We start from the raw sequence: 65,000 nt of genomic DNA, 5'->3' as shown, positions 1-65,000 counted from the left end.
CAGAAATGATCAGGTTGAACAGAAAGATTATTGACCAGAAATGATCAGGTTGAACAGAAAGATTATTGACCAGAAATGATCAGGTTGAACAGAAAGATTATTGACCAGAAATGATCAGGTTGAATAGAAAGATTATTGACCAGAAATGATCAGGTTGAACAGAAAGATTATTGACCAGAAATGATCAGGTTGAACAGAAAGATTATTGACCAGAAATGATCAGGTTGAACAGAAAGATTATTGACCAGAAATGATCAGGTTGAACAGAAAGATTATTGACCAGAAATGATCAGGTTGAACAGAAAGATTATTGACCAGAAATGATCAGGTTGAACAGAAAGATTATTGACCAGAAATGATCAGGTTGAACAGAAAGATTATTGACCAGAAATGATCAGGTTGAACAGAAAGATTATTGACCAGAAATGATCAGGTTGAACAGAAAGATTATTGACCAGAAATTAGTAGAGGGAGAAAGTTATCAAAATTGTTCCTTGCGGGCCTCCATGTTGTCAGGGGGAGACTCTGATAAGATAAAGATCATTTAATTGGTTTTGGGGGGGCTTCGTACTTGATGTGGGTGGAGCAGGGGGGCTTCCTACTTGACGTGGGTGGAGCAGGGGGGCCTCCCACTTGACGTGGGTGGAGCAGGAGGGCTTCCTACTGGATGTGGGTGGAGCAGGAGGGCTTCCTACTTGGCTTAGGTGGAGCAGGAGGGCTTCCTACTTGACGTGGGTGGAGCAGGAGGGCTGCCTACTTGACGTGGGTGGAGCAGGGGGGCTTCCTACTTGGCTTAGGTGGAGCAGGAGGGCTTCCTACTTGACGTGGGTGGAGCAAGAGGGCTTCCTACTTGACGTGGGTGGAGCAGGAGGGCTGCCTACTTGACGTGGGTGGATCAGGGGGGTTTCCTCTTTGGTGGATCAGGAGGGTTTCCTTTTTGATGTAGGAGGAGCAAGAGGGCTTCCTTCTTGACGTGGGAGGAGCAAGAGGGCTTCCTACTTGACGTGGGTGTATCGGGAGGGCTTTCTTCTTGTCGTGGGAGGAGCAAGAAGGCTTCCTACTTGACGTGGATGGAGCAGGAGGTTTCTTGACGTGGATGAAGGGAAGATTTCAGGCGTGTGCTTAGGTTGACTACGAGTCGAGTTAAGAGCAGTTCATCTCCTCAGCTCTCGTACTCTGACCTCATAACTTGACACCCCCCCCCCCCCACTAGACGCTCGCCGCAGTGTTGGTTCTCTCTCCCTCTTCTACAGCTATTTCTCCGGTTCTTTGTCCTCCTGAGAACATGCCCCACGTCTCCTCCTCCCGTCATCACCTAGACCACTTAACGTTCGACTTGGTACGGCTTCGCGCGATTACCGTGTGGCCTTGTGGAAACTCAAGGGCGACGGGCTGGTGTGATGTCTGCTTCTTTCCCTACGCCGCTGAACTCTCGCACCCTATACCTTCTCATGTCCTCATGTATATAAAGGACATATATATATATATATATATATATATATATATATATATATATATATATATATATATATATATATATATATATATATATATACAAATAGTTTGAAAAAAAAAAAAAAAAAATATATATATATATATATATATATATATATATATATATATATATATATATATATATATATATATATATATATCCCGCTGTAACATTTGTGAATGAACTGTTGCATCAGATGACTAAAGTACGTAATGACAAGAGATAAAATACCCTTCCCCTCGCTAGTTAGCACTTGACCTCTCTTATTTAGACCTCCCAAATGATTTAGGTTTTAATGCAGGATTAAAACGGTGTATATTTACTTATTTGTACTGCACGGGGAGGGAGTTTTACAAATGTGTGTGTGTGTGTGTGTGCCAAGTTTGGATATACTGACGTCATCCATAATTGCGTTTAAAGGGCTGTCACAGAGACAGACCGACAGACAGACGAGGTATAAGCATAGGAGCTGGAGTAGCATAGCGAGAATAATAATGACATAATTAATGACAAATGATTTCTTCGAGAAAGAAGAAATTGCCTGCTGGGAAACGAGGATTGTGTGTCCTGTATGGCAGCACAAGATGCGACTACGTGTAATATATGTGTGTGATGATGATGATGATATTATGAGATGTATGTGAGTAGCTGGAATATCAAAGAAGTTGAGATATTCACGATTTCTTTTTTTTCTAACAAGTATGAGTTCGAAAGATTGTATGTTGATTGAGTCTCTCTCTCTCTCTCTCTCTCTCTCTCTCTCTCTCTCTCTCTCTCTCTCTATATATATATATATATATATATATATATATATATATATATATATATATATATATATATATATATAAACATTTCTTGATGCCTTTGGCTTGCCTTTTGTAACCGTGAACGGGAAACACGTTGTAGCCAAGATTGTCAAGTGTAATTGCCAGTGAAGCCTCTTTCCTGACCTGTCATTGTCCGTGGAAGGCGGAACAATGGTGGGTATTTGATTGGTCCGTTTCCTCCGTCGTACAGCCAATCAGCACGCTTTTTTTAACCCAACCACTTCGTTAACCCCTCATGTAAGGCCGTTAACCACCGCTGATTGAAACTGTACGCTAGCATTTATTCTGTTGTACAGTGAACAGATCCTTGTGTGTGATTTGATTAAACACAGAGTTCTGGGATGTTGATTTATTTATGGCGCGTTTTATTTCCAAAGTCGTAAGTCAACTCCTAAACGTAATGGATGTGTGATCGAAGAATAAAGACACAGTTTGTACTGATTGTTTATTTCCGTTGGTTTGAAAGTTACGGTGAATGTATTATTGGCATTTCATTATCGTTCGTTCATCCATTAGTGTAAGTGTGCTATGATTTTGCATTCAATTTTTGTCTGGAAGGCAGGACAGTGTAGAGGAGGCAGGAGATAGGATGGTGTGACCTTTGACACGAAATAAGGGTCAGGTCGAACAACAAGCCATTATACGCGAATTTTACCGTCGTGTTCAAGGGTCGTATCCGTCGTGTTCCAGGGTCGTTATTATCCGTCGTGTTCAAGGGTCGTTATTATCCGTCGTGTTCAAGGGTCGTATCGGTCGTGTTCAAGGGGCGTATCGTCGTGTTCCAGGGTCGTTATTATCCGTCTTGTTCAAGGGTCGTATCCGTCGTGTTCAAGGGTCGTATCCGTCGTGTTCCAGGGTCGTATCCGTCGTGTTCAAGGGTCGTCCCATCGTGCTAGTGAAGTATTTAATAGTACAACCCAACCTACATAATTCCAGTATTACAGAATAAGACCAATCTTGACTTGATATAAAAGAGAGTTCCAGTATCCATACCATTGTGTGTGTGTGTGTGTGTGTGTGTGTTTTCCCACTGTAATCCCAGGTGTTCGTCGTCTGTCCACAGTGGGACCTGGTGTGTGAACACGAGTTCCTGCCCACGTTGGCCCTCGTCCTGCTCGGGGCCAGCGGTCTCGTCGGCAACTACGTCTTCGGCTACATCCAGGATGGGTGAGTCATGGAGGGAGGGAGGAGAGAGAGAGAGAGAGAGAGAGAGAGAGAGAGAGAGAGAGAGAGAGAGAGAGAGAGAGAGAGAGAGAGAGAGATGATAGGGGGTGAGGTGTGGGTGGAAGTGGAGTGTATAATCATACAAGCCCCTCATTCAGGTTTTTTCCTCACATGTAACTTACCTACGATTAGATTTTATTTTCTACTCCCTCCTCCCCCCCTCTCATCCCCCAGGTCAAGTCAGTTACCCCCACCCCCCTGTTCAAGTCAGTTACCCTCTATCCCCCCCCTGTTCAAGTCAGTTACCCTCTATCCCCCCTGTTCAAGTCAGTTACCCTCTATCCCCCCTGTTCAAGTCAGTTACACTCTGTCCCCCTGTTCAAGTCAGTTACCCTCTATCCCCACTGTTCAAATCAGTTACCCTCTATCCCCCCCTGTTTAAGTCAGTTACCCTCTATCCCCCCTGTTCAAGTCAGTTACCCTCTATCCCCCCCCCTGTTCAAATCAGTTACCCTCTATCCCCCCCTGTTTAAGTCAGTTACCCTCTATCCCCCCTGTTCAAGTCAGTTACCCTTTATCCCCCCTGTTCAAGTCAGTTACACTCTATTCCCCCTGTTCAAGTCAGTTACACTCTATTCCCCCTGCTCAAGTCAGGTACCCCACTTTTGTAACTCCCCTTCAAGCTCAAATGAGTTCCAGATGGCGAACTTTAGTGACACACATATATAAATACACCTCTTCCCCTCTTCCCATTTTTCATTAGTAGGATCTACAGTTCCCTGAAGTTCAGTGGAGATTTTCATATGTCAAACATCTTAGTTACAGTTAGGTTAGATAAGAATATCCCAGTACCGCTGTATACTGATTGCTATCTGTTGTTGTGTACAAAAACGCACTAAGCAGTATCCAAATGCCTTTATATAAATACACACACACACACGCACACACACACACACACACACACACACACACACACACACACACACACACACCACACATTGACATTGCTTAAGGTTATTGGGACTGATGGCATAGGTAGGGTTCTGGGACACTGGTAGTGTAGGTAGGGTTCTGGGACACTGGTAGTGTAGGTAGGGTTCTGGGACACTGGTAGTGTAGGTAGGGTTCTGGGACACTGGTAGAGTAGGTAGGGTTCTGGGACACTGGTAGAGTAAGTAGGGTTCTGGGACACTGGTAGAGTAAGTAGGGTTCTGGGACACTGGTAGAGTAAGTAGGGTTCTGGGACCCTTGGTAGCGTAGGTAGGGTTCTGGGTCACTGGTAGAGGTAGGGTTGACCTGAGTAGGTAGGGTTCTGGGACACTGGTAGAGTAGGTAGGGTTCTGGGACACTGGTAGTGTAGGTAGGGTTCTGGGACACTGGTAGAGTAGGTAGGGTTCTGGGACACTGGTAGCGTAGGTAGGGTTCTGGGACACTGGTAGCGTAGGTAGGGTTCTGGGACACTGGTAGAGTAGGTAGGGTTCTGGGACACTGGTAGAGTAGGTAGGGTTCTGGGACACTGGTAGAGTAGGTAGGGTTCTGGGACACTGGTAGAGTAGGTAGGGTTCTGGGACACTGGTAGAGTAGGTAGGGTTCTGGGACACTGGTAGAGTAGGTAGGGTTCTGGGACACTGGTAGAGTAGGTAGGGTTCTGGGACACTGGTAGAGTAGGTAGGGTTCTGGGACACTGGTAGAGTAGGTAGGGTTCTGGGACACTGGTAGAGTAGGTAGGGTTCTGGGACACTGGTAGAGTAGGTAGGGTTCTGGGACACTGGTAGAGTAGGTAGGGTTCTGGGACACTGGTAGAGTAGGTAGGGTTCTGGGACACTGGTAGAGTAGGTAGGGTTCTGGGACACTGGTAGAGTAGGTAGGGTTCTGGGACACTGGTAGAGTAGGTAGGGTTCTGGGACACTGGTAGAGTAGGTAGGGTTCTGGGACACTGGTAGAGTAGGTAGGGTTCTGGGACACTGGTAGAGTAGGTAGGGTTCTGGGACACTGGTAGAGTAGGTAGGGTTCTGGGACACTGGTAGAGTAGGTAGGGTTCTGGGACACTGGTAGAGTAGGTAGGGTTCTGGGACACTGGTAGTGTAGGTAGGGTTCTGGGACACTGGTAGAGTAGGTAGGGTTCTGGGACACTGGTAGAGTAGGTAGGGTTCTGGGACACTGGTAGAGTAGGTAGGGTTCTGGGACACTGGTAGAGTAGGTAGGGTTCTGGGACACTGGTAGAGTAGGTAGGGTTCTGGGACACTGGTAGAGTAGGTAGGGTTCTGGGACACTGGTAGAGTAGGTAGGGTTCTGGGACACTGGTAGAGTAGGTAGGGTTCTGGGACACTGGTAGAGTAGGTAGGGTTCTGGGACACTGGTAGAGTAGGTAGGGTTCTGGGACACTGGTAGAGTAGGTAGGGTTCTGGGACACTGGTAGAGTAGGTAGGGTTCTGGGACACTGGTAGAGTAGGTAGGGTTCTGGGACACTGGTAGAGTAGGTAGGGTTCTGGGACACTGGTAGAGTAGGTAGGGTTCTGGGACACTGGTAGAGTAGGTAGGGTTCTGGGACACTGGTAGCGTAGGTAGGGTTCTGGGACACTGGTAGAGTAGGTAGGGTTCTGGGACACTGGTAGAGTAGGTAGGGTTCTGGGACACTGGTAGAGTAGGTAGGGTTCTGGGACACTGGTAGAGTAGGTAGGGTTCTGGGACACTGGTAGAGTAGGTAGGGTTCTGGGACACTGGTAGTGTAGGTAGGGTTCTGGGACACTGGTAGTGTAGGTAGGGTTCTGGGACACTGGTAGTGTAGGTAGGGTTCTGGGACACTGGTAGAGTAGGTAGGGTTCTGGGACACTGGTAGAGTAGGTAGGGTTCTGGGACACTGGTAGTGTAGGTAGGGTTCTGGGACACTGGTAGAGTAGGTAGGGTTCTGGGACACTGGTAGTGTAGGTAGGGTTCTGGGACACTGGTAGTGTAGGTAGGGTTCTGGGACACTGGTAGTGTAGGTAGGGTTCTGGGACACTGGTAGTGTAGGTAGGGTTCTGGGACACTGGTAGTGTAGGTAGGGTTCTGGGACACTGGTAGAGTAGGTAGGGTTCTGGGACACTGGTAGTGTAGGTAGGGTTCTGGGACACTGGTAGTGTAGGTAGGGTTCTGGGACACTGGTAGAGTAGGTAGGGTTCTAGGACACTGGTAGAGTAGGTAGGGTTCTGGGACACTGGTAGCGTAGGTAGGGTTTAGTCCCCCACGTCATCACCCTTTTAATAAGGTCGCCATTTCCTCCTCTCTCCGTGGGGGGTTCCTCAGATGCGGGCGGCGTCCGGCCTTCTTCATCTACCTGGTGATCGAGTGCGCCTTCGGGATCGCCACGGCCTTCACGCCCTCCTTCGTGTGGTGGCTGGTGTGCCGGGTGGGCGTCGGCTTCACCGTCCCCGCCGTGTGTGTGTGTGTGTGTGTATGTGTGTGTGTGTGTGTGTGTGTATGTGTGTATGTGTGTGTGTGTGTGTATGTGTGTGTGTGTGTGTGTGTGTGTGTGTGTGTGTGTGTGTGTGTGTGTGTGTGTGTGTGTGTTTTAGTAGGTTTTCGCTAAGGTAAGATTAAATATACCTGAACATTTCTTCTTTTTGCCTGTACTGCCTGCTTTTTAAACCTGGTAGAGTCGGTGTGTCTGTGTGAATAGTCACATGGCGCTTTGTGGAAACCCATTTTCAGTTCCCAGTTGGAATGGAGTAACGTTTCTTGTGTGTGAGGCAAGAGGATTTGATTGAGGGATTTCCAGTGAAAGGATTTAAAAGGTATTAGTAATTCAAGAACCCCATAGCAGATACTCCCAATAGGCGTCCCTCAATACTACTCTCTAGCAAATGCTCCCAATGGGTGTGCCTCAACATTACCCACTAGCAAATGCTCCCAATGGGTGTACCCCAACACTACCCACTAGCAAATGCTCCCAATGGGTGTACCTCAACATTACCCACTAGCAAATGCTCCCAATGGGTGTACCCCAACACTACCCACTAGCAAATGCTCCCAATGGGTGTGCCTCAACATTACCCACTAGCAAATGCTCCCAATGGGTGTACCTCAACATTACCCACTAGCAAATGCTCCCAATGGGTGTACCCCAACACTACCCACTAGCAAATGCTCCCAATGGGTGTGCCTCAACATTACCCACTAGCAAATGCTCCCAATGGGTGTACCTCAACATTACCCACTAGCAAATGCTCCCAATGGGTGTACCTCAACACTACTCTCTAGCAAATGCTCCCAATGGGTGTACCTCAACACTACCCTCTAGCAAATGCTCCCAATGGGTGTACCCCAACACTACTCTCTAGCAAATGCTCCCAATGGGTGTACCCTCAACACTACCCACTAGCAAATGCTCCCAATGGGTGTACCCCAACGCCACCTACTAGCAAATGCTCCCTATTGATACCTTACAATGCCCCTAGCAGGATTCTTCGCTGTATATATTCCCATGACTAAAAGGTTCCAACTCTCTCTCTCTCTTCCGTCGTGTGAGCAGCCATTGAGCTGGTGGGTCCGTCCAAGCGAACATACACCACCGTTATAATGAACGTGGCTTATTCCTGCACACTGATCCTACTGGCTGGTGTAGCATACTTGGTGAGGGACTGGGCGCAGCTGACTCTGGCCACCACCATCCCATTCCTTGCCTTCTTCTTCTTCTGGTGGTGAGTACAACGAACCATCGACATCAAGCTATTATTTCTTATCAATTTACAATCGTGTTTTTTTTTTTTACAACCATGCTGTATTGTGGTGATTTTGCTGTCTTGTGTTTTTTACAACCATGCTTACAACCATGCTGTATTGTATTTTTTTTTCTTTTTTTTTTACAACCATGCTGTATTGTATTTTTTTTTCTTTTTTTTTTTTTACAACCATGCTGCTATTTTGTTGTAAATATGGTCGTGTTCCTATTTCCTGTTATGCACTGTTGATCCTCACATAAGGTCATGTTCCTGTTTACTGTTATGTACTGTTGACCCTCACATAAGGTCGTGTCCTGTGTACTGTTGACCCTCACGTAAGGTCGTGTCCTGTGTACTGTTGACCCTCACATAAGGTCGTGTTCCTGTGTACTGTTGACCCTCACGTAAGGTCGTGTTCCTGTGTACTATTGACCCTCACGTAAGGTCGTGTTCCTGTGTACTGTTGACCCTCACATAAGGTCGTGTTCCTGTGTACTGTTGACCCTCACATAAGGTCGTGTCCTGTGTACTGTTGACCCTCACATAAGGTCGTGTCCTGTGTACTGTTGACCCTCACATAAGGTCGTGTTCCTGTGTACTGTTGACCCTCACATAAGGTCGTGTTCCTGTTTACTTGTGGTCTGATGGCTAGTTTGGGTGCCTTGTTATGATTGTGGGGGTTCGATGCTTCCCGCTTGAGGTTATGGATAGGCTACCAGCAGGTGAGTATATTTTCCCTTCCTAAGTGATGAGTATGTTTATTTACGGTTGTTTGAGGACATTCTCTTACGCTACTGAGTCGTTGTTTTTGTTTGTGTGTCATGATGGTAGTGAGTAAATTGTCTTCTCACGGAAGTAATGAGTAATCTGTTCTTCACTTGGTTATTATAATTATCCTATGTTCTTCAATGAGTAATCTGTTCTTCACTTGGTTATTATAATCATCCTATGTTCTTCAATGAGTAATTTGTTCTTCACTTGGTTATTATAATCATCCTGTGGTCTTCCTCTTCTTCTCACCCATTTTGGCTACAATCATGCCGTCTTTCTCTTCTAATGATAAGTATCCTCCTGTTTTGTATTGGTTAAGTGTACACTGTCTTCATCATCCGCTTGTTACAATGATGGCTTCTGAAAGTGAGTGAATATATGCTTCTTTCTATAAATGGTAAACATACATTTTTTGTTGTTGTTAGGGGGGGGGAGGATATACTGTATCTTTGATTGATGTACGTAGTATAATTTGCAGTTAGTGATAACTATGTCTTCAAGGGGTGATCAGTGTGTCTTTGTGTCTTCAAAAGGGATGACCCCAACGAGTCTTTTGCTAGTTTTTCCCACCGTTTCCCCAAGAATGTAGAGTGTAGTTGATATAAAGTAGCGGCATTTTACTCTAAAGCTTTTAGCACTAGCTGATTTTTCTCTGCCCTAAACCGTTTGTATAAGATTATAACTACCTGATTTTCATTTATGGTGTTGCTATTCTTTCATAAACAGCCATTATCTTCTGTCATAAACAGACAGTATGCTCCTGTTATTACCGGCAGTACTTCTTCTTTCAGTACCAGGAGTCATTCTTCTTTCATTGCCAGCGGTCATTCTTCTTTCATTGCCAGCAGTCTTTCTTCTTTCATTACCAGCAGTCACTCTTCTTTCATTGCCAGTCGTATTCTAAGTTAGCCATTATTTCTCTTTCTTTTGTCACCTCAGTAGCGTGTATTTTTCTTCTATCACTTCAGCAACCTAGCATTCAACAGCAACTTAGCACTCACGGCAACCTAGCTTCATCAACCTAGCACTCACGGCAACTTAGCTTCAGTAACCTAGCATTGAACAGCAACATAGCACTCAAGGCAACCTAGCTTTAGCTACTTAGCATTGCACAGCAACTTAACCCTCACGGCAACCTAGCTTTAGCTACTTAGCATTGCACAGCAACTTAGCACTCAAGGCACCCTAGCTTTAGCTACTTAGCATTGCACAGCAACTTAGCACTCAAGGTAACCTAGCATTGAACAGCAACTTAGCACTCACGTCAACCTAGCTTCAGCAACCTAGCATTCAACAGCAACTTAGCACTCAAGGCAACCTAGCTTTAGCTACCTAGCATTGCACAGCAACTTAGCCCTCACGGCAACCTAGCTTTAGAAACTACCTTTCAACAGCAGCCAGTCCAAATTATGTTTCACCAGCACACCATTACGTGTCCTCTGATTCCACATGTTCAGTAACTCAACAGCCAGTTACACGTATTTGATCTATCATTTCACCAAACTAACGTGACCCCTTACAACCGCTCTTCCCCCCCACAGACCCATACTGACCCATTACCCTTAACTACAGGGTGTTGCCGGAGTCCCCACGTTGGCTCCTGGCAAATGGCCGATTCCCCGAAGCGGAGAAGATCATGAAGAAAATGGCCAGGGTCAATGGCAAGACATTACCTGCGAACTACATGGCCGGTCTAAGGGTGAGTCACGGTGGCCAGTATTAGGTTAGTCGGGTGGTGTGTGGTGTGTGTGTGTGTGTGTCTGCCTTCGTTTGATACACTGAGCCGAAAAACTTTAAAAAAAAAAAGATTTTTCCTGTCGTTCTCATACTCCATGGAATATTATTTTTTTCATGTAGCCTGAATATTCATGTTTATATGTTGCTTAAACAGTTACTTTACTGAATAATGAATAGTTCTCAAACCAGAAATGAAAAAAAGTATCTTGATCCTCCATATCCTGTGTAAAACTCACCGAACTTGCAATAATATTCATTTTAAGTATCCTGTTGAAGAATCTTATGTTTGAATCTTAGATACCTCTGTAAGAATCTGATAGCCTAGAGATACCCTATAACAAAAAGTCTTAGATACCCTGTGGAAGGAATCTTGATCCTATTGGGAATAAGTTCAGAAAAATCATAAAGGAGTCCAGTTATATATGCGATCTTACCTGGATATACACAAGAGCACGGCAGTAGAACTTAGCTACCCTGTGTCACATGACGTCTGTTTTGAGAACCAAGATATCCTTTCTCGATTTTCTATGTAGCCTCTCCCCCTCAGCTGTGACTTCTGAGCCAGGATTGAAGTCAGTTTGTTAATCTTCTTCAAAAGGTAACTTACTGTAGACGTCTCAGACGGCAGACTAACCATTTGTCACTGGCGTATCCTGGATGGGGGCTAGGTTAAGCCACCTCTATCACAACCATCTTTCCTTGGTTAATTCCCTAAATGCTTTGTTCAACCATGCCTCACTGCTTTGTTTGATTATTTACCGAACTGGATTGCACAGCTGAAATTGAGTATATATACTTTAGAATTTGCTGTGGGCCAATGTATGGATTACTTATTTATAGGCGTATGATTGTATGAGGTAATAGTATGCCAAATATTTTCTTCCAGAAATTGCTTTCCTCATGAGAAAAGAACAACTTCGTATGCCATTGCCTTTCCTACCCTGATATTGTCTCTCCCGACCATAATTTGACCCAAACCAAACTCATCTTGGCCTTTCCTACACTGAAACTTATTTCTTTTTTTCTTCTTTTTACTTTCAGAGAAAGTTTGAAGTGGAGAAGTACATGGCTGGCAAGGAGGATGAGAAACCCCAGCGCTCCTATGGTGTCCTCGACCTATTCAAAACCCCAAACCTCTGTCGCAAAACACTTATCATCACCTTCATCTGGTACGCTGCATCCACCACTGTCTCCAAATGATTACGTAATATATACACTCATCTGATGTGACCTTAGTCATGCTTTTGATACTCTATATTACAGTCATTTTCAGCGTCCATGCCAGGTTTCTAATTATCTTCCTTATTCAGTTAATTCATTTATCAGTGTATTGAAGGTTAGTCACACTCCATGACATCAGCTTATGTCTGGTTGCAAGCCTGAACCAGGTATCCATTTTATCGATCAACCCTTCGGGTTGGATGAACAGCTGGGTTGACTGGGACCGACTGCCGCAGCCAAGGTTCTAACCTACGCGCTCGACCCTGGGCTGCCCGTGAATGCGTCACGGTCAGGAACGCTAATCGCTACACCACTGTCATAGTCATAATGTAATTCCTCACTGTAGCAAGTTTATGTTATGTATCTTTATGTATCACAATATGTCTCATGTATCCACACACGTAATGTTAAAAAATGTAATGTATTTCGGTCGTTTCCCTCCCGTTGGAAGAGCGTCATGCAGAAGCGATAAGTTCACAGCCCTAGGAATGGTTTCGTGTGGATCCCCGACCACCACGCATCATTAGTGAAACATGCCTTGGCCTTGAATGCAGTTCTTGCCCACTTTTATCCCGCCCTTTCTACAGTTCTCCAGACAGATATCTTGTCTCTGAAAGGTGTGGGTTACGCCCCTGAAGCAGCAGTGACAAGTGACAGCTGGTGCAGCGTGGCTCTCGTTTTCTATGCGACGCAAAGACAAGCTTGCCATTGTGGGAGTCAGGACTCCTGGCTAGTGTGTGGGTCACGAGAAAGCGACGCCTGTAACTGCTGGGTGCACAACCACACTTCGACTTCCTCATCGATCACAAGCCGCTGGTGCCCTTGTTGAACGTCTACACACTGGACGCCGAGGAGAACCCACGTCTTCCAACAGCGTCTGAAGAAGCCAACGCAGTGTTCCTTCAGGACAGCGTGGTGTGAGGGGGAAGGAACATGCGATCCCCGACGCGCTCTCCTGCGCACCTGTGGACGACCCGACCCCCGGCAGACCCCCGTGTCGTTGTAACCTCCTGATCACCTCCCTGATCCCGTCATCCGGGGGATACGTACGGTCGCTGCCTAGGATGTCGCCCACTGGCAGCTCCACGACGCCGTTACCACAGGTTTTCCCACGGACAGGAAGAAACCACCAGCAGCACTGCGAGACTTGTGGACAATACGAGACAAGTCTGGCTACTGACGAAGGTCTCGTTCTCCATGGCACCAGGGTCATCATCCCTGCCGCCCTTGCCGCAACGTTCTGTCCCGCGCCTTTACGACTCTCACCGAGGCAGAGGCCACAAAGCGCCGCGCCCGGCAGACGGTGTAGTGGTCTGGCATCACGGGTGACATCGAGAACACCATGCAGGCACATGACGCTTGCCAGACCCTCCCAGGTAAAGGAGTTGTTGGTGTGTGTGACCCTCCCCCTATGCAGACCTCTCGAGGACGTCTCTATTGACATGATCTCCCAGTCAGAAAAGGATTTTCTGCTGTACGCCGATCGTCTCTCTGGATAGCCACACGTTGGTCAGTTCGGAAGGGACGCCACATCATTCAGCTATGCCAGCACACCTCTGCTCCTTTGAAGCGGACAACTGTGATGTGTGATGCACGATATCTGACAAGGCGGAGGGGTACCATAACACCAGCGCAGCCCGCACCCTGCTCCCCTCAAGCATGGTGAATCTGTTCGCATGGGACACAGCAGGGACGATCGTATCGATCGCCACCGGAACTATCATATCAGGGTCCCTAGTGGTAGCGTATGTTGGAGAAACCGCCGCTTCTTGATGCCACATCACATTCCCCTCGAGACCTTGCCACTCAGCACTATCCTCCCAAACCCGGCCTTCTCCCTCTCCACCTCCTCACACGCCAGCGACGAAAGGACTACAACAGCCCATGTGGGAGGCGAGCATAAGGTCCATTTCTCCCTACCCACCACATTACCCCAGACGCAACCAACGCAGACGTAAGACAGTGGAACGCCCCAGATATCAGACTCCTTGCTCGGACTCCCCCGGTAGGGAGATGAAGGAAGTTTATATGTATCTTTATATATCACTTATTGCCTCGTGTATCCCTTCATGTAATGTTAACCGTGTAGTATATTACGTTCATCTCTTGTTTGAACGAACTGTCATGTGCTCTGTCGCCAGAATGAGGTAAGTTTTCGGGCAGTCGACACATTACCTCATGTCTCACTTAATCTCACTTATGTATGTTGTTTGTTTGTGTTTTTATACTCTTACGTCTCACGTCATCTCCAGCGTCTTTGTTGCATCTTTCCTACACTCACATTTGTGATGATTATGATATATTTCATTACCCATTAGATTCAAGTATTTTTCTGTCTCTCAACACCTCATCCATGATTTCATTTAATGTCGCTTTTGTTCTTAGGAAACATAAATTATTGCCAAAATTCATTATCCCCTAAGAGTTTTATTTAATTCCATTCATTCCTTCACTCGTTACTCATGTCATCCTAATAAGCATTTCGTCTCATATAATTTTCCTTGACTTTCCCCACGCTTCCCTCAGCAGAGGTTCCCCAGAATATAATATATACAAATGTGTATCATGTATGTGGTTTTCAGCAATGTCTGCCACAAATCTGTCATTGATTTTCAAATTCATTTGGTTCTTTTTTTTATATCCCTCCACCAACAGGTTCACCAACACTTCAGTGTATGTTGGACTGTCATACTATGCTCCAGCCTTAGGAGGGGATGCCTACCTGAACTTCTTCTTGGCTGGTGCAGCAGAATTACCTACCTACCTGTTCCTGTGGCCATCAATGGAGTACTGGGGTCGCCGCTGGACCCTCTGTTTCTCCATGGTTGTTGGAGGGAGTGCCTGTGTAGCCACAGTTGTTACACAAAATGGTCAGTGATTGATGAACATGAATTGATGTAGTGGCATACTGGCATGAAATAGTTCAAATCAATTCCCTAATAGTTGCAGGGATCATTTATTTGTTACAGTGTTCTTAGGAAATAATCAGGGTAGTCTTTAGATGTAGTTGAATTATATATTGATTTATTGCAGTAAGAGCATACCATGAAAGTGCTTCATAGGATACATCTTTCACCTCAAATAGTCAAAGTTACCTCTTGGGAGCACTATTATTATATTAAGAAACAAGATCCAAATTGATTGCTGTTTAAAACTTGAAAGATTATATATAATTATATGCAATGTATAGTCTTGTATCAGCATAGTAACTGCCCTCTTCCCTTGTGCTAGATCCAATGGTGACACTGATCCTTTACTGTGTTGGCAAGTTTGGCATTTCATCCTCCTTTGTGGTGCTGCCACTGATGGCCTCTGAGCTGTATCCAACAGTGGTGAGAGGGATGGGTCTCTCTGTTTCGGCTGTGGCTGGAATGATTGGTCCAGTTGTCATTCCATTAATCAACTACCTGGTAAGGAGAAATGAAGTTATGATTTACTGTATTGATACCTTCAAATCAGAGATTTTGTACACAGAAGACTTGTAATTATTTCTTGATTTACAGTAATTTCCCCTGGAGAAGAAGCCTTTATGTTACTCAGAACTTTTTAAAGGCTCCTGCAGGAGGGAAATAAAGGACTTCTTTGAAATGAGTTCTTTGATGAGACTGTACTCCCAGTGATACAGCCTCGCCAAATGTGACTTTACTCTCATTTACTGTACTCTGTAATTATTGGTAAACTATATTCATCAAGAAAATTTGATTTCACTGCATGTACTGTCATCGTCCATGCTAAAATAACCATGATTTCACCACAAGATGATTTGAACAATATAACAGCAACAGTGTGCATGTTAGATTCTTGGGGATCATAAGATATAACCAAAAATTATCGGAATGAACTGCTACCTTTATCACACTTTTTTTTGCAGGGTTCAGAGATGATGGTATTGCCACTCATCATCATGGGCATCCTCCTGAACTTGGGAGGTGTCTTCTCCCTCCTGCTGCCTGAAACTCTTCATCAGCACCTACCACAGACATTAGAGGAGGGTGAAGAGTTTGGGAAACATTGGACCATGTCTGACTACTGTACTTGCTGTCCTAAGAGGTATTTATAGTTTAATGATTAGTATGGAGAGAAGGCAAGCAAGTATGAATATGTACATGTGTATGATGTCCATGTATGTATATGTATGTATATGTTGTTATGCATATGTATGTATATGAGTGTGTATGGGCGATTATGTATATATACATGTATGTGATGTGAGTGGATGGGCCATTGTTCGTCTGTTTCCTGACGCTACCTCATTGACGCGGGAAACAGCAGTTAAGTATGATGATATTGATCATAATAATGATAATGATAATAATGATGATATATATGTACACCCAGGATCTCTTTTCAGAGATTCATGCAAGCCAGGGCTGTGGTATTTCCTGTCATGAGGAAATGTCAAATCCTTTGGAGTGAGTTCTTTGCAAGAATTGTACTCTCAGTGATTCAGCCTTGCCATAGTTGACTTTTCATTCATGATGCCCCTGGACAGGGGATCTATGGATTATTGTCTTAGGGCCCTTTTCACACAAAAGCAGTATAATATCAGTGATATGTATACGTATGGTATTAACAGTTTTATGCATGTGATTATATTAGTTTCAGTTTGAGTATTTATGAATACTGTATATGTGCTTCAGAAATGCTTTTGAATTTTTTAGAGAATGTTGTCATGATGAAGGTTGTTGGTATGTTTGAATTTTTTAGTTTTTTGCTTGGGACATCACTCCTTAATACTTCCTATCATGGTTACATTAATAATTCTAAGAAGGGTAGTAAGGAGGTTATGCAAATATATTTCTTCATGCCAAGTACTGTCAGCTGATACAGAGTATGATGAACTTCAGATATAATTTTCATTTATTTGAGTGAATTAAACAGTCTCAGTTGTAAGCATTTTATCTTTATATTAATCATTCCAGACCAAGTAATGTGAATGGTATAGCTCGGAAAATGTCTCCAAGCAGTAGTATTCCTGACAATGATGTTCCTGAAGAAGTACCTGGGAAGGCATCCTACCTGGGTGCTAATATCCTTTCAGCACAACATTACAAGGAAAATGAGGATGAGGGAATACTAGTAAGAGGAGGTGGAGAGGAAAGTGCTGGAAGGCCACAGTCAAGATTGTTGCTTGAAGACCGTGATAGGTCAAGTAATAATGTTGCTGGTGGGATAAGAAAAAAAGGAGGTTCATCTGCTTATCTCAGAGGAGTGGAGGGTGAACTAGAGGAAGCAGGGGAGGAACTGAACCATCTTACCTCAAGTAGAAAAGTTACAGTTGTTTAGGAGTAGCGAAGTGGCAGCAAGTTGTTTAAACGCCTTTAGTTATTTAAGAAATGAGCTTTAAGGAGTATTCTGAAGGGTGACTTAAGTGCCCCTTGTCTATTTTTTTATATATGCATTCCCTCTGAGATACTGATCATATGATTTTGTAAATGTTAGTTTTTAAAAAATGTAAGAATATATGACTGATTGGCTTTTGAAAAGAAAGTATCAAAGTTTTTAGAAGCGCCTTGATCGCTTTATTCCCATCTCTTCACTGTTGATATTATTTCTATACTTAGTGTTCTATTCTTTCTCATTTCTTATCTCCCACTTATCAGGAACTAGCTTTCTGTATTTTGATAACATATTTAATGAAGGTTGTTCCCTGGCTTTACTTCCCTTATAAACTGCTTGTGATATGATGGTATATTAATGCTAATATGGGCAAGAATATAAGAAATTCTTTTCAGAATAAAACTGAGATATGATAAAATCTCATTTATGAAACACTTGTGTGAAATGTACAAACAGTATATTACATGTAAATATAGAGTTAAAGATGGTAATTGACTTCTGTAAATAAGTGAATAGTGTTTTCCAGTTAAGGCTTTATCATTAATGTTTAGATTATGTAGGTAGAACATTGATTAGCTTAAGCAACCATAGGAAAAGAGGGATTTTCATTCCTCCTGTTTTCCTTGAAAACATTAACAGTGTAGCCTACTTTGTGGTTATCTTTTCATGTAATTTCTTGTTTCTTTCATTTCCTTCTTTTTTCTTCCCTCACTTGAACATTTGCAGAGATGTCATTCTGTTGACACATTCTTAATATATTTTGTATAGACATACAATGGATACTTCACTTATTTGGTGACCAGATGAACATGAAGAATCATACTGCATATGTCTCCAACAATGCTGTTTGGGATTGGAGACTTGGAGCCATAGAAATTGGAAAGGACATAGATGTCACAAACAGACAGATAGGATAAAGATTATATGCAACTGTACATATAGATATGAATATAGAGTTGGATCAATAGCAATCTATTGATTATTAGAGGTGCATGCACAATGAAAATATCTAAATGCAATTTAGTAAAGGGGTGTCACTTAAGTTGAATTATATCACTGTGAACTGTGTCCTCTATAAGAATATTGTTCAAAGTTTGCACATTGCAAATTCAGCAAAACAATATGTAATAGCCAAGATTTACATTGCAAGTACTGTAATGCTTAAAACTAGTTTCAGTTCTTGTTTAAAAGAACATAGCGTAAGACAGAAATTTATTTTTTTTCCAAACCAGTCCTAGTTAGCAACATCATGTTAAGTAAGCATTACTGAAGGATATGGAATGGCAAAGTCCAGAAAGGTATAAAGAACATTGGTTCTAAACAGTGTTTCTGGATTAATGTATTATGTTGCTATCTTGGATATTGAAAACTGCAGTCATTTTTGCATGGTGTATTTTTTGATATACCATGCAAAGTAAATATAGAGAAACTATACGCAATCCCCTAATGCCTTTATCATAGACCTCTTCTTTTGTGCCATATGAGAACATTTTATTGTTCTTTCTGTTTCTCATGTACATGAACAGTAGCTTATTTCAGATATGTGTGCATGTGTATGTGATTACCTATTTGTGCATCCAAATAGAGGATTTTGAATATACTGGGCCTCATCTCTCAACCTTTCTTTTCTTTCACAAAATTTCATAAATTTGTCTATGCACACTGCATTTGCTACTTCTCACGTCTTGTTACTGTTGACCATCACTCTGTTACTGTAGATGTGTTTCCTTACATTTCTTTTAACTCTTTCCCTTGTTACTTTCTCATCTTCTTTTCTTCTGTATCTCTGACACCGGTTCCCTTCAGGAACTCTTTCAAGGGGATGACCACGGCAAAAGATCTCCATAACTGATGAACTCCAGTCCTGCTTCTTAGCCTTGAGTGCCTCATCCTTAACAGGTCACTGGTAGAGGGCAACTCTAATGCAGTGTCTCCACAGGCTCCTGCATAATGTTCCAACCTACTACTATCTGTTGCTCCCATCTGATGTTTCTACTTACCTCTTCTACCTAGTGTTAATACCTATGCTCCTGTCTAATGTTTTTATCTACCTACTATTTTGCCAAAAGGCAGGGCTAGCGCATGGTGTTCACTGCAGGAAAATCTAGTTACAAAGAATGAGTATTGTGAATAAAGTGATGTCAAGAGTTATGTGTCACAAGGAGAGATTGTATCTTTGTGGATGCAATGCCTGCAGTACATGTGTGGGTGAGGCAGAAAGAAAAGATAACTACCCAGGTCAGATGAGTGTAACATGACAATCACTTAAGTGATGGCTAACTATGCAGCAAATTCTCATTATGCCTTCTAATTGACTGGGTCTTCCCCATCTCCCCTTGAAATGGCCCATGGTAAGAATACATGGGAAAAAGTGTTACAAATATGTAAAGAAAAAAAGGATGCTTCCAGGTGCTTTAGTAAGTAATTTTCAATATAGTTCTTCATATGGGTGTACCTTACCAGGATTATATTGCACTGATTAAATATTGATAGCAGCTTTGTCATTGCTGTTTGCTGGGAGGGATTATGCCTTACTGATCTGAAAAAAATCATTATCTGTTCTGTTGTTCTTTGCCATCAAACTAGTTTTAGTCTGCCTGTGTACAGTGGGATATACAGATAGATTTTGAAAAACAGTTGATTTCCATTAATGGGTGTTCCTTTTGTCCTGTTGCTTGATAGTACCATTAATTAGCATGTTATACATACATAAGATCCACCTTATCCTGCAAATATTGTTGTATCCTTTTTTGTATCTTATCTGCTCCAACTCATACTTATAAGCTTTTTGTGAGATAACCTGAAAGTAAAAGCATTTGAAAGTTGCCTTTAGGGATGAGGTCCACTTATGCAGGGCAGGCGTGCTGGCTTTGTCAGAGTCTGTGGTTGTAGCCTGGGTTAGTCTCTTTTTATATAGTTAGATGAAAGTCATCTGGGATAAACTTTATGATTAGGCAACTGAAATTTGTAATGAACAGGATTTGATCATGATGGGAAACTTTAACATTCTGGTATCTGAGTGGGAAGGATCCCTTTCCATTAGCATGGGGCAAGGGCCTTCCCTAACTTACAGATAGTGCTGTAACACAATTAGTTGGGAAACCTACCCATGATGGGAACATATTAGATATGTTTCCTTTAATACTCTGAAAGTATAACTGAATTTCTCTTCATGTGAGATCCATGTTATCAATAACAGTATCATTCAAAGTTTGTCTGTCAAAAGCAGTGCAAAGATCACCGTAATTTGTAAGTTGAAAATATGGTATGTTTTTGTGACTTTTGTGCTGACTGTCATTACAGGCTTTGTTGAAAGTTACCTCAAAGTTGCTTTGTTGGTGATCACTTGTACCTAATTTTTCTACCACTTCAACATTATGAATAAGATTGTCATTTGTTGTGGGAACTGATTCTGACTGCAAATGAGGATCTTGTACATAATGTTAAAGTGGGAGAAAAGTTTGGTACAAGTGATCATTGACTAAGGAGGATCTTTGTTTCATTGTGTAGGTACTGAGTGTTAATGACTGTTAGGCAGCCAGGGATTGTTCTTGTGTGGTTTGCAGTTTTGTTATATTTGGTTATGACAGGATGTGTGATGAGACAGGTGAGTTTTAGTTTAGAGTGGAGTGGTTGAATTCTTTGTGGAGAAAACCATGGAATTCTTTTTCTTGTTGTTTTCATAAAAATGCGTAAACAAAATTTTCCCTGTTTTCCTTGTACCAGCACTGTATTTGAATTGAAAGAATTTAGTTTGTTCTGACTGTAATGTAAAAAGGATTTTCATTAATTGTTTAATTTGTATGACCAACAGACTGAATTTGTATATTCAGATTTTAGATAATATGAATATCTAGAAATATCAAATTTGCAAGTATTTTATGAGATGATTATCAATTTTCTTGAGTAGAATATAGATATTGGTATATTTCGTAAAATAACTACTGTGCTATTAGAATGAAACTTCATGTTTTACTTTACTATAGTGATAAAAAAACAAGCATAATACAGGAGAAGCTTTATCGTCCAGTATCTGCTGCTGTAGTAATATGAGATAAGAAGAATTATTGTTATCTTTTTATATTCATCACTAGAGTGTTGAGAGAATGAATTTGCAAAGGTTGATGGTCACAGAAATTGTCATCTTTTGTTCATATATATCAATTGTATCTAGCAAGATTTTTTCATCACTGTTGTTTGCATCAAATTATGTTATTGAATGTTGCTGATTTATGATACAATGAAGTTCATGTATTCTGTTTTTATGATTAACAGATGCAGATTTATGATGATGGTTTGTATTTTGCTGTGACTTCAATCCTTCCTTTTTTTTGTTTACAGAGATTGATGTACTGTATTTTTTAGCTCTGTGTTGAGTTCTTTTTTTATACAGCAGATTTTTCTAGTCTAACTTTATATGCTTTTAGTGTTTGAATGCCTGAACATAACCTACTTGACAGTACTGTATTTTGTAGTAGAATGTGTGTGATAATGTTTGAGCTGCTGCTATTAGGAATCAGAGTCATACCAAAGTTTGATGGAAATGGTGAAGATCATGGAAATTATATCGTCCCTTACTGAGGTTAAAGTAAAAAACTGATCTCTTATTTTGCAAGGAATCAGGCTAAGATGGCCTTTATTGATTCTTCCATGAGTAATGAAGATGACTACTTATGTAAGCAAAACCAAGCTTTTTAATAATGGTATTTGGCATTATTTAATTATTTTATTTGCTGTTAGGCACTAGAAATCATATTTTTTCATATACTTACAAATCCTATTGGACTAAACTATTAATCTCATTCAACCTAACCTAGCAGAGCACTTAACCTATTTTTGCCTTAGTAAGGATGAATATTTTGCCATACACATTTAATGGTAAACCATATCGAATGATTTTACTTTCCAGTCCGTATGTTTCCACTCATTAACAAATGTCATAATATATGAACAATATTACTTCAATATTATATTCAGTGTTCAGCTTTTTTCCATATTCCCACATTTATTAACAGGTGATAACTTTGTTATTTTTCTGTTTTCATGCTATGTTTTCTGTAGAAATTTAGAATTAAAGTTGGGATAAATCCTTGTCAAATATATTTATGTATCAAAGAACAGTCATGTAGGCATAACATTAAATGTGAGGTACCTCTTTTGATAGTGTTAATTCCTAGATGAATCTTCCACATTTCTATCAGGACGACGAACATTTTAAAAGGGAGAGGTCAGTGGATAGAATATCTGTTTTGCACTGCTTGAATTCTTTGGATAAGGTAAAGATAAAAAAGTTTCGAGATATCAGTTTTGATATAAAAGTGTAAGTTTAATTTGAACGAAACTTATGTAAGCAACATATAGGTAAAGCTCTATCCTGTTCAGAATAATTAAAGTACCAAAATTACAGGCTCCGTAGAAAATAAGAAGCGAATGTCATAGTTACCCTTTTACATGCATAGAAGATGTACCATTTTCTGTGATCGTCTGTTTAGAACCAGTCTGGTAATGTCAGATGGCGTTGTCAACGCGGATTCGGCGTCATATTTCGCGTAATGCAAACGTACACAAGTTACGCTTCTTGGTATGAAGTTCCTGGGATTTCAGCTGGCATCAAAACATGTCAGACGACGCGTTGTTGACATGGGAGTCCAGAGAAGGGGAATTGTTTTTTTGCTGTTTTTGTGATGTTATGTTGAAAACTTTGTTTCACTGACTTCCAAGAATGACTCTAGTGATATTGTGTTGTCAAGACGAGGTTCGTAGTATGCAGCGTGGACAGCCATTACCAAATATCAAGCACTCGACAATGTATGGATGTTCACCACAACCAAAGACTACTATTGATCTCCACTTACAAGGTTAGTTCATATTTGTACAGACGTTCTGTAGTTTCAAGAAGTTTCAGTTTATTTCAGCTCAAATGCTTGATGCAGTTAACGTTAGGCATGTATGTAAACATGCCATCATGGAGTACGTCAGGTATATACGTAGTTCCACCGCAGTATTTCCTTACATTTTACTATAATGTATTTCACCTCATGATTTACGTCTTGTATAAAGCCCATTATAGAGGCTATGGGAATTTCGGAAGGGTCTCATTACGTGAATATCAAAGTAAATCAGATTTACCGTAGTCCTGATATGAGCAATGACTTTGTTTATTAGAGAAATATTAATAGAATAGCTTTGCTAAAGTCAAAGGCCACAGGTCTTGTGAGAAATTAATATAGTTTAGGTTTAGGCGACTTTGTAGAACAAGTAACGTTTAGTAACTTGTGTATTACGATAGTTAAGAAACAAAAAAATAATCCACTTTCTTAGTAATAAGAGTCTTATATTTTTATATTGATCAATTTAGTGTGATTTTAGGAATAATGATATTACAATATTTTCCCTTTAGTTGCCATTGTATTTTGATGTGTAAGTCATCGTATAGAAATGTTGGTAAACACATGGGGTCTAATTATAAAGCTAACTTAGCTTTTTATATTTCTACTTTTTTTATATTTCTTTCCCTACGGCAGTTACTGAATAGACCTAACATTTTGAATGTTAGTTGGGAGCTTTGAGTTGCAGGACGACCAAACACAAGCATTTCTTACAATGATCAAGTACAGTAAATATGTAGGTGCGTGTACAGGATCCTCCCTAGTGTACATGAAGCTAGATTAGTTTGGGTGAAATGTTTATAGATTCCTACACATGGGTGTGAGCTAGATCACTTATTTATATACGTGAACTAGAAATTGAAAACAAAGAAAGTGTTACATGGTGATTCGTATGTACTCAGTACTGTACTGCAGAATTATGGGGAAGTCCATGGATATCCGTTCAAAATAACTTTAGAAATTTGATTTCAAATCCAAATAACAATGATAGGTGTATAATTCCTTCTTGCTGCATTTGTATCTTGATTTATATCCATAATCCTATTTTGACCATCCTCGCCATAACTTTCGTCGAATCGTCAGTCTGTCTGATTGAATCAGTACTTCATTATACACCATTTGTGTTATTCAGGAAATACATTGTTGGCAGTTTTAAACGGAACCCCTACAATAAGTTTACCAATATACTGGCAGTTTCATTATCATGTACTGGCATTGCTTTAGCCAGGAACGTACCCATGTCAAAAACTGCCCATCTCATTTTTCTTTTATTTCCTTCGGGAAATATTCCATGGCGGAAGAATTGGTTGACTACTTATGTTCTATTGACCATATTAGAATTTCTGGTTGGGAAAAATTGGATGCAGAATATTTTTGAGTTATATTTCAGGAGGCATATTTTATTGGTCTAACCCGGCCGGATAACGAGTATATTTGTATTACAATAGATATTGCAGTCATACGTAAAGAGAAGCATGTGATATGTTTTAATACCTCAAAGGAGAGGAGTGAAGCCCATATTATACACAGGTCTTTACCATTGGGGTTTATCCGGTCAGTTTGGACTGCCCATAATTTTTGCCTTCTTTTTGCGCCTGCGTAATTCATTACATTGAATTGAAAGAAGTGATATAACGTATTTCACGTAAAACTGAAATTATGAATGGATTTTTTAAGCTAAAACTATGAAAGTCGAGCCTGCTTACCACAGTATAATACATTTTCCTTGCCTTAAAGGGTAATGTGCATATTGTGTTTGGCAGGTCTCGATCAACTAGGATAAGGCAGGACAAATTCGAAAGTAGTTTTGGTGTACTTTTTTACTACCTAAGTGTTTACGTTATGTTTTGTTAAAGATAATTTTGACGGATTTGTTTAGCGTTTGCAATAAAACCAAATTCACGTAAAGATAGCGGTGATTTAAATGGTAAAAAAAAGAAATTCAAAAGTAACAAAATGATTTGATGCTTTAGATGCATTTAACTTGTAGGCGAATACTGTTATTGTCACTGTCAAGCTCTATAAAGCTTGCTATATTATTATAGTGATAGGAATGGTCATTATGTGTAGCACGTTATCAGCATGAGCATCAAACTAGACGGATGGAGAACATCCATCATGACAAGTTTAATGTAAATGTCTTGGTATGTTCATCTTTGGTAGGTATATTATGACGAGCTGTCCATCAGGAAAGTGAAAATCAAACATATTCTTTAAACACTTTAATATTATAATGAGTTTAATGGATAATGGTGTACATCATTATTAATGGCATATGTTTCTTTGCCTCCGTGCCCCGTGTCTGTCGTGGTGTCAGGCTCAGGATGGACTACGTCCTCTTGTTAACATATTACACTTAACTACGTCCTCTTGTTAACATTACACTTAACTGCTATGGAGGGATGAGCTGTTGTTCTCTGGTAATTGAGTCAGTCAGATGGTAGCTTTAGCTTGTCTTTGATCTTAGTGCAATAGACACAGTTTATGTGGGTGAATTGTATATTACGTCTGCCAAGCCATTCAGTTTCAGATGAGGTAAAGTAAATGATTCGTGAAGCAAAACTAAAATACGCTGGACCAACCTAAATGTAGACATTTAGCCTGACCAGCACCCAAACGTGAAAAGGGCATGTAACGTTAATTGTAGGGAACTGGGTTTCGTAAATTATGCCAGATAATGCGGGTTGAATTTAACATATTTGATACGATAGCCACATTAAAGTCACCCAGCATTGTACTCTTATTTTGCAAGGGTCATAAGTGCTGTGAGTCTGTCATGTATCTGAGAATATATCAGAATACTGTAGTATTTGATACGTGCTGTGGTATATGTATTACACAGACTGAAAAGGTAAAAGAAACATCTTGATTTTATTGTGTACTGCTAGATAAGAAGATTCTAAGTAAAGAAATTTATTAGATTTCTTAAGTAGATTTACTCAAATAGGGTATTAGAGGGAATATTTTTGGTTAAACAAGTAACCTGCTATTGATTAAGCATCGGAAATTGGTAGGATAGATAGAAAATTTATGAATTTAATGGAGAACGTACAGCTATTATGTACCGATATTATGTAGACATTCAAGGCCCGTATTATGAATCAGAATAACCCTTTCATCGTTGAAATATCAAGTTAACTAAGGGAAGAAGATATGATGCAGAATTCGACTTATTACAAGAGGGCTGATATCATTGGTTTAGCCAGTGGGTAGGGGGAAATTTTCCATGTATTATGATACATTTTAACCAAAAATTTATCAATATCTCCCGCAAAAGCAGATTGTTTTCGAAGATGTTTTCGGTACCTGTGTTGGAATGCATATGCCACATTGTATAAGAAATTAAAACCCACAAAAACAGGTATACGTTGGTGATAAAATGGTTGCTTGATCCAATAGAACCCAGACGACATTTGCTTTTATATTATTCCAAAGCGAAACTTATTATGTTGTCACGCATTGTCATGCTTTTTGCCTAATTCAGTTTCTCAGCTCCCATAAGTTTTGTTCGCTTTAATGGAGTAAGTTGACCCGTTTCCAGCAATTTTTTTTGCATCATCAGACATTTATGATGCACAGCGTTTGGGACTGATGAGTATGAACTTGTATCAGTTGTACGAAATTCACTTATATAATGACCCATTTATCGTAACTGATTACATTTTACTCTGAAATGCAAGTAATTTTCCATGATGTAATTACTGGTAACATTATGATTTAGTCACATGAAAGTAATTCTGCTCTTTACTTCTGGTTTTCCCCGTTCTATTGGAAAAGTTGTTTGAACCCTTGCTGAAAATTACATGAGGTAATTCAGTATATGGGAATATTAAGACTCAGGGAAGTATTGGTATCATGTTCAAAATACGTAATTATATCATAATTTCTGATAAATAAAACACTGTAATGTTACATACCATAATATTCAGATACAAGAGGAGGGTAAGATGTATAACTTTATATTATTATTATCATTATTGTCATTATTATTATTATTATTATTATTATTATTATTATTATTATTATTATTTTTTTATTATTATAATTATTATTATTATTATTATTTGCTCTTGCAAATAGATATTAGGAAGAGACAACCAGAAATACACTTCCCCATTTTATTAGTAGTCTTTTGGAGATGGAACATTCCTTTAAAAAAAAAAAAATCTCCCCCTGTTCTCTCAAATTTCAAAATGTATCACTTCAAAATGGTTGGAGGAGAGACTGTGTGTAATATTGCTGAGTATCATCTGAATCTGTACCACTGGTGACACATCATGAGGAGTGTGGTAATGTGGAGGCGGGGTTCACGGTGAGGGTGTGGGAGAGATGCACTAAGCATGCAGCATCCACCTGCAGTATCTCTAGCGCCTCCCTGTCTCCATCATGCGCATGAGCAGGTTGAGTGTGTTGTCCATGTTCTGGGCGCAGGAGGCGGATCCTGTGCAGGACCTGCGGGAAGATATTGAAAATAATGATGACGATGATGATAATGATGATAGAATGTTCATTGAAGTAAGAGAATCAAGCGCGGAAACTGTTCAGTCAAAGAAGATACACACTGCAATTGAGAAGGTTCTTTAGCACGATAGATTATGACGGGATGAGTCTGTTCATGTGTTATATGAGAAACATTTTGATTAGATGATTTCTGTATCTTCCCGGTTTATTTGATGTTAAATTCGATGTTAAATTCGCGTGTTAAAGTGTTTTAGGTTATGGGCGGCCGTGTCTGTGTTGAAGCCAAACACGTAGATATTTCTTGGAAGGGTCGTGCGTTGTGATGTTTGAAGTTCTCTCTGTTATAGAGAACAAGTAGATTGACAGCTGCTCATGACTTGATGGTTGTAGATTACTGTTCTTCACACACACACACACACACACACACACACACACACACACACACACACACACACACACCTAAGCGGTCTGTTCCATTCCTCGGGTGGGGCAGGGGCGCCGGCTGCCACGGGGTAGGCTGGTTCTTGAGCTAAGGCGCCCTCTGCCAGGAGCGCTTCTGGCTGCCTGCTCCTCAGGCCCGCCGCCGTCGCCTCCTGCATTAGGCGCTGCCGCAGGTAACGCGATCGGTCGTACGAAGGCCGCAGGACGGGCTCGCCGGGCTTGCGGTAAGGGCCTGGAAGGTTAGGAAGGGAGGTGTAGGACATTGAAATGTGTAATGAGTTAATTATATTTGTAAACAGAAGCTGTCATATCTCAAAAGGATATTAACATTACGTGAAGATAAATTAACCTTTTGATCGGAAATGGTTTTCTCTTTTTTTTTTTTGTAAAACTCGAAACTGTTCTTAGTATGCAATTGACGTAAATTGATCCATTATGTTTGATGGATTTTCTTGCCAGCCCTTCAGAACTGTCAAGACTGCTCAGGCAATGGGAGAGTTTGATGAAGTTAACGTTCTCAGAAGTGAAGCAAGAGAAGTTCCGATGTGTTTGCATTACTCCGTGTCTCGCTATACCCTCCCTTCTTAAGGGAAGAAGGGAGAGGAAGCGGGAACTCATAAGATAATGATGGAAAGGGAAGAGGAAGCGGGAAATCATGTGATGATGATAGAAAGGGAAGAAGAGAGAGGAAGCGGGAAGTCATAAGATAACGATAGAAAGGGAAGAGGGGAGAGGAAGCGAGAAATCATGTGATAATGATAAAAAGGGAAGAAGAGAGAGGAAGCGGGAAGTCATAAAATAGTGATAGAAAAGGAAGAAGGGAGAGCAAGCGGGAAGTCATATGATAATGATAGAGAACGGTTAAGGATGGTGATAGACTAGGAAGACATGCAATAATAAGGGACGAGGAAAGAAAAAAAATAGAAGGGGGAAAAATATCAGTGGTTAAATGAATTGATTGGTTGAACTCAGAACGATTGGTAAGGCAGGGAATGTAAGGTGCACGATTATGTTAATAGTAGTGATTGGGGCCGGGAAAGAGATGCAAATTATGATTTGATAATGGTAATGCCGAACTGTTTGGAATAGAGAGGCGATGACGTCAAAGTTGAGGATTTTGTAAAGACAGAATACCTACAGAGAGAGAGAGAGAGAGAGAGAGAGAGAGAGAGAGAGAGAGAGAGAGAGAGAAAGGTAGCTCTTACCGACGAAGTTTTTGAGGACTGCAGGGTGGATGGTGATGGCGGGCGTGGTGGGGACTAGCGCCATCACCAGCAGGACGCCCACACATACGCTCATCACTGCACGCGTTGATACGCCCATTTCTGTAACAACAACAACAACAACAAAAACAACAACTCTCTTAAATTGTTGGAGGGGTTAGGTCGCCAGCCAGGAGCCACTAGTAGTGGGTCGTGGAAGCCTCCCGCCTTTAATGATATTACTACCATTAACAATGATAATCCTTCATTAATACTTAGATTCTTAAGTTTTCGTTTTCACGCTCTCTTGTTCCATAATTCGACCGGGAAATGGAGAGCAGGGCTTGGGCAGGTATTGAATTATCAGGCTTATAGAAGAAATAAGATTGAGTAATGCTAATATGTTGACACAAGAGTTTAAAGAAACGCAAGTTATAGTGAAAATGAATAGTAATTAGGAAGAAGAATGTAAATGTAAATTAGGAAGAAGAATGTGAATGATTTGAAAGCAAAACCAGCTTAGGAGGAATCAGGTTTTAGATGCGTGTAGTAAAATTGGAAAATACTACAATGCTTTATTTAAAGTGAGGTGGCAAGTCGCAGAATTTATTTATTATATTATTCAGGAGAAATATTAGTTAATAATGCCTGTTAAGGCATTTTTTTTATTAACCGAAATACTTATTGTTAAATAGTTTTAGTAAGATTTAGGTCGGTAGGTCACTGAACTTGTGTCATATCTGTAGATTATAAAATATTTTGTTTAAAATTTGGGTGATAAGTTCGTAGAATTTTTTTTTATTACTCAGATATGAGTTAGAACGTCCTTGGAGTTTTCTCATATGAGTTAGAACGTCCTTGAGAGTGTTCTCATATGAGTTAGAACGTCCTTGGAGTTTTCTCATATGAGTTGGAACGTCCTTGGGAGTTTTCTCGTGTTCGTGGCTTGTCGATATTTAATAAGGTTGATCTGAAACATGGACTGGGATGTCCGTAGACACTTGCATGACAGTGAGAGGTTGTAGTGCAGTTGTCGGAGTAAACTTGGTCGTACTATTATATTTTCCTCTTTCAACTTGACGGGTTGTGGTGAGTAGGTCTTGCCAGTGTAGCTGTGAGTGGGGAGAGGCGGCATTGTTTCGTTAATGGTAGATAAGGAAAATGTTGGAAATGTTGTTGAGAGTGAGTTTGGTTACACACACACACACACACACACACACACACACACACACACACACACACACACACACACACACACATATTTATAGGGAGATTGAGGTTGGGCGAAAGAAAATAGACTAAAAAGATATTTAACACGTTACAGTAACGAATATAAATGGAACAGCAAAAGAGTTTATTGTTTATTTTCATTCCTCTCACAGTTTGCATCGACAATCATATATATATATATATATATATATATATATATATATATATATATATATATATACCTTTCTGTTCAGTAATAACCCGGGTAGGGTAAGCAAGCGCCCCTTCATTCCTCATAGCCTAGGGGGGTCGTGCGACCACAGCCACTCCCAATACTCCAATATTTGAGTGCGTCGTTGTATGGTACACCTCCCACGCCGGAGCACTTTGCCGTGATTGTCCTGACGCCCACCCCTGCTGGCGCATCACCGTGACACCGAACGCCCTCATTGTCTCCTCCCATTCTGGATTCATCGTTTGGGGGTGATCCATTCCGGGATGTTATTTATAGCAGCATGTATAGTGGCGCCCAGCCTTACGTGAAATGCCGGGATATTCCTAGGTTGGTTTCGTCACGTGTGTTTCCTCGTCCCGTTAATGGACATTCCTAGTTTTTACTCTCATATTATTTTGTGTTGAATGCTCCTGCTGTCAACGCATTAGCTTCCAATTAAAAGTTTGGAAAAAAAATGCATTTAATGTTCGGAGTTACGCTAAAAATTGCTGATTTATTGGCGTTGTCTTAGTTTGTATCCTCGCTTAAATTGTTGGTTTATTGACGTTTTCTCAGTCTATCCTAGCTTGAATTGTTGGTTTATTGACGTTTTCTCAGTCTATCCTAGCTTGAATTGTTGGTTTATTGACGTTTTCTCAGTTTATATCCTAGCACTGTCGGTTGGTTATTATTTAGGCGTTGGGCCTACCTACTTCCAGGGTCATTGTCTTCATAACCACTTCCTACTCCAGGTGTTTTAAGGTACTTGTGTCGCTATACGCCCACCCACATCGTGTGTGATGCTTGGCATGAGTGTGTGTTAAAAGATTCTCCAGGTCCCGATGGGCCTGCCACGGGCTTTTGTCAGTGATGAACCTGATCGTTCATATATGCCATTACCAGCATAGGTCGTGTGTGTGTGTGTGTGTGTGTGTGTGTGTGTGTGTGGGAGCTTATAGGTACACAGGTATGTATGTGTTGTGATAGATGTGTACGTTGGCCTCTTGGTTGGTTGGGCTCTTTGCCTATCGATTGCCATGGTCATTCAGGCTGTCAGTCGATAAAGCCTTTATACCTTTTTCATAGAAAGAAAGAAAGAAAGAAAGAAAGAAAAAAAAAAAGAAACAGCTATATAAAGTTTTTGCTCCCGTCAGCTTGGTAGAATTGGCTCATCGAAACTGTTGACTTTAAGCATTACAGAATAAGGAATGATCCATGTCGTAGAAGGCGACTAAAAGAGGAGGGAGCGGGGAGCTGGAAATCCTCCCCTCCCGTTTTTGATTTTCCAAGAGAAGGAACAGAGAAGGGAGCCAAGTGAGGATATTACCTCTGAGGCTCAGTCCTGTGTTCTTAACGCTACCTCGCTAACGCGGGAAATGGCGAATAGTATGAAAGAAAAAGATATATATGTAATATTCATCAGCAGGAAAACAGAGAGTAAGTAGTAGTAGTATTGTGATTATTGTTGTTTATTTTAAGACAAATAATTTTGGAATGTAGGGAAATATGTCATCATAGAAAACATATTCGTATGTATTTGTGTTAAGGACATATTGGAGTTAATTCTGTTAGTTTATATTCCTAGGACAACATGGGTAACATTTGCTCGTCAGAGACTTCAGAATTTTGATATAGATCGCCAGTTTTTAGGAAGGAGAACGTGGAAAGTTCTTCAGTACTGCACTTCAACATCTCTCATCAATACTTAAATACTTGTTGTATTATAGTTTTAGTAAGATAGTCGTAAGCAATCTCAATAACTCACGTACTTTCTCGTATAACCACGAGTTTGAGTATCCGCAAAAAAAGAAAATCTTCAACACCAGAAAATGTAGGTGTCAAATTTTCCTCATTTACACCTTTCCCCCCTAAACTTTTGTGTCCAGCACCCGAAACATTTTCTATGTTGCCCCTTAGACTTGATGCAAGTCTCGCGAAATTTAGATAATACCCTGGGAGGCAAGAGGCCACGGATTACTTTATTTAACCTCTGCTTTTATTGTCATGCCTGGGTTGACCCCTTTTCTAGGCCTCTGCCCTTGATGGATTTTCTTGGTATATTTAGAACATGGGGGACACAGGCGAGACTTGTGGGGACATGTTGATGAATCGCGGGACGCGGGCATTACATAATTGAATTAGGGTCCATAGGTGGGGGTCATAGAAGCACACACACAGCAGGGTGAGAAATTGGGTTATATTAGGTAACGGCAAGGCGAGTTTCCGAGAACACCCGTTTTCTTCCACATTGTGTTAACGGAGTCTGGTTTATGTAAACCTACGGTCCACGGATGCTATGGAAGACGGTGTGTCGTTTTTACTTGTATAGCATTATTGTTTGGACCTAATTTAGATAAGTTTGTTTATTTTTGTTAACAGATGCTTGTAGGCAGTTTACCTATGCGTGGGCTGTATTTTTGTTTCATATTTAGATTTTTCCTTTTTTTTGCGTGGAAATGCTTTCCCAACACTAGTGTTTTCTTTTGAGGACACTGTATATATATATATATATATATATATATATATATATATATATATATATATATATATATATATATATATATATACTCAATCTTTTTCTGTAAGTTATGGTTGTAACGAAGTGTGGTGGTGTATGGTTATCTTCTGTGTTGTGTGTTCTCTGCGTCCTGATACGTTATCAGCAGTTACTAAGATTAGAAAAATGAAGTCCTATAAGGAGCTTATCCTTACACGATCGCATCACTGATAGTGTGGTGTATCTGTAGTGAAATCTGTATCCATATTGAAAAGGTGCAACAATTATGCTGTAATGATTTTGATGTGATGTTTGTATATATGATTTGTACTCGTGTGTGTATATGTGTGTGTGTGTGTGTGTGTGTGTGTGTGTGTGTGTGTGTGTAACCCTTAACAGTACAAATAAACATTGATGTATAATAAGGTCTGCTCCGCGCCCAAAATAACATTAGCATTAGCCTTCATATCAAATTTTGTCTTTCGCTTGTCGAACTGACGCGCACACGTCTATACTCTTTTTTTTCTCAGGGGTGTGCGTGTGTTTGTTTGTATGTAGCACATGACCCTCTTTGGTCATCAGCGTTTGCCTTATGATTATTCATGTATTCATATGCCTCCGGGTCAATGCTCTGCCGCAGCCTTCTATTACGTGGGATATAACATGTTTTCCCACTCTCTGTCATGTAAATGACACTCCTCGGTGCTGCGCGCGGGGGGCGAACCCGTCCCAAAATGTGTCCCCTTTGCTAATTCTGATATATATGTATAATGTTGTGTTCACGCCCATTGCAGGTGGATGGAATGACGATACGTTCGGGGCTGGATTTGTCGTCCGGTACGGTGGCTAATGGACGAATCTGATTCATGTGATGTGAGACTCGTTGGGGACGACGGTACGACGACGAACGACCCTTAAGCACGAAGGTACGACCCCTGAGCACACACACACACACACACACACACACACACACACACACACACACATACAATCCTCGAGCACGATGGCACGACTCTTGAGTACGACGACACTTCCACTCAGTACGACCCTTAGCCTGAGTGTGAGAAATAGGTCCGTAAGTCAGTTTCAAGGGTCGTACCCTCACGCGCAAGGATTGAAGATGGAGGGAAAATGCCAAACGTCTCTCCTTATGAAAAGGAAAGATGTATTTAGAAAGAAAATGGGGTCAGGGTTATAGGTACAGATTGAGGGCCAGGGGTGACTTAAATACTAGAATTCAGCAAACGTCTAGTGTCTGTTTATATATATATATATATATATATATATATATATATATATATATATATATATATATATATATATATATATATATAGAAAGAATATTAGGTGTGTGTAATTTTCAAATTACACAGATGCTTTGCTTATTACTGGGCGTTTATATGTAGGGGGTTTGGTTTAATGAGCATTTTTTTTCTTTTTGTAAAGACAATATTGAAGCATTTCGTGTGTTAAAAATTAATATGCCTAATGTGTGACGGGCGGATGAGCTTCTGTGTGAAATAGAAAAAAAAAGGGATTTTGCAATGCTTTGTGAATATCATCAAATTAATAACAGAATGAAACTGAGTGTGATTTGTGTTACATGCATTTTCCTGTGCACAGGTCTGTGTAGTCGTGTTTTCCAATCTTTTTAGGATATATATATATATATATATATATATATATATATATATATATATATATATATATATATATATATATATATATATATATATAGCACATCAAGCAACATGCCGTTTCCTACCCGTCAAATTCTTAATTGAATAATTGGTAATTTTTTTTTCGTAAGCTTTGCATGTGACCTGTGTCAGTACAAACAGTGATTTCCTTGTGTGGCCTACAGACACCTGCATAAAATTCTCGCCTTCTGAGTACGCCATGACACGACCCTTGATGAGTAAGACGACCTGACCTTTATTTTTTAACGGACAATTGAGAGTCGGGTCAAAAGCCAGGTCATTGTATACCCAAGGGTCGTATAGATGGACCAGTGAGAGTCGGGTCAAAAGCCAGGTCATTGTATACCCAAGGGTCGTATAGATGGACCAGTGAGAGTCGGGTCAAAAGCCAGGTCATTATATACCCAAGGGTCGTACCTTTGTGCCCAAGGGGGTCGTGTTGTCGTGTTCGGTTGTCGTCGTAACGCCGATCTCGAGTGAAACTGGTCGTGGGGCTGGGGTCGTACTGGCCCCAGAGGTCGTACTGTTGTAATGAAGAGGAGGAGGAGGAGGAGGAGGATTGTACGCCGTCATTCAAATTTGGGTTTGGACATCCACCATTTGCTCTCTGTAAACTCTTCGTCAATTTCATGTGGCTTCGAATCCCTTTTTAGATTGAGCATGTTGCTTATAACTGTTTATTGTACCATTAGGCTTCCAGCCTGTGTATTTGGCTCGAATCTCAACCATTTCGTCCCTGATGACTCACTTGTATTACGAATCTAGAATTCCCAATCTCTCTCTCTCTCCTTTTTTTTTTTTTTTTTTAAGACATCCCAGGCACTACAAGAAGGACAATAAGAGTCGAGTGTTTCAAATAGTTATGTATAAACTCCTGTCGTCTCAAACAGCCGTATTGAATTATCTCTGGGGAGGTACTCTTGCATCTGTGTAATCTCTGGCAGACCACTCGAACATCGGGCAGAGAGGAGGAGGGAGGGCAGGCCTCCAGACACAAAATAACAGGGGCCCAGGAATATGATGACCCTCGATACTACATGGGTAGGTGGTCTGCTGTGGGTTGTGACAGTTTCATCTCGGGAGAGTAGGCTGCGTGGGAGGGGGGGTTGAGTTGAGTTGTGAGTAATGGGAAACGTCTCACGACCAGAATGTCAACGTTCTTGAACATTATTGTACGAGGGTTTGTCTCACGTTGCCCGCTGGGAACGCCTACACACGCCTCTCCCACACCCACACCCACACACCCACTCAGTGTTTGAAATGAGAACCGTAACTGTTGTTTATATATGAATTAGGATAGCGTCATTGTGCGATGGACTCGCGGTCTTGCGTACGACAGATACAAAGAAAGTGCGACTTCAAAGCTTATTCTGTTCTTTGAGTAAGGGTTATGAGTGCAGTACGTAAATGATAGATGTCACCACAGAACAGAATTTCTCGTCTTTATCTGTTCTTTGGACGGACAGACTTTTACATTTGACGTATAATTTGGTAAGAGGAAAGTATTTCATAACTTTGACATGTCTTGATATTTCGTTTATGCTTAGAGAGTCAACACCTTAGGCCAACGCGTTAGAGGATGAACGTGTTAGAGGGTCAACGTGTGGGAGCATGAACGTGTTAGAGGGTCAACGTGTTAGAAGGTCAACGTGTGGGAGAATGAACGTGTTAGAGGGTCAACGTGTTAGAAGGTCAACGCGTTAGAGGATGAACGTGTTAGAGGGTCAACGTGTTAGAAAATCAACGTGTCAGAGGATGAACGTGTTAGAGGGTCAACGTGTTAGAAGGTCAACGCGTTAGAGGATGAACGTGTTAGAGGGTCAACGTGTTAGAAAATCAACGTGTCAGAGGATGAACGTGTTAGAGGGTCAACGTGTTAGAAGGTCAACGCTTTAGAGGATGAACGTGTTAGAAGGTCAACGTGTTAGAAGTTGAGTACGATGAAGAGTTGTATTATAAGCCTTACGCCAACACATCGTAGAGCATTTGAGACTAACGCTACTTACATCTACAACCATTCAGTCGGGTTGTGTTACAACACCTTTGTAACAGGTACGCCCGTAATACACCTACCCTGTTCTACCCCATTCTCCCAGCACACCCAGGTATGTGTTCTACTGTCTACATTACATCATTCCTACACCCTCCCACGTGCTTTTCCACACTGGCTTTTTTCACGCACGTCTTCTCTACCCACATCCTTCGCGCTGCTACATCTTCCCCGTCGCATAGATATTTTTGCCTTTCCACTCACCATACCTCCACATGCAGCACCCCTTTCCCAGCTACACCCTTCCATCTACACCCACACTCTCCTCTAACAATCCATCTCATTAATGATTCCCTCCCCCCCCCCCTCCCTCATTTGCATATCTTTGGCCTCACCCGCATCGAATCAGCCAGCCTGGTTGACCACTCTCCCACGCTGTCACCCGAAATCATATCTCCTGTCTCTCTCATTTCCCCTCTCCTTGTCCCCTCAGCCTTCCTATACTCTGTGAATAATGAGGATGTTCGTGCTGAGGGGTTAGGGTGATGGAGTTACTGAAATGACGTGGGTCGGCTGCTCCTCCACCCGTGCGTTGCCGAAAGTAGGAAAGGAAAAATGTGTGAAATACGTCTACGTATGTTTCCGAATTTCGTTGCCTCTTGTAGAGCGATACCCTCCGCGCACGGCTGCATGCACCGTTCAGGCGCAGCCGTGCAGCTGTAAAGCACGACGGGCACGACTTACTACTCAACTGAGGGTCGTAAGGGCGTCCTCCATGGCTCCCCAGTCGTACCCTAAGGGTCGTACCCTTATGCTCAAAAGAGGCCCTTCTCCTCCTCACCCTCCTCCTCCTCCTCCTCCTCCTCACCCTCCTCCTCACGTTACTATACTTACCTGGTATTGTATTGGCATAAGTAAGGCCAAAAGCACGTATACACTTCTAATTATATTTCCCTCAAGTGTGGCCTGTGTCCCGAGTACAGTTCTGTGCTACAGCTGCACTCTGTATCGAGTCTTTGATAATGTGCATGATTACAACGGGAGACTTGTGATGTCCGTAAGTGTGAAATTGACGCTCTTCCTCCGGGTGCCTGTAATCATCCAACTACGTAATGGCGTTGTTGTGACGCCCCCCCCGAATCTCGTTTAAGACACCTTGTTGCGATATGCATGCATGCATTCACGCGCCAGCGCAAGTATGCGTCCGCGAATCTGGTCTTGCTCGCGTTTATGTGTTAGGACCAAAAATTAAAATAGTCATCAGTCAGAGTGAATGCAGAACTTTGGTCGTCTCAGCTGCTGTAAACCTGATAGGAAATCGCCCGGAAGGAAGGAAGTGTCGTCCTCAAGGTCCAGATTGCCTTCGTTGCACGAGGGGCGGTCGACGTAGCTGCCTGGCTGCTCCCGACGTGTATGAAGATGTCACACTTGTGGTCTGTGTGACGCCTCTCACGTGTGTTCGCGTACGTATGTATGTATAGACAGTGCACACGTTAGTGTGTGTGTGTGTGTGTGTGTGTGTGTGTTGTACCGTCGGGAAAGGTTTGTCGATGGAAAAATGCAACCGTTGGGCGGTGTTCAGCCAGTGGAATGTTTTTTGAAACCCCTGTGTGGGTTTTACCAGTGGAAGAATTGGACCACTTGACTCGTGTGTTTGGACAGCTGAACCTTTTACGAAACATTCCATCGCTGGATTGGTGAAGGCAGAAGGAGGCTTGCCCCCATTGGGCAGGGGCATTAGGGTCAAAGGTTAAGAAGGCTTTTCGGGTCAAACTATTTATAACAAGGCTCTGTGTGTGGGGGGAGGGAGGGGACCAGCCATCAGAAGGTCTTAGAGGTGGTCACACTCCAAAAATTGCCTCAGGGCTGAACTTTAGGTTTTCATTAACCTTCTGAGAGAATTCTGACAGCAATAAAGGTGACCTTTTGGAGTAGGTCGTAACCTCCCTCCCCTCCCTCCCCTCCCTCTCCCAGGGAACTTGACCAGCCTGTGGGATTAACACCTGGATATTCCCAGCCTGTTATCGGCCATGAAACTATAAACAGCTGGACAGGACGATTTAAATGTTGGAAATTTTGAATTGGATTATTTCTTTTCCCTCATTCGAACGAGGTAGATGGTTATTGACTTAGTAGTAGAACGCCAGTATGGTAGAGTTCTAGTTTAAAGGGTTTTAAACGTTAGAATTTTAATTTCCTTAACTAGAAATTTTTATTCATGGGTCGAAGACTGGTTTTTTTTTTCCTTTCTCTGTCTTTGTGAGAATATAAAAATGAGGAAGGTTTCCCCTCTGTCTGGCTGACGAGGGCCATCAAGAGGGGGAAGAGGAGGAGGAGGAGGAGGAGGCTGAGGGGGAAAAACACCCTTGGGTATTGATGAAGCAATCGACATGATAATTATTCACGGGGGGGAGGATGGGGGAGGAGGGGGAGGGGGGGTGTAAGAATAGACCTTGGGGTGTGTGGGGGGGGGGGGGGTAAGGTGGGTCTCCGCGCCATTTCCTGCGGGTCTATTTTTGGGGCCTCTGAATCCTCAATGATGAGAAGAGCAGGAATTTTATTTTTTTTTTTTTATTCTGTGAGCCAGAAGCAGGTGGGCCAGAAAACGGAGTACCTCTCTCTCTCTCTCTCTCTCTCTCTCTCTCTCTCTCTCTCTCTCTCTCTCTCTCTCTCTCTCTCTCTCTTCTCTCTCTCTCTTTATTTGTCTATCTATCTGTCTATCTATCTCTCTGTTTCCTGGGGGTCAGTCTCTTGACAATTTATGTTTTAAAAGGAAAAAAACGTCCTTACAGCTTTCTCCTTATAGGTCCTTATTGTACTCACTTTGAATGGGGCATCATCGACCTCTTTTTGTTGTTGTTGTTGTTGTTGTTGTTGTTGTTGGTGCGAGGGTGTGTGGGGATTGACCTAGGGTCAGTGGCCATCGTGCGTGGGTCGGGTCATTTCGCTTCAATGGGGTCAGGTCAGTGTTCCCCCACTGGTAACATGCTTATAATTAAATTAGTTTACTAACAAGAAACAAAGCGATTGTGTTGATTTCCTCTTTTTTTTATACCCTTTTTTAACAGAGTCGGGAGAAAACGTAATTCGGTAATGTAATGGCCCCATCAGTTACACACACACACACACACACACACACACACACACACACACGCAGAGAGAGAGAGAGAGAGAGAGAGAGAGAGAGAGAGGCAGTTATATATACGTATATGTTATACACACTCACACACACACACACACACACACACACACACACACACACACACACACACACACACACACACATACAGAGAGAGAGAGAGAGAGAGAGAGAGAGAGAGAGAGAGAGAGAGAGAGGGGGGGGGGGGCAGTTATATATACGTATATGTAATACACACACACACACACACACATACACAACGTATGTTTGCTTGTCTTTTCTTATAGATATATATGATCATGGACGCATGGTCCCCAGCAGGGATGGCAAAAATATAATTCGAGGTCAGAGTCGCTAACCAAACCCTTGCAGATAGGCCGTCCCTTTGACCGGTAACTGAGTTGTCTCTGGCCGACACCAGGGCCAGGGTTCGCGTCACCAGACATTCTCCCCGACGAAGTTATACATGATCGCCGTTTCCCGCGTCAGCGAGGGTAGCTCCAGGAAACAGACGAAGAAAGACTCATCCACTGATGTACATACATGCACGTACATATACATACATGTACATCTACATGTACGTACATGCACGTACATATACATACATGTACATCTACATAGCATTCACACACATAACATTCTTGCTTGCATTCATCCATTCTCGGCACCACCTCGCCCCACAGGTAACAGCATCGCCACCCCTTGCGTCAGCGAGGTAGCGCCACGAAAACAGACACACACACACAAAAAAGGCCGCATTTGTTCAAACTCAGTCTCTAGCTGTCGTGTGTAATGCACCGAAACCACAGCTCCCTTTCCACCTCCAGCGCCCACAGCCCATTCCATGGTTTACCCCAGACGTTTCTCATGGACTGCCAGGGGAAGATACTAAGACTACAATCAACAAGTTATAACCGGGAAATATCGTACATGTCTTTAGGTGTTCAAGATGATTCCTAAGGGCGTTGCGGACATGACCCTCTTGTTAAATTAATGTGTTTGCAGTTGCCTATCTGCTGCACTCTACATGGAGGGAGGTATCTTGTGTGTGTGTGTGTGTGTGTGTATGTGTGTGTGTGTGTGTGTGTGCACATCCATACGTCATGTGTACCGGTGTATGAGAGGGATGTAGGGGGTAGACATAGTCCCTAACCTGTCGCGTGGCCATATAAAAGTTAACAAAGTTTTCTCATGGTAAATTTGTGGAATTTATTAAGACCCATCAAGTGCTGAACAGAAGTATTGGAGTTTATTTCTTTATGGGTATTAAAGCGAGAGATTTTGAGTTAAGTGAATGAAGGTGATCCTAAGTACTTCTGGAAGTATTATTATTATTATTATTATTATTATTATTATTATTATTATTATTATTATTATTATTATTATTATAAAAGTCGGACAAGGGCAAGCAGGCAATGTATATATATATATGAGGGCGAGTTCCCCTCCGCCCACACATGCACCTACAAGGTCGTTAGAGTGTTGACTGAGCAGTTAATTATGATGTGGTTCGTGTGAGCAGAGCCGTTAACTTGGCGGTCCTTTTAAACCTCCCTTCCCCTCCCTCCCCCCCTCCCCCACCCGCCAGTATAGAGGAGCCAATCCCGTAACGACGCTTTGAAATAACCCTTTATTCACTTGGCAAGTTTGGGTGTTAAAGCCAAACTTTATAACCTTAAGATGCAAGAAGTTGAGAAATGAAGTTATTATTACTTCCATCGATGGCAAGGAAAAAGTTTGCACCATTTTTTAGATTTTTTTTTTCAGTTTTCCAGAGTAGAGAGAGAATAGCGAGTGAAAGTATATATATATATATATATATATATATATATATATATATATATATATATATATATATATATATATATATATATATAGAGAGAGAGAGAGAGAGAGAGAGAGAGAGAGAATTTTTGCAAGTCTGGTTTGATTTGCTTTTGACCAGTAGGAACCGTTACCCCGTACCTAATTTTGAAGCATTTTTCCCCCCCCTCAAGTTTATTAGTTTATCTTTTGTAAACCCCCTCGAAATGAAATGACTGAATTCTTTGTTTTTTTTAGTCTTTTGTTATGGCAATAAAGTTGAATGTGGCGCCAGAGGTATGTTTACGCTTCTGGACTGCACACGTCATGGATAGTATTTACATATTTAATTAACCGCCCTTGCTTGTCTGTACGTCTGTAATTAGAACAGTCGGTTACGTAAAAGCTATTTATAGCCTTGATTGCTAAATTTGTGGACGTAGGCTATGAAAGACTTATACATATTCGTTCCCTTTGCACAAGACTTTGATTTTGTAGAATGTACCGAGGGAACGCTAGACCACGAATTCTGTCATTCATCTACTTTGTGAACGGCCTTATATAAAAGCCTTTAACAGTATGAAATACTTCAATTTTGACTATATCGTGTTGTACGAAATTAAGGAGATGAATATCCGTAGAATACATTGTCGAACACACCTGAACGTGAAGATCATGTTCATTTTCCTTTAAACTTACCACTAGAATTACTTGGGTTAACTTTACATACCATGTGATATTTCGAAGCATTATATTCCCATGTCATATATCGAAGCATTATATTCCCATGTGATATTTCGAAGCATTATATTCCCATGTGATATTTCGAAGCATTATATTCCCATGTGATATTTCGAAGCATTATATTCCCGAAGCATCATTAATTCGAAACATCAAAAATACTAACCATATCGTAAGCTAATTTTACGCTGTTTGGCACCATTTTTTCTTTTTTCTTTTTTTTTATATTTCTTCCTGATTACGGAATCTTTGGAATTATTATTCTTTGGATCTGTGATTTTTTTTTTTTTTTCGGAGTAAAGTGAGCATGGACGATGAAGTCGGGCCTTTTCCCAGATTTCAAACCAACCTGATCAGATGAGGCCACTATAATTTTAATTCTACGTATAAGCCATTTATTTTGCAAGGAAGACAGTCTAATTATTATCATACATTCCCTCTCAGGACGATTAGCGATGTGATTGTTACACACACACACACACACACACACACACACACACACACACACACACAAATACATATATGGGTTGAAATTATTTTTTTTTATCCAAATTTCCAAGTGGGGAATAAGAACATTTTCAGAAATGATCTGTTTGGCCGTGATTTAAATTCCAGTGTTTCCTACTGGGCCTTGACTTACCACCCTAGCTTATTTGATGAGCACTCACTGCTCTCCCATGTTCTTGCTGCAGTGCCGACAATCGCTTTGGTACACCCTCTTGTGTTGCTGGGTTTTGTTCTCTTTCGTAGGGTATGAGAGCTGACTCGCCTAATTCGATTTTCCATTATGTTTTTCACCATTTTTTTTTTCTATCCCCTTACCTCTTGATATTTCTTTTTTCTAGGTATGGAGACTTTTATGCCACCTTACTTTGCCTTATTTTATGCTGATAAGGAACCATTACAGGGAAGGATGAATAGAAGAAATATTCATGTAATTAAAACCGTCGGTCACTCTGGTAGGTTTGAGTCTAGGCTGCATGTTGATGATTGTTTACATGGCCGGCCAAAGATAGAAAGAAAAAAAGTATTGGAATGTTAGATGAATATATAAAATTTTATGATAGTATCACTTTATTTTGAATATGTAAAACTCAGACGGCAAGCGCGCAGATAGATAAACGTGAGGTGATTGGTAATAGATTATATTGAGTTTCATTTAGGCTATGTTAGGTTAGGTTAGGTTAGGTAGGTTAGGTTAGCTCAGCAAAATCAAATTGTTTTGGACGATCTGTATGTCTTTAACTAGATTTATTTCGGTCGGTCATAGACGCAGAATGAAACGAACTGGTTAGAACATATTTTTGGAAGGTTTCTATGAAGTGTAGAAATATATACCTTGCTCCAGAGATCGAAATGACAACCTTCTATTTTTAGAGTGATGTGTGATAGTTCACCATCACTAATTCCCTACGGCCGGGAAGCTGTCCGTTTTATGTATACTGTACATTTCTGTGGTAGGATGTCGCACTGCGAATCCATGAACCAATGAAAAAAATAAAAGAATTTATATATGTGGATTTACAGAAAAAAAAAAGAAATACACGCTAGACAACGTGTTAAAAACATATGGTAGTATCGAGTGTTGAAAAAAAATTATTTATATATATATATATATATATATATATATATATATATATATATATATATATATATATATATATATATATATATTCACCCCCTTCCGTACGTTTTCATCTAGTGTAGACTTCGCATCATCTAGCCAAACTGCAACTATGGAACAAGGGATCGTAACTGGTAGGATGTGACGGTGATGGGGGTTGGTGTAGTTTATTTTTCGTACTCTATGAGATGAGGCCCAGTTGACGGTCGGATAGAGTTGAGCAGCTCTTGACTCGTATTATTATAGATCTTCCTTCCAGCGATTACATCCATTGTGTCACGGATTATCATCATAAGGGTGAGGCAGCACTTGGGACCGAGGTTAGTGTCCTGTGGGATACCGCAGATGGGAGGATGGAAGGTGGAGGTGGCTTATCGGAGTTCCACAGCCTGGCAAGGTTCAGTTGAAGTCTGCGAGCCATAGAATGGGGTGATCGCCGCAGTCCAAAGTGGATGACTTAGTTTATGATTGTGTTTAAGGATGAGCGAAGCGAAAGCTCTGATGAAATCAACATAGGTGAGAGGCATGGAGGTCTTAGCGTCTCTCTAGATTACCATAGACAAAGTCTAGAGAGCTGACGAGGCAGCGAGTGGCAGATGAGTCGTTCATTCTCGTACAACTGCCGAAAGCCTGTGAAATATGCATCGTCTGTCAAAGCCCAGTGGATCGCAACTCGCCTAGATATTGTTTGTTGGTTGTTGACTTACGTGCTGGGATTTATTTTTGTTTTTTTATGAAGCTTTGGTAATTTGATTGCTGGAGGAGATTGTTAATTACGGGCCAGAGGTGATTAGCTAGTCTAGTGGAGCATCACATAAGGTAAGACAGTGGGTGTAGTGTAGCGTTTTACCGTGAGGCTTTTCAAGTGTCGAGGAGAGGTCGAATTCTCGTATTGACTCGGTGGATGTTGGGGGGATGAGAGGGGGGGAGGGGAGGTGGGATTGCATGGGTGGCAGGTGGTGTAAGAGTGGGTGGCGGTAGGGGAAGGAGGGGATGGAGGTGGGTGGGTTGGGGGTGTGTTTCTCTTGACTGGTGCTCGCCATGTGATCATTTGTTTTTTTAGTGTTTATATGAATATATACGTGTGTTATATATATATATATATATATATATATATATATATATATATATATATATATATATATATTCCCTGGGGATAGGGGAGAAAGAATACTTCCCACGTATTCCCTGCGTGTCGTAGAAGGCGACTAAAAGGGAAGGGAGCGGGGGGCTGGAAATCCTCCCCCTCTCGTTTTTTTTTTTTTTTTTTTTTTAATTTTCCAAAAGAAGGAACAGAGAAGAGGGCCAGGTGAGGATATTCCCTCAAAGGCCCAGTCCTCTGTTCTTAATGCTACCTCGCTATCGCGGGAAATGGCGAATAGTATGGAAAAAAAAAAAAAAAAAAAAAAAAAAAAAAAAAATATATATATATATATATATATATATATATATATATATATATATATATATATATATATATGTGTATGTGTATGTGAATCTTGGATTGTTTATCACAGACACATTCTCTATAACACACTCTTCAGTCGCTTCGTTCGCTGCATGTTGCTATGCCTTTGAAGCAAGTGTTTCATTAATTCTATAGAATTTCTATTAAAAAGAGATGATTGTCATCAAAAGGAGACATTTCATCATTGGACTACAAGGATGGATGTTAGATATTTAGAAAAAAAAGATAGTAATGAAACGGTTTAGGATCACAGGCTTCAAAGAAAAAACTTTCATATTAACTAATTACAATCATGACAGAGACGTGGAAGAAGATGTTTTCTTAACTGAGTGTATTCGGGAATTTCATGTTCACCTTCGTGATGAAATTCGTATGAGGATATTCGTTCGCGTCCCTTGTTAAGTCTTCAGGAACCCACGCTAGTCTTTGGAGGCCCGTGCTAGTCTTTGGAGGCTCATAGTAACCTTTGGAGGCCCAAGCTAGTCTTTAGAGGCTCATGCTTGTCTTTGGAGGCTCATGCTAGTCTTTGGAGGCCAGTGCTAGTCGAGGCCCATGGTAGCCTTTGGAGGCTCATACTAGTCTTTGGAGGCTCATGCTAGTCTTTGGAGGCCCAAGCTAGTTTTTGAGCGGGCCAAGCTGGCCTTTAGAAGCATCCCAAGTTAGTCTGGTGCGTCCTTTGGCAATGTTGAACGTCCTACTGTAGTCTTATAGCCTCAGTAAGAAACCCCACTTTGGACTAACATCTTCCCACCCAACCGCTCATAAACTCCATACCCCTTACACCTCATCACCCCAGAGAGAGAGACTCCCCCCCCCCCTAACTCATCAACAGACACCCCAGAGTGACTTTCTCTTCGCACCTCCAACTGATATCCCCCCATAGCTCTCCACCACACCCCCATAAGGTGGATTCCTATCAGACCAACAAGGCAAGCTTCTCATAATGTAATGATGGCAGGAATAATCAACCACCAGTAGCTCTTGAAACATCAGGTTATATCTAATTAGGGAGGCCACTCACTCTCCCCAGGCATGTTAGTGTAATTAACTATTGGTAATTAGCATGCGTAAGGGGGCGGGAGTTCTACACTCGTGTGGCCTCCATCACTTAAACTTTCTCAACTATCATACATTTTTGAGATGTGTTGTGCTGTCCACATTCACAATTTTCTCTGGGCTTTTTCTTCATTAACACTACCAGACTTATGCTATAAACATGTTTCTTTAAATATTTTTTTAAAGTTTCTTGCTTAATTTCGTGTTATATCCTCTGGTTGTTCTGTCCCTACATCATTCGTAGAACTGTTCACCGTCTGCGTCTTCAAACTGGTTTATAAGTTTAAGGTTCTGATCAGGTCACTCCATTCTCTTCTCTCATCCATGTTGGGTGAATTTAAGACCACCAACCTCTTCTGGTAGCTCATCCATCTTCATGCTGGCGTCAGCTTTGTTACTTTCCCATGAACCTCTTCTATTCTTCCTTTGTGCGTCTTTGAGTGAGGTGGTCTAACTTGAGTGGTCTATACTGGCATTGGCTATTGTGAAATTTGAGAAGGTTGCTGAATATTTCTTTATCCATGTACGTGAATGCTGTTCTAATACTTGAGAGCAGATGGTTTGTCTCGTTTGCTGTTCTCCTCAGCTGGACTGCTGGCGATAGGTTAGGGACAGTGTCGACTCCCAAGTCCCTCTGACGCAGATCCTGCAGCTTATTTATTGATAATGTTTTTATTGAAGCTGTTCTCTCTTCCTCATCCTCATTAACTTTTCAATCACTGGGGTTGAATTTCATCAACCAAGAATCATACCAGATTAGAAATTTGTCAAGATCCCCTTGCAAGTAGATGCAATCCCCCCCTCGCTTTGTGCCTCTCTCATGAACTTGGCCTCATCTGCAAACATGTTCATGTTGGGGTCCAGTGCCTCTGGCAAGTCATTCACATAGAACAAGAAGAGCAGTGGCCACAGAACAGAACCCTGCGGCGCGCCACAGGTGACCTTAGCCCATTTTAAAAGGGCCCTTTATAACGTGTGTGTGTGTGTGTGTGTGTGTGTTTACGAGGGTGCTTGTTCCTGCATATTTCGCGATTACCATTTGTTTTACAGAGAGAAACATTTAGACTGCTGTTGCCCCGTCTTCCTAACCTTTAATGTGCCATGTCTTTGCTATTATGCACACACACACACACACACACACACACACACACACACACACACACACACACTCGTCAGGTACCTATTCTATCGACCAGCCCTTATGGTGGAATGAATAGCTGGGTGGACTGTGCACCAACTGCCGCGACCAGGACTCGAACCTATGCTAGTTTGATCCCAGGCGGCCCGTGCATGCGTGACCACGGTCGGTAACTCTAACCGCTACACCATGTGCATGTGCATTTGTATACACATACCACTATGAGTATTTGAGTGTGTATGTGTAGGTAAAGTATTTAGTGACTCACTTAAAAGTAAGCTCATGTTCCAATTGACATTCGAATATTTCTCCTCTCCCCATCTACACCAGAAGCCAGTTACGGACACGAATCGTTAGTCCACTTCTGTCGTTGGCCGAGAGTTTGCTTCCAAGATCAAGTGGAAGGATTTAAAAACCCACACACACACATACCAGACGCCAGTAACGGACACGAATTGTTCGTCCACTTGTGTCGTTGGCCGAGAGTTTGCTTCCAAAGATCAAGTGGAAGGATTTACAAACACACACACACACACACACACACACACACCAGCTCTCCCTCAAGACCCACACTATCGTGGCGAAGGCACCTCCCGGAGCGAGGATAATGTCATGGAAAGACGCCTCCCCGTTGATTTTTAGTGAGCCACCCACTCGTATGTAAGTGCATGACCAAGGAGGTTTCTGATGGACCATCAGTCCTTGTGGACGCTTATACTGCCACTTACAGCGGTTGTCTTACGCCCAATTGGATCCTCTGGTTTATGATGATTAGGTTTCTAAATTCCCCAGCCCAGAGGGGAATTAGAATCTAATGCAATATGTGTGGGGGACGAACGGCCATTACTCCTCCTTTCCCTCCCTTCGTAGATGTAGCGTCGTCTTCGGAGACGTTGAGTTTGCAGGAGCGGAAGATTATAAAAAAAAAAGGGACAAGTTGAGGGAGGCCCAAATTTCTCCGTGACGTCACTTCAGCACGCCAGCGAGGAAGACGCGTCGGGAACTTCTCGTTCCGGGGACGCCGAACTCGATGAGTTTAATCACCATAATGGTTGTTTAGGGCCGGAGGCTGGCGCTATATAGGCGGGAGGGAAGAGAGACGCACGAAGCCTTGGGGGAGGAAGGAAGGGGCGCTACGATGTAGGGAGACGGGCGTGGGGAGTGGTTAGGGGGGTTGGTCAAGGGAAAGACTCGGGGGAAATAGGGTATTGTGGGTGTAGCTGATGTACACAAGAGGTGGGTGATAGTTGAGTGGCTCACTGTAACGCAGAGTAGAAAATATGACTCCCAGTGTACATGTACTTTTTTGTACGCGATGTACAGTCGTGGGCGGAAGACTCCCATTGTACATGTACGTTTTTGTACGCGATGTACAGTCGTGGACGGAAGACTCCCAGTGTACATGTACGTTTTTGTACGCGATGTACAGTCGTGGACGGAAGACTCTCAGTGTACATGTACGTTTTTGTACGCGATGTACAGTCGTGGGCGGAAGACTCCCATTGTACATGTACGTTTTTGTACGCGATGTACAGTCGTGGACGGAAGACTCCCAGTGTACATGTACGTTTTTGTACGCGATGTACAGCCGTGGACGGAAGACTCCCAGTGTACATGTACTCTTTTTTGTACGCGATGTACAGTCGTGGACGTAATTCTTAGGAGACACCCGGTTGTTTATACCAGACCTTCTGTCTCTGTGGACATTTGATACCCTACCCACTGGCTGTAACTGTATTCAGACTCGCCACTGGCTGCAGCAAGAATGTTGAGTATCTTGTGTAAGAATTATTAACTAGAGAAATAACTGATGATAAGTAGATGTATGGTAGACATTCTTTTGTTCGTCTTTAAAGTTTTTTAGTCATCTTGTGGACTGTTCTGATATTTCATTTCGTTTTAAAAAATTGGTTTCGAGTCTTCAGTTTTGTTTTGACTCATCGATTTTATTTTGTCTTTTAGAATTTTTATTTTCACTTTTCCAGAATAACTTTCTCTTTTGACTCTACTTTTTTTGGCTTTCAGAAGTTTTAGTTTAGATTTCCAGAATTATTTCCCCGTATATTTGAGAACCGTGTCTGTTTCATGTTCAGAAACTATTTCTGTCCGAGTTTTAGAACTGTGCCATATTTTCACACTTTCAGAACCATCTGACTCTTGAATTTCAGAACCAATAGTTAGTTATATTGACTCTGAAGCGTCGGACTATGAGAAAACTACTTGGATGAAGCTTCGACCATGCTTACCAGACGACCCTGTTATCCCTCTTACTGAAATGACTTGTTTCTCAAGACGGTGACACCCAGAGAACTTTTAGAAAGGAGGAAGTTCAGTGTTGCCTGTGTGTTTATGTCTCAAATACGATTTTGAATGTTATTTCGGTCCACTCGTTAGACGAAACTGGATATATATATATATATATATATATATATATATATATATATATATATATATATATATATATATATATATATATATATATATATATATATGTAGTCATTCATCATTGTATTCATTAGAAAGAGACATTTCTCCCGTTGTTTGCTTTTTTCATTTTATGTAGAGAAAGAAAACCTGGCTGAGAGAAAGCGTTGTCCACATTCCTTTCGAGAATTACATCGATCCAGCAGTGAGAGAGAGAGAGAGAGAGAGAGAGAGAGAGAGAGAGAGAGAGAGAGAGTAATTTGTCGTGTGGACGAGTTTACTTAACCCGATGGTTCATTACCGGGGGTCAGGGAGGTAATACGAGAGCTGGGGAGGGGGTCATGAACCCCAGTTAAAGGGGGGCGGGGGTGTGTGGGTGTGGGATGAACTGAAGGCGGTGGTGGTGGTGATGCCTCTTGTCTCCACGTATAATTAAACCGGTAACGTAATCTCACCTGGGCCCCTGGCGGCTTTATAGCAACCGTAGCATTTCCCGTGCGTGCGTGTGTGTGTGTGTGTGTGTGTGTGTAAGGTTGCGATAGACGAGGCTTCCTGTAGTATGGTGACTGTAGGATCGCTGGGTTGGAGTTTGAGAGACGGAGGAGGGTAGTATATTAGGAAATACATGAGGATGGTAGTACTACGTGGCAAGAGGCGGATCTTGTAGGTTCAGAGCTGAGCAGATCGCTTGAAAAAAGGGCCACAAAGGTCACGAGACACAGAGAAGAGGAGTGAAGTCTGGCGCCAGGAGAACGGATAAGGTGTGGGGAGATGAAGGGGTGTGTAAGGGGCGGTAATGTAAGGGGAGAGAGAGGAGTAGTGGTGGTAGTGGTGGTGGAAACATTGTGTAAGTGGCGATTGTTACATCCCTATGAACACTGGACCACTGGGGTTTCTCACGGTACATGAGATGAAGAGGTGTTACAGCAGCAGGAACAGTCATAACTCACTGTACTGACTGTATTGATGAGGGGGGGGGGGGAAGCCACGGTCACACACACACACACACACACGTTGGGACACAGTGATCGTTGGTGTGTGTGTGTGTGTGTGTGTGTGTGTGTGTGAGGTGATTGCTGATATTATAGTCATAGAGTGTGAGGTGTGAGGGAGGGGGATGATTGTACTTGTGCCCAGACATATTCCGTTATCTCTGGTTGAAATTGGACGTTCGAGTAGAGGTGGTAGGTACCATCTTGCTCCTCATGCAAAGTGTAGTAGTTCAAAAAAACCTTTAGCTTTTAAAAGCTATACCCCACCCCTCCCCCGTACCATTTTATACCGAAAATCTTTTAGCTGTGTAAAAGCTAATTTTTAACCCCGTATTTGACCGGAATTTGAGGTTTCTCCTTGAGATGTGTTGAATATGTTTTCAGAGGACTCCATGCATGTGAGGGAATGGGTTTTCAGAGGACTCCAGACATGTGAGGGAATGGGTTTTCAGAGGACTCCATGCATGTGAGGGAATGGGTTTTCAGAGGACTCCATGCGTGTGAGAGAATGGGTTTTCAGAGGACTCCATGCGTGTGAGAGAATGGGTTTTCAGAGGACCCCATGCATGTGTGAGGGAATGGGTTTTCAGAGGACTCCATGCATGTGTGAGGGAATGGGTTTTCAGAGGACTCCATGCATGTGTGAGAGAATGGGTTTTAAGGAAACACAGAAGACGGTCTATCTGTTTACAGGATGTGTGTGATTCTTATTAATTACCATGGGTATCTGCTAATGATCTTAATTAACGATGATTGTCAAGTCGAGAACACAGCCGTGGGTGTGGGTACAGTCCTATTTAAAGTGTACATAGAAATGCTTATTGTTTTACACAGTAATAAACGCACACAGCACAGTACACAGAAGGCCAAGATGCGCATGCGTACCGTTGCGCACATAGTGTATACATTCATACATGGGCGTGAGTGTGCATACTTATAATGTACACACACAGTAATACATATCAGTGTTTATATATATATATAGTAATGATGACTCAAATTTGGCAGGTATGACATGTGTGAACAGATATATCACCACACCTGCTGTAATTGGATATATATATATATATATATATATATATATATATATATATATATATACCTGTTGTACGGATAGATATAGCCACTCCTGTTATTCTTCATGCTATTCTTATCTGTCTGTTTGACCCGTACAGACAGCCACACCTGTCATGCTCTCTCCACACAGCCAGATCATGCAGTGGGCCACACCTGTCATACTGTTTGTTTAGACAGCCCCACCTGTCATAGTACCCAAGGGAAGAGATGCCTCTCCATTCCAAAGCACTACCGGTTATATTTTGTCTCACGGAGGCCGAGTGAAGCGTCATGGCGCATTGTGCATGACGATAACTGAGTTATGCCTGCTGAGTGCATGACGATCACTGGGTTATGCTTGCTGAGTGCATGACGATAACTGAGTTATGCCTGCTGAGTGCATGACGATAACTGAGTTATGCCTGCTGAGTACATGACAATCACTGGGTTATGCCTGCTGAGTGCATGACGATCACTGGGTTATGCCTGCTGAGTGCATGACGATAACTGGGTTATGCCTGCTGAGTGCATGTGAAGACATTGATGGTACCTGTTGCCCTTAAAGACATGTCATTACGCTTGTTTGATGCACCTGGACAGGTGATTAGACTTGCTTAATGCCCATGGAGAAAGGCAGTTAGTTACGCCCCAATACACGAGAGGACAATTACACCTGCTTCACTACACGTGAAGAAGTAATTAACGTGCTTCACTGCACGTGAAAAGGTAATTAACGTGCTTCACTGCACGTGAAAAAGTAATTAACGTGCTTCACTGCACGTGAAAAGGTAACTAATGTGCTTCACTGCACGTGGAAAAGTAAGTAACGTGCTTCACTGCACGTGAAAAAGTAATTACCGTGCTTCACTGCACGTGAAAGTGATGAACGTGCTTCACTGCAGGTGAAAAAGTAATCAATGTGCTTCACTGCACGTGAAAAAGTAATGAACGTACTTCACTGCACGTGAAAAAGTAATTTACGTGCTTCACTGCACGTGAAAAAGTAATTAACGTCTTTCACTACACGTGGAAAGAGGCAGGTACGCCTGCTTGGTCACATAATGGTGTTATGACTTTTTTTTTAATGCATGTACAGCCTGGTGACTGCAGTCGTGACGTGCACGTGAAGACAATAGTTACATATCGTAAAGCATGGGAAGACAGGCACTCACGAGCGATGCACACACACACACACACACACACGAACGTACAATTCCCGATCGCAATTACGCAAAAAAGGAAATTTCACACATACATACACACACATATTGCCGTATATATGTACCATTAATAGGTAAAATGAATACATGATCACCTATCTAAAATCCCTTTTATGCCAGCAGTAACACTTACAGAGTTCCTTAACTATTCTCCTTATCAAATTAAAGCAAAGTTTTCTCTTACCTTTCCTTTGGTATAGAGTCAAGGCGAAGCCAACACCAGACCAGGGCAGATTCGCTCTCCTACCTTAACTCTTGGACGCCCGCGAACTACCGCAGTCCGCGCGCAGTCACCCGTTTATATACCTTTCCGTCCCCTGCCGGTGCTGCGCGGTTGCCACGTTGTACATTTGTGAACGTATTTTTTTTTTTGCGTTTAAGGGAAAGAAGAGAAAAAAACGATTGTGGGTGGCTATATATAGCCGAGTACTTTTTCCAGCCAGAATTTATATGATTAAGTTCGGGATGAGATGTATATATTTTTTTTTCCTTTGATTTTTTGAAATTTAGAGGGAAAATGGATTTTGTTTTTTGTGAATGGGTTAATCCCCTTGAGTATTTGTGGGAGCAAGAGAGTCGACTTGGCGGTTCGTACGGTCACGGAGGTCGGGCTGTACGATCTTTAAACGCGACGGAACGACACACGACCGAGATCGGAAGATTTTTGAACGCTTCGCTACGGCCCTTTAAACACAAGGGAATGACCCTTGACCACGGCGGTACGACCCTTTGGGTATGCTTGACCTCCTGGCCTGCGAACTAACTGATTATGGGTTTAGGTTATAGGCCAGACCGTCGTACGCAAGGGTCATACCGTCGTACTCAAGGGTCGTACCGTCGTGCTCAAGGATCGTACCGTCGTGCTGAAGGATCGTACTGTCGTGCTCAAGGATCGCACCGTCGTGCTCTAGGATCGTACCGTCGTGGTCAAGGATCGTACCGTCGTGCTCAAGGGTCGTACCGTCGTGCTCAAGGGTCGTAACGTCGTGCTCAAGGGTCGTACCGTCGTGGTCAAGGGTCTTACCGTCGTCGTGCTCAAGGGTCGCACCGTCGTGGTCAAGGGTCGTACCTTCGTGCTCAAGGACCGTACCGTCGTGGTCAAGGGTCGTACCGTCGTCGTGCTCAAGGGTCGTACCGTCGTGGTCAAGGGTCGTACCGTCGTCGTGCTCAAGGGTCGCACCGTCGTGGTCAAGGGTCTTACCGTCGTCGTGCTCAAGGGTCGTACCGTCGTGGTCAAGGGTCGTACCGTCGTCGTGCTCAAGGGTCGTACCGTCGTGCTCAAGGGTCGTACCGTCGTGTTCAAGGGTCGTACCGTCGTTCCGATACTGAGAAGCGTTCACCCGGGCCTTGGCGGTAATGACCACACGTGAGAACTGGTTGTTACAGATGAAAACGTCCTTGTGTCACTCCAGGACCACCGTTTCCAGGAGCTCCTGTAGCTCCACGGCTGCGCTACTTCCAGTAGCAGGGAAGGGATGACTCCTTGGACGCGATGGCACGGCCCTCCCAAAGGTGACTTTTCACACACACACACACACAGGAACGCCAGAGGCCGCTGTATTATGTACACTACAGTAGTTCTCCTGTCCACACAGACCACACCCCTGCCGTCCATTGGTGACTGGAACTGTGACTGGATGGGCTGGAAGTCCAGGATATGATGTCTGGAACATCCTGGAATGATCGAGAACATTTATGGAGTTTTCCACATCTTTCTGGTGTGACTTTTGGATGATTCATTATTATTATCATTTTTTTATTTTTCATTTTATTTTTTATATTATTATTATTATTATTATTATTATTATTATTATTATTATTATTATTATTATCATTATTATTGTTATTATTATCATTATTATTATTATTATTATTATTATTATTATTATTATTATTACTATTATTATTATTATTATTATTATTATTATTATTATTATTATTATTATTATTTTTATATATTCGACAGTCTTACCCATAATTACCGTCATTCTTACGACGTATAAGGGCTAAGACTTAGGCTATGAAATAACACCAGTTGGAAATACTTTAGAAAAGATCTTTGGGAATTCTTCAAGTGTGTACGTAAGACAGAGTGGTCATGTAGGCACCACGCCTGGGGCTAAGTTTTCTTCCTAACCTGCTACATATACGTATATACATACATACATACATACATATATATATATATATATATATATATATATATATATATATATATATATATATATATATATATATATATATGTAAATATATACATAAATCGGATCCCTCCGGTAATCCTGAAATAATGATGTACGCCTCACTGACTCCGGGTTATGGAACTGAACTTACCGTTGCTCATTACTGTTGTGTGTTTTGTGTTAGTATGACGGAAAGTCAAAGAGGATTTAATTTCGGGAAGGGTCGTGTGTGTGTGTGTGTGTGTGTGTGTGTGTGTGTGGGGTGGGGGTAGGGAGGGGGAGGAGGAGGACTGGAGGTGGTTGAGGGTGGGTGGGTGGTTAAGAAAAGCTAATGATGTCCTTCATTTGCATAACTAAATTCGAGATAGCTATAAAGATATTGTATAGCTTGGTGTGGTGGTGGTGGTGGTGGAGGTGGAGGACTTCGTAGTTTTTCTGTGTCCTGTATGATGTTTGGGTTTAGTTTGTAGCCCATGAGATCCTACATCATACATACGAAACATTTCTGTTGTTCTGTATATTGTAGCCCATGAAATCCTACATCATACATACGATACCAGGGTTTGTTGCTCTGTATATTGTAGCCCATGAAATCCATGTCCGGCAACACACGTGAATGTTTTGCTTTTTAAGTGGAATAACAAGAGCCGTGGTTAACCCATGCCGTCAGCTCACACTGCTTGTCAGGTGTACACACACACGGGAAATATGACATCAGGTTCTCGCTTGGTTAACCGTGTAGGATGATACCCGGTCAGAGGATCTGTTACGGTCCTACCGTTATCCTGTGTTCCGTAGATTAACGGTATTGGAACCCGGTTGGGGTTCAAGGATCTGTTACGTTCCTAGCGTTTCCCAGTTTTCCGTAGATTAACGGTATTGGAACCCGGTTGGGGTCCGAGGATCTGTTACAGCCCTACCGTTTCTTGTATGTTCCGGCGATACTTTCTGTTGCCGCGCCTCCCATCGAAGACTCATAAGCTCCTCGTTGTCTTACTCAACTCCTGTAAACCATCTCGCTTCCTTCCAAGCAACGATTTCACAAAGATGTTTATATCACCTTTCATCTCCTGCCACCCAGAAATTAAACTACTCCTACAAAGTGGGTTTTTTTTTTGGTAATTATCTCTTAATTCTCACTAAACACTTTACTTCAGTATGTTAATGAGTTGTAGGCCAAACAGAAGGAAGCAGTGTTGGGTTTTCGAATCTGATTGCTCAGCGGAGCTTATCTCGGTTCGATTCTTGTGGACAGGACGACACAGACCGTGTTGACCAGACGGGGTTGGTTCTGGGGGGACCGAAATCCTCCTCTTAAGATCTGTCACGCATCTTATAACACTCGACACGTTGGATCGTAACGGAGATCCGGTGACGAACTGCATTGCGAATGTGGTACGAATCGACTAGGATGAGTTCGGTACAAACGATGAATAGGAGATTTAAGTCTTATTATCATCAGCCCTTGCGTGATTCATTAATTGTTTTCCCGCCCGACACGGAGAATTGATATTATCCTTACAAGGTGCAAGGAAATGGAAGTTCTTAGGATGTAGCCAGAGTCAGTTTGGCAACCTAAGGTGAAATGGTATTGTATGTATTTTCCCCCAAAGTCTTTACGTATTATTTTTATTTTTTCCGAAGTCGGTAAAGACGATCCACAGAAAATTAGGGTGTGTTGTACAATTATCATGTAATTGGCTTGAGGTAGATTTGTGATATATATATATATATATATATATATATATATATATATATATATATATATATTTCTTTGGTGTATGTTTGTTACTTTGAAATTGTAAGAATACTCTTTTGTTTTGTTTTACATATAAACTTTATGTAAAGTTTATAGATTTCCAAAGTTTCAGAAGACTCAAGAAATATGTTTTGAGCGATTGTCAGGAAAACTCAAAAGAATCATTGGTGTAATATATATATATATATATATATATATATATATATATATATATATATATATATATATATATATATATATTTTTTTTTTTTTTTTTTTTTTTTTTTTTCAAAAGAAGGAACAGAGAATTGGGCCAGGTGATTGTATTCCCTCAAAGGCCCAGTCCTCTGTTCTTAACGCTACCTCGCTAATGCGGGAAATGGCGAATAGTTTGAAAGAAAGAAAAGAATATATATATATATATATATATATATATATATATATATATATATATATATATAAACCTCGTATAGTACCTGTCCCTGGGCGAACGGGTCGATCCATTGGTGGAGTCTAGGTTTCTCTGTGGCTTTCTGATGAGAACTCGTGATGGGTGTAGGGCACTGATCAAAGGCGTCTCGTTAACCTCCCCCACAATATTTTTTTTGTGTGTGTCCACGCCAGCCTGGCAGGATCTGAAGGAATGTCAACCGACCTCATTTCCCCCCATTTTCTTTTTTTTATTTTTTCCTCCTTCAGGAAGTTGGAGAATCGATCTGTTTATGGGGGTTTCTCTCTCTCTCTCTCTCTCTCTCTCTCTCTCTCTCTCTCTCTCTCTCTCTCTCTCTCTCTCTCTCTCTCTCTCTCACTACGCAGCTAGGAAGCCCCTTTTCGCCACAAGTCAGTCATCGGTGTATGCCTTATGCTGGCAGAATTTTTTAGAGACTTCATTTTGTTATTACACTTCTCTCTCTCTCTCTCTCTCTCTCTCTCTCTCTCTCTCTCTCTCTCTCTCTCTCTCTCTCTCTCTCTCTCTCAGCAGTAGGGCACCCCTCTCGCTGAGTCTTTCCCTGACTCGGCCTTAGATCTCCTCCTTCTCGTTCTTCTTCTCTTCCTACTTTTATATCGCTTATGATGCACTGTCGTCTCGTATCTCCATGTTGAGACCAGATTTTTTTTTAAACATCTTTGCATTGGAATAACTCGTAATAAACAACTGAAATTCTTAAACTTTTCTGGTAATATTCGTAAAGCAATCTTAGAACACCTAAAATTCTTAAAAATTTTCTGGTAATATTCGTAAAGCAATCTTAGAACACCTAAAATTCTTCACATTTTCTTGTAATATTCGTAAAGCAATCTTAGAACACCTAAGACTCTTGACATTTTCCGGTAGAATTCGCAAAAACAGAATCATGGCTCATTATTGAAGGGCTTCAGTGAAAGATAAGCATTGGATGGATGGGATTGAATGACGTACAGGAACTTCTGTCGTGTTGTAAATAAACCCAATGATGATGATGATGATGAGGAGGAGGAGGAGGATAAGATACGCTGGCGTGAGCGATCAGCCTGGGCGGCAACCCTCGTCCAGTGCACTGAAGAGAAATTATTATTGTTAAGTGATCACCACCAGCTGTGCTCTCGCGACACACTCTGTTCTAAAAAGCGTTTCATCGAATGGTAATTATAGAGTCTTTTGATCCTTAATGTCTTCTCGAGTTACAGTTTTTGACACTTTAATAAGTGGTAAACTCATTTTTATTTGTGTCGTTATTGATGAGGGGTAATTAAAGCGTGACGTGAACCCTAGATTAATTATTGAAGGTGATGACGTCTGGCTCTTGCTAATACGTGTGTGTGTGTGTGTGTGGGTGGGTGGGTGCGTGAATACGAGTGTGTGTGTATTTGTGTGTATTTGTGTATGTGTGTGGGTGTGTGTGGGTGGGTGGATGTGTGTGTGTGTGTGTGTGTGTGTACTTGCTTATTCGTCCTGTACGGGGAGGGAGTTCTTCTCTCGTGGTCCCCGTCTTTCGTAAGTCTTCTCCCACACAGCTTTTGAAACTTTTCGTGAATGCTGTCCGGATGCATAATTCGGCCACTCAGTTTGATTCCGTTCGTTTGGCGATGTGGTAGAGAAGTTCTTCTTCATCTTTTCTGACACAGACTCGTGCTGGATTTCATATCACGATATCTGGTTGTTTCGTATTACAGCATAAGTCGAAGAACTGTACCCCAGTTCACGTCATCAAATCAGGAGACTGGAAGGTTTTTGCTGGTCATGCTTGTTCAGTGTAGCAGCGCTGGTGGCTTGGCTTCGTCCTGAAGCACCGCTGGTGGCTTGGCTTCGTCCTGAGGTAGGGTTCGGTGACACAGGTCTAATGGGCTACATTCCTGGACAGTCTATCATTCATTATCCATCAGACTCCCTTACGTCTCTGGCATCACGCATCACGCCGTGTCCCGAACCACAGTCGCCCGGTACAGACTTCTCATCCCAGTGTGTCGAAACCAACTTTAAACACACGCACACACACACACACACACACACACCCTGCTTAACACTACCTACCCTTAAAACTCCCTCCCACACATATAGTTAAAGCCAACACTTAACCCCGTCCTTTTCCACACGTCTCAACCCACCCCACCAGTCTCTCTCTCTCTCCCACATTGATCAATCCACCCTCCCATGTGTGGAGAAGGAAGACCCGGCCTGTTGCAGGCCACACACGCACGAATCTCATTCACAAACTTGGGGAAAAGAAAACGATCTTTAAACCGAGGGAGCTCCGGCAACTCTGTGTGGTCTTAAAGGAGAAGGATTTTTGGGGGGAGGGCAGACCCCGTCGAAAAAAGGATTTGCCCTCTCGGTCTTCGAGACTCCCATGTTAGTTATTTTAGCTACTCCTCTGAGCAGCAGATCCTTTTCAACAACCGACTAACCGTTTTTTTCAACACCCGAGTAAACTTTTTTTTTTTTTTCAACACCCGACTAAACTTTTTTTTTTCAACACCCGACTAAACTTTTTTTCAACACCCGAGTAAACGTTTTTTTTTTTTTTTTTCAACACCCGACTAAACTTTTTTTTTTTCAACACCCGACTAAGCGTTTTTTTCAACACCCGAGTAAACGTTTTTTTTTTTTCATCACCCGACTAACCGTTTTTTTTTTATTTTCTTTTGTATTTTCAACACCCAACTAACCGTTTTCTTTTTTTCAACCCCCCCACCCCGCTCAAAGCGTTAGGTCATCTACCTGCCCCTGCGTCATGCTCTGTGATGAAACGTGTATCATTCGTGTATAAAAAAGGGGTAACGGGTTAATAAGTCTACCCCGGGGTGCATTAGGGGGAGAGGATCTTTGACCCTTTTTTTTTTTTTTTTGACCCGAGCACAAAATTATTTTCTTTTAACAAAATGTAGCGCGATTTTTTTTCCCTTTATCCCCATGTTTAACGTCGGACGTTGCGCGTGTCAGTTCCAGTAATATGATGATGAAAAGAGGTTGACATTAAGCCAGACTCTTAAGATACATACTGTATGCTGTAACCTGAGGCTACAGCATACAGTCCGATCTATCCGATACACGTCTCTCTGCGCGTTGTATCTCGCGGGATGCGCTACGACGCGTAGCAATACGCTTCACTGTAACCTCAGGTGATTCTGTTGGGCGTGAGCCACACAGTTCACCCTGTATGTATGAGCCACGCCAGTCTCGTAGGTAATGAACGTGGCTCCATGATCTGTTTTTGTAGCTGTAGCTTAAGTAAGTAGGGGTAATCACCTCCGTCTCTAATGAAGTTAATCACGCCTAGCTTTAATGACTCCTGTGTGTCACTTTAATGAAGTTGACTTCCCCTCTGTCGTAATTACCCCCTGGGTGTCTCTTTATTAGCGAAATTAATTACATCGTGTGTATGAAGGAGACATACTCCCTTTGCTTCGCCTCTCTATCCTACATAGGAATTAGTGTGTCACATGCCAATTTTTTTCATTTATTGTTTTTTTAAGGGGGTGCAGTTGATTTATGAATTGCCTAGGCATGAGCATTGGTTCAGTACACCCATATACCATTTTCTGTTATTGTGTTTAAGATTTCACGGGGTCCGAGGAGCAAGGGAGCCCTAACTTATGTATATTTTTGGGGGGTTGTTGATATTGTCCACTCTGTCATTTGAAGCTTCCCACGAGCTCCATTTAATGCAAAGGAGAGATTCGTAATTTGAGTTGTTTGTGCCGATGTGTACGGGTCAAAGGTCACTGTGACTTGACTTTTTTTTTTTGCCAGTACTCGGCCATATTTTTGTTGATTTATGAAATTTAGCTTAAAAGTGTCGTTTTACATGCCGCGTGTTAGGGGTAGATAGGGGATCTAATACAGGGATTCGGAGAGTAACAAAGGCTTCGATTTAACAAAGCTCTTGAAGACTTGGTTTTAGTCTGATTCCATTGATAATGATGGATACAAACTCCTAGGCCAACATTTTTGCCTCAGAGGAGGCGAAGTTCTCTTTCTTCAAGAGGATCGTTAACACATGGAAGGATCTACCAATCAGAGCGGTTGAAAGCAGTAAATTAGGCACCTTTCAGTCGTTTCAAGTCCACGATTAACATCTTTTTAGTCACATGAACAGTTTGAAGGGTTTTCCCCTGCAAATGAACAGTTTGAAGGGTTTCCCCTGCAAATGAACAGTTTGTATGTTTTCCCCTGCAAATGAACAGTTTGAAGGTTTTCCTCTGCAAATGAACAGTTTTGAAGGTTTTTCCCCCTGCAAATGAACAGTTTTGAAGGTTTTTCCTCTACAAATGAACAGTTTTGAAGGTTTTCCCCTACAAATGAACAGTTTGTAGGTTATTCCCTCCGTAAATCATCCGTATGTCTTTCTAATCTTACCACACTAATGTGTAAGTTGCTGATATTGTCCTCCATCACAGGCAGCCTCGAAAGGACCCATTGGTCTGATGAGCTTTGAATACCTTTATGTCTCTTCAACACTGCTTCAGCATCCCTCCAACATTTCTCCAACACTGCTGTTCAGCATCCCTCCAACATATCTCCAACATTGCTTCAGCATCCCTCTGGCATCTTTCCAACACTGCTTCGGCATCTCTCCAACTTTGTTTCAGTATCTCTCCAACATCTCTCCAGCATCCCTCCAACATCTCTCCCTCGCTTTACCCCCAACATCTGTTTAGAATGTGCCCCTCTCTCCACGTATGATATCAGCAATCAACACCCCTCAAAAAACACACCGGTCATTTGATTCCTCCAACACCACCATACAAGGTCCCTCCAACACCACCATACAAGGTCCCTCCAACACCACCATACAAGGTCCCTCCAACACCAACTTCCTCCCAAGCACACGTGTTGCAACATCCCCTCTCCCCCCAGCACCCCCACCCCCCCTCTTCCAGCAACTCCATCCCCCTTCCCCAGCCTCCCAGCAACACCACCCATTCCCAAGCATCCCAGCAACACCACCCATTCCCCAGCACCCTGCTTCCATCCCCCCCCCCCCTCCCCTCCCCCAGCAGTACTCACCAACCCATTTCTTAATTTCTTCATCATATTCCTTGGCTTTGGATGGATGCCTCCATCGTCGGCTTCGTCCAAATGACTCCTTGAGCCACATTATCTCCCGGGATCAGTTACTAGAGGTGTTTGTGCCTCAAAACCATCGCTTGCAAGCGATTATTAAAGAGGAGGTCTCCGTGTGTTCGTCTGTGTGTTTGCAGGTTACACCTACAGACCAGAAGCCGTAATCATAAGCTTTCAGTTATCCGGGTCACATTTAGTGGGTGGAAGGGATATTTATCCGGGTCACATTTAGTGGATGGAAGGGATATTTATCCGGGTCACATTTAGTGGATGGAAGGGATATTCATGAGCTCTCGGGCGTCCAGTGGTGGTAGCATTCAACTGCTAATTCGACTGGAACATATTTTTTTTTTCATTATTTTTCATTAATGTTATTATTATGATTATATTATTAGTGATTTTAGGTTAGCTGAGTCGGCACAGGCGACTGAATGTGCCATTATCAAGATCCTCTCTCTCAAACTATGTGTGTACATAACATGGCTTCAGCCAGGTATCCAATTTGTCGAACATCCGCCCAGGAGAGGATGAACAGCTGGATTGACTGTGGACCGAATGCCGCAACCAGGATTCGAACCTTTCCACTCGACCCTGGGCGGCGGCCCGTGAATGCGACACGGCCAGCGACATCTAAACGGCACAGCATCGAGGGGTTTTATTTCGCTTGATCGTATATATTTGTTTTCTTGCGCGTCGGTGAGTGAGAATGGTGGAGTCATTTAGGGTTGTCATGACCCAGCGTGACCTCTGGTCACCTGACCCGACGACACCCACGTCATGACACCATGATATTGACTCCCACTTGCTTAAAGCGTCAGGTTCTCGTCTTCCTCCTCCTCCTCTTCCTCCTCCTCCTCCTCTTCCTCCTCCTCCTCACACAGGGCTTTCACCCTCCCCTCGCCCTGTTTCTATCTCCCATCATGCTTCGCCGCGCCATCTACCGCGACCCACGCCCTTCCATTCATGCCCCCCACACCCTCATTGATAACCGCACGCCTTGATCTCTATCGGCACTCCCTTCCCTTCATGCCCCCACGCCTTCGTCTATAACCCCACGCCGTTCAGTTCATGCCATGACGTCTTCACGTCTAACCCCACGCCACACACGCCCTCTAACGCACCACCCTGCCTCCTTACAAGCCTCCCAGCTCCCCTACCTCGGAGGGGGAGCTGGGAGTTGGAGGATGAGCTAGAGTTGGAGGAGGAGATAGAGTTGGAGGAGATAGAGAGGGCAGAGATCGCCTTTGTAACAAGATAGCCCAGCTTAGGACGGCCACAGACGCGAGGTAAAAGATGGTGAGGGATGGAAGATAAGGAGAGATTGTGAGACATCATCATGAGTGGTTTCCAGTGAGTGTGAGGTATAGACACCGAGACTTGAAATATATAGCAATGGACTACGATACTCCGAAGCGAATGAGAAACTAGAGATGAAAGAGGACGGTGAAAGGAAGTCATGAGAAATAAACGCCGGGTATGGACTAGGTCCAGGAAGACCGGATGAAGGTGTGGAACGTAATTAAGGGAAAGAACTCTCGAGCAAGACGGTGTATGGAAGAGGACACGAAAGTAAGACTAGGCAGGAGTTGAGGGGTTGTGGGGGGTGAGTGGTTAGTGGGGGGCGGGGCGGGGCGTCTTGCCGTTACAACGTGAGACAATCTCCTGTCGTAAATATAATCGCCCGGTGCTATTTTCGTCGTGGGTAATCGGTAGAACAAATATGATTACCGTCAACTTCACAAATCAGTCCAAATTTAGTCCCACACACCCCCCCCCACCCCACCACCCCCATCCCCCTCCACTCCCCTGGACCTGGGGAGGGTAATGTAATGTGGTTCTCCCCCTCTCTCCCCTCCTCGTCCTCCTCTTCCCCAGCCCCTCCACCAGTGAGGGATATCAGACCTCGACGTTGTTTGAAGTTCGTCAATTAGCGCACCATTTCAGGTTCGTTCGGCGCTCGAAGGCCCGCACGCGATCCCCCGCCGACAGCGGGCGGGCGGATCAGGCTCCCGCTGCCG

The 65,000-nt window shown here is 42.3% G+C and overlaps 2 protein-coding genes across 2 annotated transcripts in view; one reads left to right on the top strand and one right to left on the bottom strand.

Moving 5' to 3' along the window:
* Balat (Beta-alanine transporter) overlaps nt 1-22,411 on the top strand; it is a 45,862-nt gene extending 23,451 nt beyond the window's left edge. Inside the window, exons 4-12 of the mRNA XM_071676434.1 lie at nt 3,386-3,489; nt 6,772-6,923; nt 7,994-8,165; nt 10,530-10,656; nt 11,736-11,863; nt 14,571-14,785; nt 15,147-15,325; nt 15,787-15,965; nt 16,838-22,411. Coding sequence (XP_071532535.1) covers nt 3,386-3,489; nt 6,772-6,923; nt 7,994-8,165; nt 10,530-10,656; nt 11,736-11,863; nt 14,571-14,785; nt 15,147-15,325; nt 15,787-15,965; nt 16,838-17,201 — 1,620 coding nt within the window. The 3' untranslated portion in view covers nt 17,202-22,411. The remainder of the gene's footprint in view (nt 1-3,385; nt 3,490-6,771; nt 6,924-7,993; nt 8,166-10,529; nt 10,657-11,735; nt 11,864-14,570; nt 14,786-15,146; nt 15,326-15,786; nt 15,966-16,837) is intronic.
* A 2,959-nt stretch (nt 22,412-25,370) lies between these two features.
* On the bottom strand, nt 25,371-53,793 carry LOC139756658 (uncharacterized). The gene is made up of 4 exons (XM_071676316.1): nt 53,703-53,793; nt 29,251-29,370; nt 28,064-28,277; nt 25,371-27,595 (listed from the first exon to the last, which is right to left on the bottom strand). Exons 2-4 carry the CDS (start codon nt 29,366-29,368, stop codon nt 27,508-27,510), a joined length of 420 nt encoding a protein of 139 aa, XP_071532417.1. The 5' UTR covers nt 29,369-29,370; nt 53,703-53,793; the 3' UTR covers nt 25,371-27,507.
* Nucleotides 53,794-65,000: the final 11,207 nt, after the last annotated feature.

This window comes from Panulirus ornatus, chromosome 23, assembly GCF_036320965.1.
Source record: "Panulirus ornatus isolate Po-2019 chromosome 23, ASM3632096v1, whole genome shotgun sequence".
Lineage (NCBI taxonomy): Eukaryota > Metazoa > Arthropoda > Malacostraca > Decapoda > Palinuridae > Panulirus > Panulirus ornatus.
Note: the sequence above shows the minus strand (reverse complement) of the source record. Positions and strands in the feature narration are given on the sequence as shown.

Coding starts and splice junctions, on each gene's coding strand:
- LOC139756658 (XM_071676316.1), bottom strand. CDS start 29,368: ATGGGCGTATCAACGCGTGCAGTGATGAGCGTATGTGTGGGCGTCCTG. Junction 28,278..29,250: donor AGTCCTCAAAAACTTCGTCG/GTAAGAGCTACC, acceptor CTAACCTTCCAG/GCCCTTACCGCAAGCCCGGC. Junction 27,596..28,063: donor GAATGGAACAGACCGCTTAG/GTGTGTGTGTGT, acceptor ATCTTCCCGCAG/GTCCTGCACAGGATCCGCCT.